The sequence below is a fragment of the Vigna angularis genome, chromosome 2, assembly GCF_016808095.1.
Source record: "Vigna angularis cultivar LongXiaoDou No.4 chromosome 2, ASM1680809v1, whole genome shotgun sequence".
Lineage (NCBI taxonomy): Eukaryota > Viridiplantae > Streptophyta > Magnoliopsida > Fabales > Fabaceae > Vigna > Vigna angularis.
In genome coordinates this window covers 29,255,663-29,327,751 of record NC_068971.1, presented here as the reverse complement: position 1 = coordinate 29,327,751, position 72,089 = coordinate 29,255,663, and the positions used below count along the sequence as shown (strand labels likewise).

The 72,089-nt window shown below is 35.3% G+C and overlaps 2 protein-coding genes, 1 long non-coding RNA gene and 3 other non-coding genes across 12 annotated transcripts; 5 read left to right on the top strand and 1 right to left on the bottom strand.

Moving 5' to 3' along the window:
- Positions 1-21,964: 21,964 nt before the first annotated feature.
- On the top strand, positions 21,965-27,010 carry LOC108329681 (monodehydroascorbate reductase 4, peroxisomal). Its single transcript, XM_017564017.2, has 7 exons — positions 21,965-22,316; positions 22,645-22,696; positions 23,668-23,748; positions 24,560-24,678; positions 25,048-25,267; positions 25,426-25,544; positions 26,069-27,010. Exons 1-7 carry the CDS (start codon positions 22,197-22,199, stop codon positions 26,792-26,794), a joined length of 1,437 nt encoding a protein of 478 aa, XP_017419506.1. The 5' UTR covers positions 21,965-22,196; the 3' UTR covers positions 26,795-27,010.
- Positions 27,011-41,423: 14,413 nt separating this feature from the next.
- LOC108329234 (PWWP domain-containing protein 3) lies at positions 41,424-45,016 on the top strand. 3 transcript variants are annotated; one of them, XM_017563356.2, is made up of 2 exons: positions 41,424-41,658; positions 41,890-45,016. In XM_017563356.2, exon 2 carries the CDS (start codon positions 41,922-41,924, stop codon positions 44,721-44,723), a length of 2,802 nt encoding a protein of 933 aa, XP_017418845.1. In that variant the 5' UTR covers positions 41,424-41,658; positions 41,890-41,921; the 3' UTR covers positions 44,724-45,016. The 3 variants fall into 3 exon arrangements, with proteins under 3 accessions (XP_017418845.1, XP_017418844.1, XP_017418843.1); XM_017563355.2 differs by having other exon boundaries at positions 41,854-45,016; XM_017563354.2 differs by having other exon boundaries at positions 41,425-41,658; positions 41,885-45,016.
- Positions 45,017-49,689: 4,673 nt separating this feature from the next.
- Positions 49,690-71,016, bottom strand: LOC128195444 (uncharacterized). Of its 5 annotated transcripts, none has more exons than XR_008246987.1 (3): positions 70,748-70,901; positions 69,686-69,977; positions 49,690-49,704 (listed from the first exon to the last, which is right to left on the bottom strand). It is a non-coding gene; the product is annotated as an uncharacterized LOC128195444 (long non-coding RNA). The 5 variants fall into 5 exon arrangements; XR_008246984.1 differs by lacking the exon at positions 49,690-49,704 and adding an exon at positions 62,701-63,220; XR_008246985.1 differs by lacking the exon at positions 49,690-49,704 and adding an exon at positions 67,259-69,135.
- On the top strand, positions 64,602-64,701 carry LOC128195700 (small nucleolar RNA snoR1). Its single transcript, XR_008247496.1, has one exon. It is a non-coding gene; the product is annotated as a small nucleolar RNA snoR1 (small nucleolar RNA).
- On the top strand, positions 65,046-65,121 carry LOC128195695 (small nucleolar RNA R12). Its single transcript, XR_008247491.1, has one exon. It is a non-coding gene; the product is annotated as a small nucleolar RNA R12 (small nucleolar RNA).
- LOC128195673 (small nucleolar RNA SNORD24) lies at positions 65,221-65,302 on the top strand. Its single transcript, XR_008247470.1, has one exon. It is a non-coding gene; the product is annotated as a small nucleolar RNA SNORD24 (small nucleolar RNA).
- Positions 71,017-72,089: the final 1,073 nt, after the last annotated feature.

Sequence of the window (72,089 nt, the reverse complement as noted above, 5' to 3'; positions counted from 1 at the left end):
TTCTTCGATTGAGGAGTCGACGGGCCAGGGTGGTAGGGGTGCGGTAGGTGGCGACGTTCGGTCTTCAAGCTCGGTGTCGTCTTCTTTCCTCGAGAGGTTCGACGAGAGGGAAGTAGATTCAAGGTCGGGGTCACCATTCTACGGAGGAGAGAGGGTCATAAATGGAATGTCCCTCTTTCTTCTAAAGGGTGGCGCTCGTATTGACTGGGAAAAGGCCGAGTCATCCAGTGGTTGGCCGCGTATCAAAGTGTATGGATGGGCTTTCCATGACGTCGGTATCTTTCGGTCTGACTACAGTACTGGGGAAGAGCTCCAATGGTGGGCCGACCGGTCGCACATAGCACGCGATGTGGAGAATGCTCGTTTAATCTGCCTGGGGGTGAGTCATCGCAACGAGGGAGTTTTTCATGGAAAGAGGGCCAACCAAGAAGACTTCTTCTTTGTGTACACCTATATGTTCAACCAATTGTTCCTTCGGGTGTCGTTCATAGCCTTCCAGGCAGCCGTCCTCCGGGAGCTAAACGTTGCCCCCTCTCAACTTCATCCTAATGATTGGGCGGCCATACAGGCATTTGTGCGTTATGTGCTGCTATGGGGATTACTCCATCCGTTGCAGTTTTCCTCCATTATTTCAACGTCCGGCCATTAGCGAGACGAGGATGGGTATCGCTATCTTTTGTCCAAAGTCGTACCCTGTTCAAACCGTACAGTGAATCGTTCAAAAACTTCAAGACACGATATTTCAAAGTAATAATAAGAGACGCCAGTCGGTCCGAATTCTATGACGAAGCGGGTCTCCTTTTGTTCCCTTTTTATTGGACAAGGGACCCTCGAAAAATAAACGCATGGGGTTCGTTGTGGATCATCAATACCCTACCCCGCCACTTGAGTGCCCGCAGCTTTGTTGAGTGTCTAGGTCATGAGGATTTTGACCAGATGGCGTTCGGTGTGATGTTTTCCATGGATTTGCTTATTTGCTTGTTGTTTAACTTAGCTAAAATTTTGTTTTCTTTTCAGGCTACATGTCTCTACCCGCGCCATGCAAAACCAGCTACACTTCCTCCCACAAACGCCAGGGAGAGATTAGTTCCAAGGCTTGAGATCCCCGGACAGCCTCGTCTAGCCGCGCATCTGTGTCTATCAAGATCTGTCTGATGCTTCCTCCTACGAACCAAGTGACAGTGGCTATCGCTCCTCAACCTACTTCGGTGATTGACCTGGAGCCTTCCCCTGGGACCCCTCCGACCGCTGCGGTTGTTCCCTCTACAGAGAAGAAGAAGAAGTCAAAGGAATGAGAGAAGTTCTCTTCCAAGAGGAACCGTCAAGAGTGAAGCTCGTCGCACCCCATTCCCGCTGGTGTTTTCGACCCCGAGTTTCATGCGATCTCTCGCGTAAACTTTCACATGAGCTCTTCCAGTGTGTTGTCGTAGAGCCAATGTCCGAGGGGGACCTGATCAATGCCGTCCTGGAATTGACCGCTCGGGGGGCGATGCTGACTTGGTGCGCTCGCGAACTGGCCAATCGTAGAGGTGCTCGTGACTTACAGGCTGAGCTGGACGAGGAGAAGAAGACTTCGGATGCTCTCCAAACCCGATTGGAGGCTTTCGCTATTGATCATGCTAGATGTGCCTAGCGGTGGGCCAGCTTACAAACAAAACTTGATAATGCTCGCACAGAGTTGGCCAAGACCTCTGATCAATTGAAAGCCGCCCGGGCAAAGGGCGATCAGTCACGAGAAGAGGTCAGCAAGCTAAAAGTCGAAGTTAAGAGGCTGGGAAGGAGGGAGGAGGAGTTGTCCGGCTAGAATGAAACCCTCGCCACCAAGTTACTTAAGGCGAACGAGACGATGTCCACGCTGAACTCGAACGTGGTGATCGAACATGAAGAAGGTTTCAATAAGGCCATGCGTCAGGCGGACTTCCTCCTAAAGGTGGATCCTTTAGCCTTCGGCTTCGACATTAATAAAGATGTGTTCAACGGGAAGATGCTCTTAATAGATGAAGCCGATGATGAAGATGCGGGTGTGGACGAACCCGATAATGTCGATGACGAGGCTCCTGAAGGTCTGTTTTAGGAGAATCGAACCGGGGGAAATGAGTAGATGGATTGACGACTAGGGGGTGACTATTTTGTTTCTTTTTTGCTACGTGTGGCCGAATGTTAAAACACTTAGGTTTGATATGTGTTTGCGTATCAGCCGCTTAACACCATCCATTGTATAAGGCTTCCTTCTTCTTATTATACGAACAACTTATCTATATTTTGCTTAAGTATTGTTATTTTAATCTGGTTCCTTGTTTGCCGATTATTTTAATCCGCTTTTAACCGGATGTTTTTTATTCGGCCAAGTTTTGACAGTAATTCCTTTTGGAACTCCGTTCATCAACATAGTTTTTCGTACCGAGCGGCAGGGGTTCCAATACTAACTCGTCCTTCACCGCTCTGCTAGGTTGACAACAGTTCCTTTTGGAACTCCGTTCATCAACTTGGTTTTTCATACCGAGCGGCAGGGGTTCCAAAAGGAACTCGCCATTCACCGCTCGGCCAAGTTGACAACAGTTCCTTTTGGAACTCCGTTCATGTTGATGGATTAGCAAGTGTATCAAATCGCACAAGAAATATAAAATGGTAAGACCAAGTATTGTATCCCAGAAGACTCTCGGCACTAAACAATTGTGTGATAACTCGATTAATTAAGACTTAAATAAAAAGAGATCATTGGTTTCAAATGCAAAGACAGAAAATTAAATATGAATGCAATTGATCAATAGCAAAGAACACAACAATGAACGGAGGTTGTTTATAAAATGAGATTATTATGTTGTTAGGATTTGATTTCACCAAGTTTACTCTCATGTATATAAGAATTCTTCTTTTTACATTAATGTTAACGTCACTCACTAAATTACTTAGAACCCGATTTCTCGGTGCAATAAGCCTGCCTTAATTCCTAGTTTGTGCAATTCCTAACATTCCTAGAAAATTAAGTTTGAAGATCAAGAGCTTAAGACGACCAAGTACTCATACCCTCTAAGAAATATTACCCTTGGGAGAATTCAACAAGACCGTGAATTGTAAGGAACCTCCCGACACTCATGCAATTCATAAATCATGTAACTAAATGAGTTAAATAGAGCAAGCATTGAAACAGATGAATTCCCTAATAATTAATGAAAAAGCATATAAATTAAGAATCAATTCAAATACATGAGAGTTCACAAGGTTACATCATTTCCCAACAACAAATAGAGTTTAGTTCCCCATAGACATGGCGAAACTATATGAATAATGGAAAAGCATGAGATAGTGAAACCCAAAGAGTAGAAGAGGAAGCTCCCGCCTCTAGATCCGCCTTTAGAGAGTAGAAGAGTGTGTTGTTGTGTTGCTCCAGCCAGAGATACAAAACCTAGAGCGCCTGGGTCCTTTAAATAGAGTTGAAAAAGAGTAGAAACAACGCCTGGTCCAAAAGAGTCGAAACAGAGCAAAAATTGGGCCGGATTTGCAACGCATCACGCTCAGGCGCCCCATTTAGGGCGCCCGGGCGGTGGATGTTGATTTCCGTAGGGCTTGAGCCTTCAATTTCACCCAAGCTTCACGGTTCGACGCCCGAGCGGGCTGGGGCGCCCGGGCGGCGGACGTCGATTTTTCCACGCTCAAGCCTCCTACAGGTCGCCCAAGCTTCGTGCGGTTCCCTCTTCTAGTGCTTTTGTATGCCTTTCTGAGTTCTATATCCTTAGCACTTCATCTCTGCTTGTTGTATTAACTCATTTTCTATCAAAACAAAGGGAATTAGTTATAAAATCATCAAATTCAACCTCAACTCTCTTATTCACATAACTTAATGAAAAAGCATGAGTCCAAGCAAGTTTCTAAGTCAAAAAGGGTGCATTTAATATTAAAATTACATCATAGATAACGGTATTTTAAACCGTTATCAAAGCTCCCTCTTCCAGATCCGCCTTCAGAGAGTAGAAGAGTGTGTTGTTGTGTTGCTCAAGCCAGAGATACCAAACCTAGGACGCTGGGGTTCTTTAAATAGAATAGAAATAGAACAGAAACAAAGCCCAAGCTTGAGTTGTCGGCACTCCAGCGCCCCACTTAGAGCGCCCGGGCGGCGAGCGGTGGTCTTCCACGCTCAAGCCTTGCAGAGGTCGCCCAAGTCTTCTTCATCCGGCGCTCAAGCACCCCAAAAAGGGGTGCCCGGGCGGTGACCGGCACTTCCTGCGCTTAAGCCTTCCAGAGTACGCCCAAGCCTTCTTCATCCAACGCTTAAGCGCCCCAAAAAGGGCGCCCGGGCGGTGAGCGGCACTTCCTGCACTTAACCCTCAAAAAGGGCACCCAAGCCTCGAGCTTCTTTCCTTCTGGTGCTTTTTCTGGACCTTTCTGAGCTCTATCTCCTTAGCACTTTATCCCTGCTTTCCATATTAACTCATTTCCTATCAAAACAAAGGGAATTAGTCATAAAATAATCAAATTCAACCTCCACTCTCTTATTCACACAACTTAACAGAAAAACATGATTCCAAGCATGTTTATAAGTAGAAAAAGGTGCATTTAGTATTAAAATTACATCACAGATAACGATATTTTCAACCGTTATCACAACCCCAAACTTAGAACTTTGTTTGTCCTCAAGCAAAACAGAATGTAACTCAGCTTTTCAAAACAATGACTCAACATTTTTTCAAAAACTTTTTCTTCCAGACAATAAATCACTTTTATCAAGTCAGCATAAAGATGTCAGTCAAGATGTGCAGATGCCTTAATCCAACAAAATCAATGTGATGCTCAACAGATGCTATCCTTAAGAATGATCAATCAACCAAGCAAAGGTGCAATCCGAAATTCAAAGAACTATTCCTCACCAAGGAAAGTGTTTCACTCAAGCACTCAAAAGTGTATCACTCAAGCACTTAAAAGTGTATCTCTCAACTCACATGTGTATAGTGAGGTGTTGTTGTCTTTTTCACTCTGCTATCACAATGTCACACAAATTAACTTTTCCTTTCATTTAACCACTATCAAACATACTCACAAGCAAGTTGTCATCACAAGGGGTTTTCATGGCTTGTAATTTGGCTGGGCTAAGAAGGAAATTTGTTTTTCTGGTCAGCAAAATCCTTGACTTAAGAGAGACATTTATGATTTCATCATTCAAGCACAAACTCTCTTTCTTTTTCCCATCTTTCCTTTGCATAGAGCTTTTCTTTTTGTTTTCTTTTCATTTTTTTCTTTTTCATTTGCTTTTCATGTATTCACTGCTTAGCTCAATGCTTTTTCCTTTCCCTTTCTCAATCTTTCCAGCAACCCCAAACTTGAACCTTTATCAATACCTCACAAATGTTCTCAACTTAACTCAGGGTAAAGATTTTCACAAAGGTTTTTAGACATGCATAAGGCTCAAGGTTCAAAGGTTAAAACAAATTGTTTTCTTTTCAGTGGACAGAAATCCTATGAAGGCTACGAAAAATAAGGGATAACAAAAGATAGCCTTGATCATATGAGACTTCCAAGCAAGTAGTTTAATCACAGAAAATTTGGGTAAAATCATTCATGCTTCCAAAACAATAGCAATTATTCAATAAAACTCTGAAGCCCAAAACTCACACAAGTAAATTCTCAAGTCCAAGAATTCAGAAAAACACCCTTCTTAGTATCTCAATCAACTTTTACCTCAAGCACCTATTTCATTCACTGTGAGCCATCACCTGTAAATCAGCAAATCATGCATCATCGCAACATCAATCAACACACTAGAGCATCACAAAGCAGTACTTATCATAAAACAAAGCAGTTGAACCAAAGCAGTGTAGTTCCTTCAAGCAAAGTATAATAACAAAACAATTGATTAAAAAGAAAGGTTTAGAAAACTGGGTTATCTCCTAGTAAGTTCTTCTTTAACGTCACTAGCTTGACCCGATAAGCTCAATATGGATCAACCAACTCCATGACTGTGGAGAGGCATTCCACCTCACCACCCAAATAATGTTGGAGACGTTGTCCATTGACTATCCAACTTCTTTGTGGGTTTTCAAAGACTGGATCTGTCAACTCAACTACTTCATGTGGAAGGACATTCTTGATCATAAACGGACCAGACCACTTGAAAATCAACTTTCCAAGGAAAAGCTTTAGTCGTGAATTGAACAGCAGCATCCGTTGTCCTGGATTAAAGACAATTTTTAGATAAAATTTCATCTTTTCTTTGTAATTCTTGGAAGAATCATAAGCATGCAGTCGCATCTCCTCAAGCTCAATAATTTGCCTTCTCCTCTTTTTTGTAGTGTCACAAGGATCAAAATTCAAGAATTTTAAGGCCTGTTAATGGATTGGCAAGTGTACCAAATCGCACAAGTAATATAAAATGGTAAGACCAAGTATCGTATCCTAGAGGACTCTCGGCACTAAACAATCGTGTGATAAATTAATTAAATAAGACTTCAAATAAACGAGATGCTGGTTTGCGATGTAAAAACATAAAATAAAATATGAATGCAAATTGATCAATAGTAGAGTAACACAAAGATGAACGGATGGTGTTTAATATGAGATGAATATGTTATTGGGGTTAGATTTCACCAGGTTCCCTCTCATGTATATAAGAATTCCTCTTTATGAATTAATTTTAACTTCACTCACTCAAGTACTTAGAACCCAATCCCTTGGCGCAATAAGTCTGCCTTAATTCCTAGTTTGTGCAATTCCTAGCGTTCCTAGAAAATTAAGTCTGAAGATCAAGAGCTTAAGACGACCAAGTACTCATACCCTCATCCCTGAGAAATATTACCCTTGGGAGAATTCAACAAGAACCTGAATTGTAAGGAACCTCCTGGCACTCATGCAATTCATAAATCATGCAACTAAATGAGTTAAATAGAGTAAGCATTAAAACACATGAAATCCCTAACAATTAATGAATAAAGCATATATGATTAAGAATCAATTCAAATACATGAGAGTTCACAAGGTTACATCATTCCCCAACAGCAAATAGAGTTTAGTTCCCCATAGACATGGAGAAACTAGATGTACAATGGAAAAGCATGAGATAGTAAAACCCTAAGAGTAAAAGAGGAAGCTTCCGCCTCCAAATCCGCCTTCAGAGAGTAAAAAAGTGTGTTGTTGTGTTGCTTCAGCCAGAGATACAAAACTTAAAGCACCGAGATCCTTTAAATAGAGTAGGGAAAGAGTAGAAACTGGGCCCGGTCCAAAAGAGTCGAAACTGAGCAAAAAAATTGGCCTCCCCATTAGAAACTTCAGCTTACCCATTTGTCTGTGGATGATAAGGTGTAGCTACCTTGTGTCTCACACCATAGTGCTTGAGTACCCTTGCAAGCTGAAAATTGCAAAACTGAGATCCTCCATCACTAATGAGTATTCTGGGTGTTCCAAATAGGGAGAAAATTTTCCTTTTCAGAAATTTAATAACAGTGCTAAAATCATTATTGGGACATGCTAGAGCTTCCACCCATTTACTCACATAATCCATTGCCACCAGTATGTATTCATTATTGAAAGATGGTGGAAAGGGTCCACAAAATCTATGCCCCAACAATCAAAAACTTCAACCTCTAATATGCCTTGTAGTGGCATTTCATGACGTCAGGAGATACTACCCGTCCTTTGACACTTATCACAGTTCCTGACATGATTATGAGCATCTTTAAATAGAGTAGACCAATAAAATCCTAACAGGAGTACTTTTGCAGATGTTCTCTCTCCACTAAAGTGGCCCCCACAAGGTGAGTCATGACAATGCCGTAAAATTCCTTCCACTTGTTCCTTAGTCACACAGCGCCTCAGAAGGTTATCTGCTCTAATTTTGAACAAGTAAGGATAATGCCAAATAAACTGTTTGGCATCATGCAAAAAAAAAATTCTTTGTCGCCAATGGAGATCTTCTAGGATTACTCCTACAGCTTTGAAATTAGCCATATCAGCAAACCACGGCCTTTGTTGGATATACATGAGTGTTTCATCTGAGAAAGATACCCAGATTTCTGCTTTTATGCTTATAACTTCACTGTTAATTAACCGAGATAAGTGATCAGCAATTACATTTTCACTTCCCTTCTTGTCCCGGATTTCTACATCAAATTCTTGTAACAAAAGTACCCATCTAATCAATCGCGGATTAGAATCCGGCTTGGTTAGTAAGTACTTTATAGCTGCATGGTTGGTAACAGTTGAAAAACCGTTATTTTTATGCTTAAAATTGATACCAAAAGCAACCTTTAAGACTTAGAAACTAGCTTGAACTCATATTTTTTCTTTAGTTTTGTGAATAAGAGAGTTGAAGGTGAATTTAATGGTTTTGTGCAAGATTCCCTTGATTTTGTAGGCTAATTGAATGATTTGAAAGAAGAATTGAAGTACCGAATGATTGGAATCCTGAAAAGTCAACCAGAAACCAAAAAAGTCAACCAGAATGTTGAAAAGTCAACCAGAATGCTGAAAAAGTTGCGATCGAGTGGCGCTGAGCGCTAATTTTACGCTGAGCGGCAGTTTTCAAGTGCCAAAATCACCGTTGAGGGGCAACACAGCAGCTGGGGGGCAAAATGGATCATGCGCTAGTATCGCTCAGCGGTAAAATACTGTTGAGCGCCATTCTAAATGGGCTTGGACCGGTTTTCTGTTACTTTTACGGGCTTGGGCCTAATTTTATGTATTTTTTAGAATAGTATATAAGCTTTAGGACGTCCTAGGGTTTGTATCTTTGGCAGAGTACGAAGCAAACACACACCTTTCCACCCCTTGGAGAAAGATCTTGGATGCTAAGGCTACCTACTCATCTTTCTAGGGTTCTATCTTTCACTATTTCATTGTATTTCATCTAGTTTCATCATGAATATGGTGAACTAAACTCTTCTTGTTGTTGGGGAATCAATGTAATCTTTTGAAGCTCTCATATATGGAATTTTGTGTTTAAACATCATATCTATGATACATGCTTTCTTTCATCATTAGTTAGGGTTTTTCCTCTTTGCTCAAAGCATGCATTGTTTAACTCATTCGATGTCATGATTATTGGTTTTATTGATATGGACACATACGGTAAAATCTAGATCCGAGGAAACTCTCCCAACAATAGTATAAACCTAGACATAGGAGTATGATGGTTGGTTGTCGTTAAGCTTCCGTTCACTATAATGCATGATTAATTGCTAGGGAGACAAGACATTGTAAACTAGTGATTATGATTAGGCTTTCTTCGCCAAGGCATCGGGTTTAAGGTAATTTAGAGAGTGGCATTAACATTGATGAAAAGAATGATGAATTCCTAAAATATATGAGAGTGGATAAGATGAAATTGATTTCCCCAACAACATACTCATCCATATAATTCGTTCAGTGTTTGTGTTCTTCTTTCCCATTGATCATCACATGCATACATGTTTACTTTTTTTCTTTTGCATTGAAACTTATATCAATTTGTTCACAAGTCTTAAATAATCAAGAAATCATATAACTAACTAGGCCTTGAGTCCTTTGGGAGAACGATACTTGGTCTTACCGAGTTTATCACTTGATACGATTCGGTCACACTTGCCGAGGGTTAAACAAGTTTTTGGCGCCGTTTTTCGATGTTCATAAATTTTTCATCAATGGTCAGTGTAGATGATTACTTTAGACCCAATGAGATAAGATCTAAATTTCTCTAATGCATACACAATAGCAAGGAATTTTTTCTCTGTAGTAGCATAATTCAACTAAGCCTCATTCAAAACATTGCTTATAGTAAGTAGTGTGAAATACTTTCTCTCTTCTTTGACCAAGAACAGCACCTATGGCATAATTACTGGCATCACACATCAACTCAAAGTCTTGATTCCAATCAGGAGCTACAATTACTGGAGCATAAATCAATTTTTTCTTCAAAACATCAAACGCCTTAAGGTATTCATCATTCATCACAAATGGCACGTCTTTGACAAGGAGACTACTGATAACGGTTGAAATACCATTATTTTTATACTTAATTTTGACATTAAAAACACCCTTTATGACTTAGAAACTAGCATGAAATCATGTCTTTGCTTAAGTTGTGAGAATAGGAGAGTTAACGGCGGTATTATTGGTTTTATGCTTGGTTTTCCTTGTTTTGACATGAATTAAGGTGAATTGGATGAAGAAGTTGAAGTAGCAAGGAGTTGGAGTCAGGAAAGGCTGGAAAAGTAGCACATAGAAGAATCGCAGATAGCGTTGAGCGTCATTTTGGGGCGCTGAGCGCCAATTTAATGGTGCAACCACTGTTTCACGCTTGAGCGCCACCGCTAAGCGTCGTTCTAGTGTCGCAGCTAATGTTGGGCGCCCTTTTAGGGCGCTGAGCGCCGGTCTCGTGGGCTTGGACTTTTTCTGTACACTATTTAAGCATTTGGACATCCTAGGGTTAGTATCTTTGGACAGAAAGAGGCGCAGAAACACTCATTTCATCCCTTAAAGGCAGATTTTGGATGCGGAAGCTTCGATCTTCAACTTTTAGGGTTTTATCTTTCACTATTTTCCATATTTTCATCTAGTTTCACCATGTCTATGGTGAACTAAACCTCCATTGTTATTGGAGAAACGATGTAATCCTTTGAAACTCTCATGTATTGAATTGATTTATATTATAAATGTTTTACTTCATTAATTGTTAGGATTTTTCCTCTATGCTCTATGCATGCTTTGTTTAACTCATTCAATTGCATGATTATTGATGTTGTCGATATGGAAACATATGGGGAAATCTAGAACTGGGGAAATTCTCCTAAAAGCAATATTACCTAGACATAGGGATAGGAGGGTTGGTTGCCTTTAAGCTTCTATGCGAATGTAATGCATAATTAATTGTTGGGGATACAAGACATTGTGATCTAGTAATTAAGAGTAGGCTTTCTTCACCGAGACATCGGGTTTAAGGTAAATTAGAAAGTGGTATTAACATTAATGAAGAAGATGAATTCATAAATACATGAGAGGGAATAGGATAAGTCGGAAACCCCAACAACATAATCGTTCCATATTTTATACATCAATCACATGTGCATTCTTCAAGTCAATTGATCAACACTTGCATTCATATTTTTTTGCTGCATTATAAACACCATGATTTTGTTTACAAGTCTTAATTAATCAAGAAACCACATGAATGTCTAGGTCGTGAGTCTCTTGGGAAACGATGCTTCGTCTTACCATTTATTATTACTTGATACGATTCGGTATACTTGCCGGAGTGTTAAAAAGTTTTTGGCGTCATTGTCGGGGACTCGTGGTTTAACAATTCTATTTATGTGATTATTGATTAGCTTTGACTTGAATTTTTTTATTTTGATTTTGTTTTTGTTTTGTGCTAACAATTGTTTCTAGGGTTTTGTTTTCTTGTGTATGCGGGATATAATTTGAACTAGAAGCAAGAAAATTTCGAAACCTCTTCTTGAAGGATTGGACGAGAGTAGAAGAAGGAGGAGAATCCGATCATCCAGAGAATTGTTCCCTCCTCCGGAGATAATTTTACAAACCTCACCACAAGAATCTGACCAGAGTACTGAAGAGATGGCTGGAGAAAATAATGGCAGACGCACTCTGGCATATTACACCATTGTTGTTTGCCCTCATCACTTTAACAACATTGCAAGGCCGAGGGTCAATGCTACAAATATGGAGGTGAAACCGGCGTTGATACAATTGGTGAAGAGCAACCAATTTAATGGACTGTCTCATGAAAGTCCATATGAACATCTGACCACATTCAACGAGATTTGTAACACTATGAAGATCAATGGTGTGTCGGATGACGCTATAAAGCTTAGTTTGTTTCCTTTCTCATTGGGAGGCAATGCTAAGCTATGGTTGAATTCTTTCCTGGAGGATAGCTTTACTGAATGGGAAGTTGTGGTTTCAAAGTTTCTGAACAAGTACTTCCCACAGTCACAAATCAACAAGGGGAAGCAAGAAATTTCTTCTTTCAAGCAAGGTATGGAGGAGACATTAGGTCAAGCATGGGATAGATACAAGACTTTGCTAAGGAAGATGCCCACACATGGCTTTGATGAAGCAACAGTAGTCATTCTTTTCCTTGGAGGTCTAGGTTCACAAACCAAATTGATGTTAGATGCCTCTGCTAGAAGTAACATTAAGTGTAAGACTCCAGATGAAGCGTTTGAATTGATTGACAACATGGCTATTAATGATAACGAGATGCATAGTGAAAGAGGAGCTCCACCTCAATAGAAGCGAGTTCTACAATTATAATCTCAAGATGCATTGCTTGCACAAAATAAAATTATCACTCAATAGTTGGAAGAAGTGACAAAGAAACTTTCTCTATTGCCACAAGAGATAAAGAATGTTTCACTGGTTCAGTGGTAGCAGCAACGATGGCAGCAACAACCTACTCCATCTGAGAATACCACGAACCTTGAGAAAAATTTCCAGCAATTCATGAAAATGAGCTTATCTTATTATAAGAATATGGAGGTTGCGTTTAAAAGTATGAAGATGCACATTGGGCAATTGATCAACAAGATCGAGGGTTGTGAGAGGAATGCAAAAAGTAATCTTAGGGAAGAACCTAAGACCATTATTACTAGAAGTGGCAAAGTCTTAGATGAGAGAAAAATAGAGAGAAAAGAGAAAGAAAATATGAGTGAGAAAGAAGTAATTGAGTGGAAAGAGAGAACTGAGGGAGAAAAAACGAAAGAAGAGGTAGATGAGAGAAAAAAAGAAAAAGATGTTGAAAAACACCTTCCTTATCCAAAGACTTATTCAAGGAAGGAGAAAGAAAAACAACTTGAACGGTTCATGGAGATTTTTAAGAAACTGGAGATCACCATACCTTTTCTCTGAAGCATTGCAACAAATGTCTTCCTATGCAAAGTTTTTGAAGGAACTCCTCACAAAAAAAAAAGAAAATACATTGAAAAGGAGACCATTGAAGTGCAAGGTAATTGTAGTGCAATCATACAAAAATTATTACCTCATAAATTTAAGATCCAGGAAGCTTAACCATTCCGTGCACCATAGAAGAGTTGGAAGAGCATTGATTGATTTAGGAGCTAGCATTAATTTAATGTCGCTCTCTATGTTTAAAAGAATTAAAGATTTGGAACTCAAACCTACTAGAATGGCGCTCCAATTGGCGGACAGGTCTCTTAAATACCCGTATGGGGTGGTTGAAGATGTGCTGGTGAAGGTAGAGGAGAATGGAGATGTGTCTCTCATTCTGGGGAGACCATTTATGAAGACTGCTAGAGTTTTAATTGATGTGGAGAATGGCAAGCTTAAAGTAAGAGTGCAAGATGAAGAAGTTAATTTTGATGTATTCAAAGCCATGACACACCCTAAGGATGAAAAAGCATGTTTCCAATTTGATATGCTTGATGAAGTTTGTATGGTGCAAGAGAAGATGGTGCGTTGTTCTTCTCCGTCAGAAAAAACTCTCATTGATGCATGTGAAGATTTGAATGAAGAGGAAGCGAAATTAATTGATGAGTGTATGGCGGATTTGGAGGCGTTAAAGGAAATCCTAGTGGATGAGGCTAGTTTTGAGAAGATTGATACCAAAGAAGAAGTCAAAGAAAAGAAGTTAGAATTAAAGATGTTACCATCACATTTGAAGCACGTTTTCTTAGAAGAAGATGGAACGAAACCAATCATCATTAGTAATTCTTTGCTTCCTGAAGAAGAAGAAAAGTTGGTAGAAATATTGAAAGCCAACAAACAAGCTATTGGATGGTCAATCTCGGATCTCAAAGGTATAAGCTCAACTTACTGCATGCAGAAAATATTTATGGAGGATGAATACAGACCAGTTGCTCAACCACAAAAAAGGTTAAATCCTATGATGAAGGAGGTGGTTAGAAAAGAAGTATTGAAGCTTTTGGAAGCTGGCATTATATATCCAATCTCTGACAATGAATGGGTGAGTCCAATACAGGTAGTGCTAAAGAAAGGTGGGATGACAGTAATTTATAATGAGAAGAATGAGCTCATTCCTACTAGGATAGTTACAGGGTGGCGGATGTCCATTGATTATAGGAGGTTAAATAAGGCCACAAGGAAGGATCATTTTCCTCTTCCTTTAATGGATCAAATGCTGGAAAGATTGGTAGGTCAGGCCTTTTATCGCTTTCTAGATGGATATTCTGGATACAATCAAATTGTGGTAGATCCAAAAGACCAGGAGAAGACGGTATTCACGTGTCTATTTGGTGTATTTGCTTACAGAAAGATTTCATGTGGGTTATGTAATGCTCCAACTACGTTTCAAAGGTGTATGCAGGCAATTTTAGCAGATTTCATAGAAAAGTGTATTGAAGTCTTCATGGATGATTTTTCGGTGTTTGGAGATTCTTTCCAAAAGTGTTTGGCGAATCTGGATATTGTCCTTAAGAGATGTGTTCAAAAAAATCTTGTGCTTAATTGGGAGAAATGTAATTTTATGGAACAGAAGGAATTGTGTTGGAACACAAAATTTCTGCTAGGGGGATTGAAGTGGATAAAGCCAAAGTGGAGGTCATTGAGAAACTAGAAGTTTTTTAGGCCATGTTGGGTTTTATAGAAGATTTATTAAAGACTTCTCGAAGATTGCTAAACCATTGAGTAATTTGCTTGTTAAAGACGTACCCTTTGTGATGAATGAAGAATGTTTAAAAGTTGTTGACATCTTGAAAAGCAAATTGATTTCGACCCTAGTGATTGTAGCTCCAGATTGGAATCGAAATTTTGAAGTAATGTGTGATGCCAGTGATTACGTAATAGGTGTTGTGCTTGGTCAAAGAAATGAGAAGGTATTTCAAACCATCTATTATGCTAGCAAAGTTTTGAATGATGCCTAGTTAAATTATGCCACTACTGAGAAGAAATTTCTGGCTATAGTTTACGCCTTGGAGAAATTTAGACCTTACCTTATTAGGTCTAAGGTGATCATTTACACGGACTATGCGGCTATAAAGTATTAGTTAACAAAGTCGGATTCTAAGCCATGTTTGATTAGATGGGTGCTCTTATTACAAGAATTTGATGTGGAAATCCGTGATAAGAAGGGGAGTGAAAATGTGATTGTTAATCACCTATCTCGGTTAGTTAATAGTGAGATTACAAGTAAGGAAAAAGAAATATGGGAGTCTTTTTCAGATGAGACACTCTTGTATATTCAACAAAGGCCATGGTTTGCTTATATGGCTAATTTTAAAGTTGCAGGAGTAATTCCGGAAGACTTGAATTGGCAACAGAGGAAGAAGTTTTTGCATGATGCAAAACAGTTTATTTGGGATGATCCTTATTTGTTCAAAACTGGAGCAGATAATCTTCTGAGGCGGTGTGTGACAAATGAAGAAGTAGAAGGAATTCTCTGGCACTGTCATGATTTACCTTATGGGGGACATTTTAATAGAGAAAGAACAGCAGCAAAAGTTCTCCCGTCAGGATTTTATTGGCCTACCATGTTTAAAGATGCTCATAATCATGCCAAAAATTGTGATAAATGTCAAAGGACTGGGCCTATTTCAAGACGTCATGAGATGCCATTACAAGGCATTTTAGAGGTTGAAGTCTTTGATTGTTAGGGTATTGATTTTGTGGGACCCTTTCCACCATCTTTCAATAATGAATACATATTGGTGGCGGTGGATTATGTGAGTAAATGGGTATAAGCCCTGGCTTGTCCCAAGAATGATGTTAGCATTGTGATTAAATTTCTAAAGAGGCAAATTTTCTCGTGCTTTGGAACTCCAAGAGTACTTATTAGTGATGGAGGATCTCATTTTTGCAACTTTCAGCTTGCAAAAGTATTCAAACATTATGGTGTGAGGCATAAGGTGGTTGCACCTTATCATCCACAGACAAATGGGCAAGCTGAGGTGTCTAACAGGAAGATAAAGAGGATCTTGAAGAAAACAGTTGCTTCATTAAGAAAGGACTGGTCACAGAAATTGGATGATGTTCTCTGGGCATATAGGACAACAATGAAGACATCTATGGGTTTATCACCTTTTCAGTTAGCCTATGGGAAAGCATGTCATCTACTAGTGGAGATGGAGCATAAAACTTTGCGGGCTCTAAAATTTTTAAATTTTAATCCCTATGATACTCAAAATAAACGTAGAAGGCAGATACTGGAACTTGAAGAGACGGAATTGCATGCATATGATTCATCCAGGAATTATAAAGAAAAGGTAAAATTATATCATGACAAGAAGCTGATAAAAAGGGTTTTAAATCCAGGGCAGTAGGTGTTATTGTTCAATTCACGTTTGAAGCTATTTCTTGGGAAGTTGAAGTCAAAATGGTCAGGACCATTCGTAGTAAAGGATGTGCGTCCCCATGGAGCAATTGAATTGGTAGATTTAGCTGCTAGTGATCCACAAAGAAGTTGGGTAGTAAATGGTCAGCGTCTCAAGCACTATTTGGGAGGACAAGTGGAATGCCTTTCCACAGTTATGAAGTTGGTTGATCCATGAGCTTATTGGGTCAAGATAGTGACGTTAAAGAAGCGCTTACTGGTAGGCAACCCAGTTTTCTAACTTGTTTTCTTCTTTTTATTGTGAACTTTATTTTGCTTCTGTTTTTAGAATAGGTGTTGATGTACTCAGTTTGAGACTTATATCTGATGCAATGGTTTGATATTGATTTATGTGTGATGAGTATTGCTTGATGATGCTTTGATATTGATTGATGTTGAGATGTTGCATAAGATACTGATATACAGGTGGTTGTTCACAAACTGTGTGAACAGATGCATGATGTTATGATTGTGATTATGATGCTAAGCAGGATGTGTATGTGGAATGATTAAATGAGCCTATATGTGAGGTTTTGAGATCCAGAGTTTTTGATTGAATGCTATTATTTTGAAAGCATAAATGACTTTGCCCAGGTTTTCTATGATTGAATCACTTGCTTGTATGTGTCATATGATCAGGGCCATTTGTTGGTAACCCTTTTTAGCCAAAATGCATGATTTTAGCCCATTAAAAGAGAACATTATGTGTTCTATCCTTTGAACCCTTAGCCTTGAACATGATTAGAAAACCCTTTTTGAAAAAGTTTTACCTTGAGTTGAGTTGAAGATGTATTGTGGTATTGATAAATGTTCAAGTTTGGGGTTGTTGGGAAGTCTAGAAAGGAAAAATAACAAGCATTGAGCCAAGAGCTAAGCATGTGAAAATAAAAAGAAAAAGGAAGAAAAGAAAGAAAAAGAGAAAGGCTCAATGCAAAAGAAAGTTGGGAGAAGGAAGAATGGTTTTGTTTAGATGATTCACTTGACTCAAGGATTTTATGATCTAGAAAACCCAATTTTCTTGTTAGCGCAGCCACATTATAAGCCATAGAAAAGTCCTTGTGATGACACTTACTTGTGAATGTGTTTGACTGTGGTTAAATGAAAGGCAAAGTTAATTCATGTGACATTGTGATAGTAGAGTGAATGAGTCACCTCTTATACACTTGTGTGTTTGAGCGAAACATTTTTTCTGGTGAGGACAAATTCCATGAACACATAATTTCATCTATGCTTAGTTGATTGATCATTCATGAGAATAGAATTTGTTGGATAATATGGGATTATGTGAACACTAAAGCATGTGTGCATCTTAACTAAATTCTTTGTGATGAGCTGATTTGAGTATTTACTTGTCTTGAGAAAATAAGTTTTGAATGTGGTGAACCATTGTATGGATTAGTGGAAGATTGAGTTACATCTTGTTTGCTTAAGGACAAGCAAAGTTCTAAGTTTGGGGTTGTGATAAAAATTGAAAAACTATTATTTTTATACTCAAATTTGACCTTAAAGACAACCTTTATGACTTAGGAAACTAGCTTGGAATCATGTTTTTGTTGAAGTTTTGGAAATAAGAGAGTTGGACAGGTTTTATGCTTGATTTCTTTGTTTTTGCAGGTTCTAAGATGAATTGAGTGAAAGAAGTGAAGGAGCCAGGAGTTGGATTCAGAAAAGGAAGAAAAAGTGCATAAAAGGAAGAAGTCGCAAGTACCGCTTAGCGCCATTTACCGCTGAGCGGCACTTTGAAGACCCGCAGTCACCGTTGAGGGGCAAAACTGCAACTGAGGGGCAGAATAAAAGTCACGCACTTACCGCTGAGCGGTATTTACCTCTGAGCGTCATTCTTATGGGCTTGGGCTTACTTTTCTGTAATATTTAGAAGTCTATATAAGGTTTTAGTCTTCCTAGGGTTAGTATCTTTGGATGGAACGAAGCAGAAACACACTCTTTCACCCCTTGGAGGAGGATTTTGGATGTTACAGCTCCTTTCTCACCTTTCTAGGGTTTTATCTTTCACTCTTTCTTTGCATTTCATCTAGTTTCACCATGAATATGGTGAACTAAACTTCTTTTGTTGTTGGGGAATCAATGTAATCCTTTTGAAACTCTCATGTATTGAATTTGTTTTTTAATGTATATGCTTTCTTTCATTAATCATTAGGGTTTTTCTCCTTTGCTTAGTGTTTGCATTGTTTAACTCATTCATAGCATGATAATTGATTTTGTTGATATAGACACATACGGGGAAATCTAGATCTGGAGAATCTCTCCCAATAGTAGTATAAACCTAGACATAGGAATATGATGGTTGGTTGCCTTTAAGCTTCTATGCTTTATAATGCATGAATAATTGCTAGGAAGACAAGACATTGTAAATTAGTGATTGTGATTAGGCTTTCTTCACCGAGACATCGGGTTTAAGGTAATCTAGAGAGTGACATTAACATTAATGAAGAAAGATGAATTCTTGAATACATGAGAGTGGATAAGGATGAAATTGAAAAACCCCAACAACATACTCATCATATATTTCAATTCACGTGTTTTGCTTCTTCTTTTCCGTTGATCAATACATGCATTCATATTTACTTTTCAGTAATTTGCATTTAAAATCTCAAAGAATTGGTTTCACAAGTCTTAGATAATCAACAAATCACATAATTGTCTAGGTCGTGAGTCCTTTGGGAGAACGATATTTGATCTTACCAGTTTTATTACTTGATACGATTCGGTTACACTTGTCGAGGGTTAAACAGTATCTAACCCTCTTTTCTTCACTATCCCGGTCGACTCTAAGTCGAGTGCACAGATTCACATAGCCTCGAGTGTCTACTCTCTCGCCCACGAAGCCCACTATCTGCTCGTTATACGGGACGATCAGGTCGTCCGAGATATCCATCTTTTGGAATGTTTTTCCAGTAGAGGATGCTCACTGAGCTTCCCTGCTCAACCAACATCTTATTGACGCTATAGCGAGCGATCTCTATAGTAATTACCATAGGGTCATCTTGGTCGGGGTCGGGGGCGTGGAAATAGTCGTCCGAGAAGGTTATGGGCGGCATTGTTCTTCGTGGCTTGTCCACCGCGTGGAAGGATTGTAAGGCTCGTACATGTCGTTTTTGGGTGGACGATGATGAACCCTTACTCGCAAATCCTCTGAATATCGTGTTAATGTCTCCCCGTAAGGGGCAGTCGTGGCTCTTGCTGCGGATCTAGCTTCTCCGCCTTTTGGACCGAGAGTGGTCTATCTGACCATGCCTCGATCTTTCATGCCTCTCCGGCCTTCGTGGACTTGCCCGTCGGGGACTTCGCGGTTGTTGTAATGGTGCCTCGGGACGATCAACCTTCACGTATTTCTTTAATTGTCCCGCTCAGATCAGTTCTTCAATCTTGTTCTTCAAGGTCGCGCACTCCTCTGTGGTGTAACCCACTTTTTTTTTGTATGAATAGTGTTTGTTGTCATCCGCCCCGGGCGGTGTGGGTTGTCTCTTTGGTTCGTGGATTACGTCAGCGCTCAAGGCCTCCTGCAATATTCTTGCTCGAGGGATGTTCAATGGGGTATACTGCTGAAATCGTGGTCCCCTAGGTTGCTCTCGCTGCTTGAACCCTCTGGGCTTTCCAGGTTGACCGTCCGACTTCTTCCCGTCAGTTTTATCTCCTTTGATCTCCTGGCCCTCCTTCTTATATGACTATTTCATATCCTCTACTCTTATTTCATTGGCTGCCCTCTCTCGCAGTTCTTCCATGGTTTTAGGAGCTCGCCAGCAAACACTATCCTTAAAGGGCCCTGGCTTGAGGGCGGGGAGAACGTACTAGAGGGCGAGTTCCAAGCTTAGCCCCTTTACCTGTCGTATAGTTTTCTGGTAACGATCCATGAATGTTTTCAAAGTTTCCTCCTTCCCTTGCCTTAGGTTTACCAACTCGAAGATGGTCAAGTCCTGAGTACTACTACTCACAAACTGACGGTTGAACATGTGTTGCAATCTTGCGAAATTCTCGATGGAGTTGGGAGGAAGTGAATTGAACCATTCCATCGCCTCCCCCTCCAGGGAAAGGGAAAACGCTCGGCACCAGATGGCGTCATTGCCTGTGCGGAACGCCATCGTGTTGGTGAAGGTCTTGATGTAGGCCTCTGGGTCTATTGTCCCGTCGTATATCTTGAACTTGGTGGGACAAATTGTTCTGATATGTGGACATCCATGATTTCCTGGACAAAGGGAAGTAGGATGGAGGAGCTCTCGATCTTTACTATTAATAATTTGTTTACGGCAACACTTTTAGCATGGACAGATTTGGCCTTACTCCCATCAACTCTCGGCTCAGTTGGTTTCCACGTCTCGTCCGGCATACTGCTATGTTCAATTTTGTCTTCCAGAGTGGCTTTGTCGCACTCCCTAGCGTGCTCCTCTCCCTCCTTCTCACCTACCCCCGATCCCTTCTCTTGGGCAATCCGAGTCGAGCATTCTGCCCTAACGGCTATGAGTTTTGCTTCGTGGCGCTACTGCATCTCCATTTTTTGTTGCAACATCCGAATCATTTCTACTGGGTCGTCAATGTTCATGTTTCACGTGGTCACCATTGGGCTTATCAAGCAACTCGGCCCCACGATGGGCGCCAAAATGTTTCGGTTATAGGGTTGAGTTACTGTATACCCTCACAATTTGTCCTTTCTCGCCGTCCGGTCTCGCTCCATGCACCTCTTGTTTGCTCGTCCGCCCGGGGGTGTACTTGTTAAAGGCACTCTGATGCCAAAGTCAGTAGTTGAACCGTTCGGTAATCCAATACGACAATGACAATAATAAATGCACAGTAATTGTCTCTACCTACCTTTTACCTTTGATTTATATTTATAGTTTTTGAACATGGACCTAGGATTAGCGATAGTTTAATTTTGGCCCAATCCCGGTCCAATACCCTTAAACATAATTTACCTTAATCTCCTTAAATTAATCATTTACACTTGTGATGTCGGTTGTTCCTTCCGATCATATGGATATGAAGTTGTGGACTGTGATTACCGTCCGAGCAGTACATTTACCGGAAGAAAACCTCGTATCAAAGAAATTTAGTTATTAAAAAACGAATATGGAATAATCGAAATAAATCTCCGAGAAACATAACTATGAACATATAAGTTTTCATTTAATCTTTTAGTAGAAACAAAATATTAGAGATTCATAAATTATAAAATGTCACCCTTTTAAAAATTGATATTATCGAGAAATAATTCCATAACAAATTTGACTGAGACATTAAATCGATCATAAAATCAATCAAATTGATAAAAATCAAATTTAAAAAAATGTAGTATAACTTTTTATAATAAAATAGAAAATAAGTCTAAAATATTAGTTATTTTCTTTTTCCGTATATTATTGATAAATATTTATTATATATTATTGAATTTCAATATAAGAAAATCATTTTATCTAAACTTATATATATGAGATTTTAAGAACGTATAATTTTTATTTATTTTAATTTTCACCGCAAAAAAATCTTTTAGTTGAATCATTGAAATTGAAATAGGTAAGGAGGGTTAAATAAATTAATCAAATGGCTGATATGTACCAAGACAACGTAGATATGGTGGATAACTTAATTGTCACGGTAAGACAAGATGAATGGCTGTGATGGATCATATCTCATTAATCACTTATATCTTTAAAAATATGCAATGGATAATTTTATTAAAATATGTGGAAACAATGGAGTTTTGCAGAGGGTATGATTTGGGGGTATTAGGGTAAACGCATCAGATATCTCCGTCGTGGTTGTGGGTCCCGTTCATGATCTTCAGATTTTGTGGGAGTGTCTTGGAAGAAAGCGCTCCCAAAAATTTAAGCACCCTCGATTTTTAAATTGAAGATAAATATAACCGAAGGCGTTTTGTTTTGTTGCCTTGCGTTGCTTTGTGTGGATGTGAAGTTGGGAAATGGGGAGAGCCTTTGTGTATGTGATTCTTGGGGGAGGTGTGGCTGCTGGCTATGCTGCTCTTGAATTCGTCAAAAAAGGAGTCTCTCATGGTGAACTCTGTATCATTTCCGACGAACCGGTATGAATAATTACCTCCCTTTTTTTTTAATTAATATCTTAAACTTTATGGGGTCTGGCTATGCAAACCTGCTTTGCACAATGGAGTTTCGGCTGTCACCTCTTACCTTCAAATCATTTGGAGTGTTTAATTTTGTTTTTCCAATGTTGGTTTTGAGTTGCTTTTGTGATTGATTTCATTAAAGTTTGATTATTTTTCTTTTCAATTGATGACCTTGTCTATATTTCATTCACTGACGTCAAAATTAAGTTTTGGTCGAAGCCCAAATATTTCTATTTCTTCTTTACGTGGTGACAAGTATTTAAACATTCTCAAATGGTTGACTCAGGTTGCTCCTTATGAAAGGCCTGCATTGAGCAAAGGATTTTTGCTTCCAGAAGGTATAGACTCTTCTTTGTGTCAGTTAATCCTTTCCTTTCCAACATGCTCTCTGTCTCTTACATTAAACAATCTAATCTCCTAAAATTAGGACTTCTGTCTAAATAGAAAATCCCTCTCTTATTGGCATATGGCTGAAACCTTTATATTTGTATGAGTCTTAACTTCCTGTTAAGTGATATCTCTGTACTGTTTTTAAATTTGAATGCCGCAGCCAAGATATCTGACTTCATTGGGGGACTGGTAACTCCGTCTGTTACTTTGGAGACTTATATCAAAACTTTGTTGCAGTGGTCTTCGTAATTTTTGTTTACCTTTTGTAGAACAGTAACTGTATTATTTAGTTTTGGTTCCTTGTGTACAGTATCGCCTATTTATTTTTCAAAATAATCTGATATTTATACGTATGGATAAGTGAACTTGACTGGTTCAAATTGGAGGATTTTGTGGTTGGGCTCAGGAGTTTAATAGCCAATAAATCTGAGACACATCGGCCTAAGATTCTGCATATATATTTATAAGAAAGTGTAGGAAGGGAAATGATTAAAGTTAGGGACTGAAATTGTCAGTTAGTCAGCTAGTGGGAAGGGATCTGTCCCGTGTAAGGATCCTTGTAGGGAAGGGAGATTTTGGCATTCTGTGGGTTTCTTATATAATATTCACAGAATTGCTTTGCATTCTCTGGCGTAGCATGCCTCTGTGATTGCCGGAGAATACTGTTCCGTGTAATAGCTCTGTTTACAGTGAATAATATATACATACCTTTTCCATTTCAAATTCTCAGTCTTTAACAGATTGGGCGAGGAGCAAAGGATGGCACTTGCATTATGTGAATTTCATTTCCATACTGTTAAAAATAGTATAGATAGATGAATCTGCTTATTTCTGTGACTCCTTTATTTCTTCCATTGCTTAGCTTTTTTCACAAAGATTTTGTAATGACTTGTTGCTGAAATAAATTTTCAACATACAGCTGCTGCACGGCTTCCATCCTTTCATACATGTGTTGGTGCAAATGAGGAGAGGCTAACTCCCAAATGGTATAAAGAACATGGTAATTATATTGTTTTTACATCTTGATGTATTCTTTTCCTTTTTATTTTTTGCTGCTTGTCTTCCCCCCTTTGAGATTAAATGGAGTGAATGATTTCCACTTACATCTTGATGTATACTGCAATGATCTAGTTCAGTAGTTGATTCCGTATAGCTCCAGCAATCTAACTGCATCAAAATTTTCTAACTGAAAATTCTTTGAAGACAAAATTTAACTTAGTTTTGGGCTGAATTATTTTATATTGAGAAACAAGGAATTGCTAAATAAAATTATGTACATGTTTGCTAGGTATGTTTGCTGGTGGATTTTAATATGTAAATGCATGAATGTCACCTCTGATCTCTGCTTTTAATTTATTTCCTTGTTTGATCATTTCCACTTGCATTCAATGGGGTGTTGAGTCCATGGCAATTACTATTGTGACGAGGCAATATATTTCTGGCATTTATTGGCAGAACTTAAACTTCACCTCTCAACAACATTATATTATTGGTTTTTTCTTTTTACAAGTGGTGATTATTTCAGGTTCCATCACCAATATAGGATAAGTAGTTTTCATAAGGTGAAAGTAAGAAAGGACCAACCTCAATGCATTGCTTGATAATTTGTTCATTGAAACTGGGTATTAGTATTCACGTGTGCTTCTAGAAAGTAACTTCCTGTTTTTTATTTCCAAATAGTTTCTTCATTTAATGATGCTGATTGCTGAAATGTAGTTAATATTTATCTTGGTTTAATGTTTCTATGATGTCATATAAGTTGCTATCCTGAATGTCTGAATATTTTGAAATTGCAACTGTTTTATTTTCAGGGATTGAATTAGTTCTTGGAACCGGAGTTAAATCTGCTGATGTGAAACGCAAGACACTTTTAACAACAACAGGAGAGACCATAAGTTATAAGTTTCTTATTGTTGCTACTGGTGCACGGGTATTAAAACAAATCTCTCGATCAGAATTTCCATACTTAAAATAATCAGTTTGCCTTCTCAAAGGGCACATGGTCTTGAAAAGAAAGACAAATGATAGAAGTTGTGGCTATTTACTGTGTATTTCTAGTATTTTTCTTTTTTTTATAGACATTAACTTTGTAATCCAATATCACTGCCTTTAAAAGAGATTGGAAAACTTTTACTTCCTCGGAACTTCATGTTTAAACTAATGAACAACTTATCTTCTCCATAAACATAGAAAATACTAGTGTTGGAATAATTTGAGGATAAACTCACCAACATACCTAGATAGTGGATCATTTAGTTTCTTTACGGTATATTAAACACATATGTAATGACATGTGTAGGCTCTGAAGCTGGAAGAATTTGGGGTGAGTGGATCAGATGCAGAAAATGTCTGTTATTTAAGAGATATAGCAGATGCAAATAGGCTTGTCAATGTTATACAATCTTGTCCAGAAGGGAATGCTGTTGTCATTGGTGGTGGATACATAGGCATGGAGTGTGCAGCATCTCTAGTGATCAATAAAATAAATGTGACAATGGTTTTCCCTGAGGAACATTGCAGTAAGTAATTTTTTTAAACTCGTCAACACAATTTACGCATAATGTATGAGTATGTCGTTTGTGATAGTTATTCTGAACAAATTTCCATCTGTGGCTATAATGAATGAAAACAACTTCAAAAACTGAAAGACGTTCTCAATGTTTTGTTTATTTTGCAGTGGCTCGTTTATTCACCACAAAAATAGCAAACTACTACGAAGAATATTATAAATCAAGGGGAGTAAACTTCGTTAAGGGAACTGTGCTGTCATCATTCGATTTTGACTCCACTGGGAAGGTATTGAAACTATTTTTGGAACATTTTCTCGCTTGTGATGTGTGTGTTGATACGGGAAAAAGAAACATATTATCCTAATAATAAAATTTGATAATTTTAATGATAACTCCATAAACAAAAATGGAGGAAAGCAAAAACTCTTAAAAAATCATTAAAACCACTTTGATCTAAATGACAAGTCCAAAATTTTGGGTTTTGATACAATAGCATTATGATACTTGTAGCTGATATTCTGGCACACCTGTTAGGATAGGCCTTTGTTGTTGTTTGAGAAATTTCTATTGTATATCGGATAAGAAATATGGGAGGATGATTGCGCCAAACCTTTTCCAGTTCAAAGTGGAAGTGAATTCTCCTGAAAAGATATTTCAATCATCAATCCAGTAGATAGTGGTTGATAGGATGATAACCAACCATGTCTATATCCATATCCTTGAAGAAAGTGATTAGAACAATGCCAATTTGATGTGTTTTAGTATTATCTGCTATTGATTCAACCTATAACTGACTGGATCTTTTGACAGGTTACAGCTGTTAATCTTAGAGACGGAAGCACGCTATCTGTGGACATGGTTGTGGTGGGAATTGGAATACGTCCAAATACAGGTCTGTTTGAAGGCCAGCTTACTTTGGAGAAAGGTGGAATCAAAGTAAATGGGATGTTGCAGTCAAGCAACAGCTCAGTCTATGCCATTGGAGATGTTGCAGCATTTCCAGTCAAAGCATTTGGGGAAACTCGAAGACTTGAGCATGTTGATTCAGCTCGGAAGTCTGCAAAACATGTCGTTGCTGCAATAATGGAACCAGACAAAACTGGAGAATTTGACTACATTCCTTTTTTCTACTCCAGAATCTTCACATTGTCTTGGCAATTTTATGGGGATAATATTGGGGAAGTTGTATATTTCGGAGATATGTCAGGCAGTGCATTTGGAGCATACTGGGTAAGCAAGGGTCAGCTTGTTGGGGCTTTCCTTGAAGGTGGAAATAAAGAAGAGTATGAAGCTATAGCTAAGGTCACTAGGTTAAGGCCAGCAATTGAAGACTTGACTGAACTGGAGAGACAGGGTTTGAGATATGCAGTTACAGTTAGCCAGAAACCAGCGGTGTCACCCCCAGTGGAGGTTAGGGCCTCGGACCTACTTTTGGAAAAACCATTATATGCTTGGCATGCTACAGCTGGGGTTATTATTGCCGCATCAATAGCTGCATTTGCATATTTTTATGGAAAAAAACGCCGCAGATGGTGAAACATTTAAGAAGATTACCAATTCATGGGCAAGGATGTGAACGGATTTTAGACTGATCTTCAAGCTGTAACATTGATAAGCTTAGGATTAGGATATTTTGACATGTTATGTATCCGATCCAATTTACTGGATGACCATTCTTCAGTTCTGTTGTTCATACGGTTGTTGTACCAAAAACAAATCCAAAATATATAAGTGGGCATCATTAGGAAGATATTCGCACAGCAGGAGTCCGTATATTATCTAATAGTTTCGTTTTCTCAACAGCTAATCTTGTCATGACCACGATAATATCGGATTACTTTTTTTTTTGTTTATGTAAAGGTTTCTTCATCCCAAAACGTCGGTATGAAACTCTAACATTACAATAAAGTCAACACATCATCATTTATCATGTGCTCAGTGTGAAAATATTTTATTAAAATAAATAAAACAAAACAAAAACATCATGGGAAGACAAAATCAAAATTCGTCTAAATCAATAAAATCTAAGCTGAAAAATAAAAACAATTCCTAAAAAATACTCCTTGACACAAAGGGGTAACAAATGAAACAATCTATTATCAATCTTCTAATCAATTTATATATTTGTTATTTTGTCACTGCAGATGTTTCCTTCTTTATAAAAGAGTTATAACGAGTAAATAACTCTAGTCATATCACAACAACAATTCAAGAATTCATAATAGACCAAGGCACATATCATGAAATGATAAATTATATTAATTTAATATTTGGTTAATGTAATTTAAAGAATAATTTTTATGTAAAGATTGTAACGTAATTATTATTAGAATATTGTATTAAAGTTATAAGGATTATTTTAGAGTTATTAAAATTAATCATTTTTTTCTTACTTCAAAAGAGTATTATGGTATTTTATTAAAGTTTGTAAAATATCATAAAATATAGACAGTTTTACTTTTGTGAAAAGTGGTGAAAGAGTTATGTTCTTGAAAAGATAGATAAACAACGACTTTGACGATGGAATATTTTTTATCCGAGTAATTGTATATCATCAATAAGTCATTAAAAAGGATGAAAAACATTTACTAAGAGAACTTTGCAATGGATCCAAGTTTTTCTCCTTCATATTTTTGTATATGGGAATTTATGAGAAGCATAGAATTCAAGATCTTCTATATTTTCATTCAATTGAAATTATGGAAATTGCTTACAATTGGTATCAAAGCCAGATTTTTGAATATTATGATTCTCCATTAATGATGTTTTTCTCAATTATAGAAACCCTAATTTGAAATCATGAAATTTATGGATTTATAATTACCATTGCAAATAATGAAATTGTATATGAATGAAATGATTCATATTGTTGATTTTATTACTTGATGAAATTATTAATGTGTTCTGCTGACATGTAATTTTCATTCTCTTTGTAAGTTCTGATTCCAATTATTATTAAAACCTTTTTGTTGTTCCATTCACTAGTGCAGAATTGGGCTTTAACGTCACCCCATAGACGTCGGACAACAAAATAATCAACGTAAATTATTGGTCAGTGGCATTTTCATAAATAAGTGGGCATTAAGACGTTTGTTAGGCAGGGCCCCAACGTCTATAATATTATAGACGTCGGGGCCCCTCCTAACAGACGTCTTAATGTCTAACAAGTAGGTGAAAAGTCATTTTTTTCGCCTTAGAGACGTCCGATCCCGCCACCTCGACGTCTATATTTGATTATAGACGTCGGTGCCCTTCCTAACGGACGTGTATATGTCTGACAGGTAGATGGAAAGTTATTTTTTTCAACCGTACAGACGTCCGATCACGCAAACTGGCGTCTAAATGGCCTGTGAAAGTTGTTTTAGACGTCATATTGGTGAGGGCACCGACGTCTAGTTGAGAATAAACGTCGGGGAACCTGGGGAGCCGACGTCTAGTTTGTTGTTAAATGAGACATGAAATTCGTTGTTACGAGCACTTCATCGTCTTCCTTCTCTCACCTTTTCTCTCCATGGCATTGCTTTTCCAGGTGCGTTTTTGTCTCTTTTGAACTATTTAAACGTACTTTTATTCCGATTATATTAGTCTTTGGTTGATTATCTTTCATTTGAACCGATTAAAATGAGTTTTTGTTGTGTTTTGGTGCAGTTTTTCTCATGTCTTTGGGTAGTGTTGTACCATATTCTCCCTTTGCTAGTTTCCTCGTAAGAAAATCTTGCGTCTTTTGGATGTCTTATAGCATTTCAACCCAAAACCGAACTTCGGTCCTTGCCTAATTCGTTTTCATTGTCGGTTTTAATGGAACTAGGCAAGGACCCAGATTCGGTTTTCGGTTGAAATGCCATAAGAGATCCAAAAGACGCAACCTTTTCTATGACGAAACTAGCAAAGGGAAGAAGGTGTTACTACGACCCTACCCAAAGACACGAGCTGCAGTAGACGTCGGTTAATGCAATGTCCGGCGTCCATGGAGCTCTTTAGACGTCGGGGTAATGTAGTAACCGACGTCTATGGAGCTCTTTAGACGTCGGTTACTACATGACCCGACGTCTTTATAGACGTCGGGCCTATTTTGTGTCCGACGTTTGACTAACGTCACCCACAAAGATGTTGGTTCTGGAGCTGACGTTAAAAGGCCAAAATAACATAGGTTAAATGCCCTTTCTGCACTAGTGATTGGATTTTTTTTTCTTTTGGTGTCTTGCATTGACTTGAATATGCGCATGTTCTTTTCGTGTAACGCTAATTAAAATTTGAAAACCTTAATTGATTGGTTAGTTTTTCCATGTTACGTGAATTAAAATCACATACCTTGTTTGAATTGTGATTGGACATTAATTGTGAACCTGTGATGTAAATTTGATAGGAATTTAATTTGTTAATCTTGGTTTGGAAGGTTAGAGACCCTCTTTTAATGAATTAAAATCTTTTCTCCTGTGACAGTGAATGACTAATGTAAAACCCGTGGAAAATAAGAATATTATCAACAAATTGGAAATGGTGTAATGGTGTTTTCATGTAGAAGAGTTTTAGAGGCCTACCCAAGACATTCCTTAGCTCCATCCTTGCATTTTTATTATTGGTGGACATGTGGGACCCACATGATGTATGAAAGAGAGAAAATCTTTTTGTAGGAGTTTTGTCCATTGCTACGTCAATTATGCTGAAGAGGTGCCTTTGGTTTTTTTTGTTGTATGCCTTATTTCTTAGCTTCAAGAAAAGAGAAAGGGAGTGAATAAGTACTAGTTTGTTTGTTTGCTTGATTATTTTCAAATGGTGCATGTGAAGCTACATGTGGGTTGTTTTTCTTTGCTCGGAAGAGAGATGTATGGTGATTAGTGGCTTGGAGAAAGTAAGAGATTGATGAAGATTTTTGCAAGGGAGGTCACATTTTTGTGCTGATAGAAGAGAGTTTTGGGTTTTGTCTCTTCCTAGCTTTAGTAGCTTGTCGCTTTGTATGGTTTGGAGGGAGAGAAAAATGTGTAACAAGTTCATGAAAGTCATAGGAAAAGTGTGCTTCATTTACTTAATAAACTTAAGTTTGGAGAGAGGGTAGAGTTAAGTAATAGAAAAACCAAAGTTGAGTGTAGAGGGGTCTTTTAAAACGTAAGTGAGAGTTAGAAGGGAACATCTCTATCATTCCTACATCAACCCAAAAATAGAGCACTTGTGAGAGGAATGAAGGGTTCTTTGCTTTGCTACTTTAGTTGTGTGTTAGAGAGGAACTAAGAGGTGTGAAGTGGCCATGGTGGGGCAACAAGAGGAGAGGAGCTAGGACATCAAAGAACTCTTGAAGATTTTCTGGAAAACTAGAGGTAAGGGGAGTGACCATGGAATATGTTTGGTTGTTGCATGTAAGGGGTATATCTAAGAAATATGTTTTGCATGGGGTGGGGATTAGTTTCATCTCTAACATATATGAGTACTTGATGTGGAGTTTGCATGGGTATATGTTTTATGAAGGGTGGAGTTTAGTTTAAAGCTATATTATATATGCATGATGGGGTGCTTGCATGGGCTTATGTTGGTATGGTGTGCAAAGTATGTATCATGGGTATTTCAAAACTTGTGATGGATGTGGAAGTGAGCATGTTTTTGGTTCCTAGTTGTGTTTGTTAGCATAAAACTGAAGTGTAAAAGTTTTGATGATGTCTCAAAGTCAAGTCTCAAGTGCTCTTGTTGTAGGAAGATCTTCATGAAGACTTGTTTTTATGTTAAAGCTTTTGTAATTTAGTAGATTAATGTATAGGGTGTGATTTATATTTGATTATATGTATTGTTTGCTTTAGGTTGCACTTAAATACGTTTTGAATTAGAAAACCTCATTTTATACTCAAGATAATCGATTACCAACTTATGATAATCGATTATCAATAATCGATTATGACTTGTCATAGTCGATTATCATAAGCAATTATGAGGTTTTTCAAGCAAGTTTTTGACCGTTGTGCATTCATTGATGCATAATCAATTATCGTAACTGGATAATCGATTATTACATGCTAAATAGTTGACAACAGATTATTGGAGGTATCCTTGAGTGAGATATCTATAAATTACATTGGGACTCTCTAATATACAACATACGAAATTAGTGTATTTTGAAATTCTTATATGTTGTGTATGGTGATAAGTGTTATAGGGTTTGTGTAACCCTTGTGTTGTGGCTTTGAGAACTTGGCATGTTGGCATAGAGCGAGAACTTTCACTAGGAGTGTGATTGAGTGTTGTTGTTGTTGCTGAGTTGAAAGTTTGTCATCCTTCTGTGAAGATTCAAATGAGGTGTTCATCATTTTTGAAGATTCAAAGGAGGTGGTCATCCTTCATGAAACATTCGGAGGAGGTGTTCATCCCTTGTGGGTTGAAGGCGAAGTGAGTTTCATCTCTTGGGGTAATGATAACAGTTGAAAAACTGTTATTTTCATGCTTAAAATTGACACTAAAAGCAACCTTTATACTTAGAAACTAGCTTGAAATCATGCTTTTATTCATATTTTTAGAAATAAGAGAGCTGGACAGGTTTATGCTTGATTTCAGTGTTTTTGTGCAGGTTTTAAGGTGAATTTAGTGAAAGAAGTGAAGAAGGAGAGAGATGGAATCAGAAAAGACATCAAAAAGTGAAAAAGGAGAAGCCGCAACTGCCACTCAGCGGCAGTTTACCGCTGAGCGGCACTCGGGAGGTCCGCTGAGGGGCAAAATGGCCGCTGAGGGGAAGAACCGAGCTCACGCACTTACCGCTGAGCGGTACTTTACCGCTGAGCGGCACTATCTTTGGGCTTGGGCCTAATTTTCTGTAATTTACGAATAGTATATAAGCTTTAGGGTTTCCTAGGGTTTGTATCTTTGGCTGGAACGAAGCAAACACTCTCTCTTCCACCCCTTTGAAGGAGGATCTTGGATGCTCAGGCTACCTCTTCACCTTTTTAGGGTTTTATCTTTCATTCTTTCATTATTGTTCATCTAGGTTCACCATGAATATGGTGAACTAAACCTTGTATGTTTGTTGGGGAATCAATGTAATCTTTTGAAGCTCTCATATATGGAATTTGTGCTTGCATCTTAATCTAAGACTTATGCTTTCTTTCATCATTAGTTAGGGTTTTTTCCTCTTTGCTCAAGGCTTGCTTTGTTTAACTCATTCAATGCATGATTATTGATTTTGTCGATACGGGAACGTACGGGGAAGTCTAGATCCGGGGAATTACTCCCAATAGTATATTGGTTGTCGTTAAGCTCTTGTGCTAAAAGAACTAATTATTAGGAATGCTAGGAATTGTATGAACTCGTAATTGGGGATAGGCCTTCTTGACAAGGTAATTTAGAGAGTGGCATTAACAATGATGACTTGAATGTTGATTTCCTAAAATATATGAGAGTGGATAAGATGAAATTGACCCCCAACAACATATTCATCCATATATTCCATTGAAAGTGTTTGTATTTTGCTTTAGCCATTGATCACCCTCATGCATACATGTTTATTTTCGTCTTTTGCATATAAAATCCAATTATTTCGTTCTTAAGTCTTAGCTAATCAACAAATCACATAACTAAACTAGGCCGTGAGTCCTTTGGGAGAACGATACTTGGTCTTACCAAGTTTATTACTTGAAACGATTCGGTCATACTTGCCGATTGTAAAACAAGTTTGTGACATCATATTTTGGTGATCATAAATTTGTCCATCAGGTAACAAAAGAGGTGTTCTAACCTTTAACTTGTTTATTTTCTTTGTGATTGTAACAGTTTGTTGGTTTGTGCTAGTTAAGCGTTAATTCTCGATTGAGATTAACAACTCGATGTAGGATCTGTGTGAGCCGAACCAATATAAAAATTACTTGTGCAATTTTCTCTCTTCCTTACTCTTTAAATTTGTTTAAATTGTTTTAAGGAATTTTTTATGTTTACAAGAAAATTATTAAAAGAATGATTTGCGATAAGAAACCAATTCACTCCCTTCTTGGTTTGTTGAATGCGTTAAAAATTTTGTTGCACTACTCTGACAGTGTTCACGTTTAATGTATATATTGTGTATCTTTGTTATGTTTGGAGCCATCCTTATCATGTTTTTATGGTTTGCATGTGTGGTACATTTGTACACTCTAAATTTATAGTGTGTAGGGGTGTGTAGGGGTAACTTTTCTCTTCCTTTTAGTGGAAGATATGAGTGAGTATACGAGAGTGTTAGAAGGGTGGTTGTGGTTGTGAGTTTGTGAGTTTTTGGGTAGAGCTTAGATCCTTTTTTTAAATAGTACATAGTGGTGGTTGTGCATGAAGTTTAGTAAGAAGTTAGATTTGGGAGAGTATTCTCACCTTTCCATACAAGAAAACATGTTTTAAGCTGTCATGTCTTCATATATGTGGTAATCGATTATTTTGAGCTTAGAGGTACAAAAACACAAATTCCTCTCTGAAATAATCTATTAAATTAAGTGTTAATCTATTAATGTTAATAGATTAAATAAGTGATAATTGATTACCACACTGAAACTCAAAATAAACCTTTTACGATTTTCTTTGATTTAATTGAGACCCTTCCTAAGGTAAAAAAACATACATATATGTAGTCAAATTGAAGCTATTTGAGTCTAGTTTCCAATAAAAAGAGGAATCGTCTCATTTGGAATTTTGTACAAGGAGTTATGAGCAAAATAGTAAGAAAAGGTCAGAGTTGACAACATTCTAAACTACATGAGTACTTGGGCTTTGACGCAAAAGATGAGAGTTTATCTTACTTTTAGTGGAATTGAAGGATGGAAGAGTAGGATACCAAAAGCTAAGAGAAGAAAGGAGAGGTGTTTTAAGGTGAATGAGTTTTGGTTTTAAGTAAGTTGTGGTGTTGGATGTTGGTATTGATAACAAAAGAAAAGAAAAAAAATAAGAGAAATGAGTTAAGTAAAGGATTAGTTACATGTAGGTACATGAATTGGTATGAAACATGAGAATGAGTATATCTAAGTTGTAGGGAGAAGAAAGAAGAATAATTTTGTGAAGTAGGTTTGATGAATAATAATGGAAGAAAAGGAAAAAGTATGCATGTAGGTTATGTAGAGTTTGTAAAGAGAGGAAAATAAGTGTTTTAAATATTTGATAGTTGAAATAGAATGAAAAGGTGAAAAATGAAAAAGTTTGGGAAGAGTTAGTAATTCTGGAGATTTAGAAACTCGTGGACCCATGTGTGACCCACCCTAGTGAAAGGGTATTTTAGTTATAGGGTGTGAACGTATTAATTTCAAAGGGATGCTTCAATAAAACTATTTTAAACAACTATTGAGAATTATCGATTATTTTTTTTGGCCAACTTTTGGTCGATTTATACATGTAATTGAGAACATGTATTAGTTCGTGATTGAGCATAATTGTTTTGTTTGGCCAACTTTTGGTCGATTTATACATGTTATTGAGAACATGTATGAGTTCGAAATTAAGCACAGTTATTTCGTTTAGCCTAGTTTTGGTTGATTTAGACATGTTTTTGAGAACATGTATGAGTTCATGATTGAACACGGTTATAAGTTTTTTTGGTTTCGTATACGTAAGTTATGTTATTTGCATGAAATTTCATCAGACGTGTGAGCATTACCATACGATTATAAATTTGAGTCTCGCAAGAGAATAGAGATTTGAGTGTCACTTTCTTCTACGCGATAAGGTGAATGTCATGCTCATGACTTCGGCTCGTGATGAGTATAGTGCACCGGTATGCGTAGTATCAGTGTTTTTACTCGTTAGTCCTTGAGGAGTCAAGGGAGATAGGTCTGAAGTTGCGATGGAGGATGACTCGAATCGCCTGTTATTGAGAATAGGTTGTGATGGCGAAATGCAAGGAACGATTGGTCCACCAAAGGACAATCGACTATTATTGAGAACAGGTTATGATGACGAAAATACAAGGAAACGATATCGCTTTATGAAAGGCATGTCATGTCTGTGGTGTTGTCTCCTACGTCGAGATATGATGTTATAGTTTGTTGGTCTGTGTGTAAGGAGTTTATATTGTGTTATATAAATGATGTTATGGTTTGGTGTTCTTTGTCAACTATGGCTTTATCTAACTTCAAAACACCACAAACTCTCTCTTGCACTAAGACTTTCTTTAGCTATTCTTCTTTTCTCCTAGAAAACGTCTCTTCTCTCCTTTATCTTTTAAATTTTTGTTTTTGATTTTAAGGTAGCAATATGCACACCCTTTTTACTCTTCTCCTTTTTATCTATTTCTATTTTACCTTTATCTTTTTAATTAAAATAATTTCTCTCACTTAATCTATAAAACCACAAAGACCTCTCTTATTTTATCTTATCTATTATTTAAAATATCAACAACCACCAAATATTTCAAAGATTCGTAATCTTTCTATTTTGTTCCAAATTTTTATTTTTATTTTTTCCCTTTCTACACCTCCATAATTTAATTTTTGCACCATTTAATCAACGTAAAATGACTCATTTGCCCTTGGGTCCAAAATACAATTAAAACCAAAAGTTTACCTTAGTTCTCTTTCTTTCTAGAATTTGACCTACACATATTCAATCATAAATCACCCTTCTATCATCAACCCAATACATGATATTAGTAACAACACCCACACAAATCATCCAATTAACAACATATCAATCATATGTTCCACTTAATTAATAATAACATTAAGTAATAAACATAATACTTATAATTCTAGAAAACATATAATCATCAAACACCAATTATCCAACAATAATATCCAAGTCTCAACCACATTATTCCCTAATTACGACATTTTCCTAGGGTCTTACAGAAAAGGCTATATGTGAATAATAGCAATTAAAAGGTATTTATTTATTTATTTGAAATAAAGGATGATAAATTATGAATAATTAATTTATGTTAATTAAAGTTCATTGTTATAAGGCATTTATGGATTACCCAAAGGTGAACCATTGCTTATAATTAATGACATTAAAGTGATACGTTTGATATACTTAATAAATATGTTTATATATCTAAAGATATCATAAATGTAGACTTAAGTATGATTGATTGTCTATTAAAGTATATTTATTTTAACATCTTAGTTGTATGGATTTGTCAATTTAAGCATCACCCCAAGGTGAACTTAAATGAATGACTTATATGATTACCTATCAATTTAAGTGTTTTGTAACATCCCAATTTGGGACACCAAGATTACAAGTAAAAATTTTAAAAATTTCAAAACATAATATAATTACGGAAATCCAAATTCATTAAGTCTTTAAAATTAGCCAAAAATAATCACATTTCCAATTAATTACAAAATAAAACTCCAAATAAAATCACAAAACCCTAAGTTCTCAAACTCTCGCAATCAACTCGTCACTTTAAGCATCCCCTAGATTATCTACAACATCATTGCTCCATATAACAATGACCATCACAGGTGGAAACCACAACCACAACATGCAAAGATAACCTAACATAATAAACATCAAATCAATGATATAACATTTATATCACAGTCCTTAAGTCTTTATCACAATTCCACCACATCAAGCAACATCAAAGCATAATAAGACTATAACAAACAATGAAATAACCCCTCATAAATTCCCTTAAAGGGAATCATGACCAACCCATTGGCTTTACACCACTTGTCGAGAAAAGGCAACATGTGTTTATACCAATCATCTATATTAACATTTGTCTTCTTCTCTATTTTACCCCAAAATTCTTGTTTCACCAGAATAAGACGATTCATCCTTTTCTACCCTAGGGTCGGGTAAGACAATCATCCTTTTCTACCCCTTCGAAAGAGGAAAGGGCAGCACTCAAATCACTAGTGCAAAAACAACGTATAACGGCACGCGTTCAACATCCAACCACTGAATAGCCAACGTTAAAAATGACCAGTGGCATTTTGTAAATAAATGCAATTATTAGACGTCGTTTAGAATTGTAATTCGACGTCAATTTGTTATAAGACGCCGAATATTGAGAAGTTCAACGTCCTATTGGTTAAATTTTGCGAAAATGCTTGGCGCGAAGGTGAAAATGAATTTACATATGACATCGAATGCCCTAGAATTAGACGTCAAAAGGATATAAAACGTTGAATGCCCCAACGTTAGACATCAAAAGGTTAGTGAATTCAATAAAAATTGGAGCGGGAGATTAAAATTCATTCACTTTATCTTAGCGCGTGAGTTCCTCTTCTCTGCTCAAACTTTTCTGGAACGAAGTTTGACAACCATCACATGTAATCTTTCTTTCATTCGATACAAATGCGTGTTAATTAACTACTTAGGTATGATTTTCGTTTGTTTTGACTAATTATTTTCGTGTTCTTGTCCTTCATAGGCGCATTCTGTTTTCTCTTTCGCTAGTGGCAACACTTTATTCCGACGAACCTACCTTTTGAAGGTTAGTTTCCATTTTCATTTTGAATAACTTACTTGTTGAACTTGTTATTTTTTTTGTCTGTTGAACTTGTTTATTGTTTTTTTTGTTGAACCTATTTGTTGTTGTTATTTGATTGAACTTGTTTGTTGTTTGTTATTATTGTTTGTTGTTGATACTACACTACACGTTCATAGTTCATGCTTTATAAAATACCAAAAACTTAAATTTGTTGTTTTTCTACTTTTCAGGTCTCGTAGAGTTGTAAAAAAAGATCACAATTAATTAAAAAAAACAAAAAAAAAATGATTAACGTCATATATTGATAAGATTCCACGCTAATTTGCTTTACTGGGAATGTCGAATTGTTCTCTGTCTGACGTCAATATAACGTCTCTCGATATGACGTCGACCTCAAATTTGACGTGAAAGATCGAAAAACACTTATGTTATACGATATTTTTGTACTAGTGAATCCTCAACCCCTTCTGCCGCCCCTCAAGGACGAAAAGATTTATCTTTCTATCGTCCCGCTAAAGGAAAGGTGCCTACCCAGATTAAAGAAGTATAGACATAAGGCATTCTCATTAAAAACCACAAAAAAATATCAGAAGGGTATAAAGTCAATCCATACACATGAGTGAGTCAACATAATACTTTCCACACCTCTATATTACCTCATACACCTTATACATGATAACATCACCTATCCCTTCCCCTTAAGTACATGTTCCTAAATGTTGACATGTGTAATCTCTCTTTCTCTCCCTTATTTGACAAACATCAAAAGGGAAGGAGAGAAAGAACATCATTGCCCGACAGAGATGGAGTTAGTGAAGAATGAAGGGAGAGAAGGGGTCATGAAGAGAAATGGGAGAAATGGAAGGAAGGTTGAATAATAAGAGAGAAGGACAATGTGAAAAAAGTGGGAACAGACTAAGGCAAGGTTTGGCGGTGAAGGGTACAGGTTAGGTGGAAGACCTACTTACGTAAGGCAGGTAAGTTCTAAGTACAAGAGTAGGAAGAGATGTTGGATTATCATAGGTTCAGAATGTTGAGAGTTTGAGAACTCAAGAGTTTAAGAGGGCATGTGAGAGAGAGAGAGAGTTAGGGTTTTCGGAAGAGTGAATATGTTAAGAATGAGAAGAAAAGAGTCAAGTTAAATAGAGGGAAAAGTTAGTCATGAGAGATTTATACGTCTCATCCATTTAATGCACTTAGTACAGTTAGATTCTAGAAAGAGATATTATATCTCTTGAAGACCGAGAAATTTTAGAATAAAGTATTGGTACAAGGGATAAGAATGAGAAGAGTGGCAGAGTCAGAAAACTAAAACATGTAAAAGAAAAGCACTCAAAGCACAATATACGGTTTGGTTTTTTAAACAACATATAGACAACATTTTTCTCAAAATTCAATTGGACAAAGGAATTCAAGACAATTTATGAAATGTTTGAAAACCTTTGAATTAAACATAATTTTTCACATAAGAACACCACAATAAAATGGTGTTGCGAAAAGGTAAAATAGAGCTTTGTAAGAAATGACAAGAATAATGTTAAATGTGAATTCCACTCCTAAATGCTTTTAGGCAAAGGCAATCAATACATCTTGTTATTTACAAAATAGAGTTTACATAAGTCCCTTGCTGAAAAAGACCCCTTATGAATTATGGAAAGGATATGAAACCTAACATTTCATACTTTCATCCTTTTAGCATTCAATGTTTTATTTTAAACATAAAGGTAACTTACGAAAGTTAGACTCTAGAACCGATAAGGGTATTCTACTTGGCTATTTAGAGACGTCCTGAGCTTATGAAGTGTATAACTTTAGGACGTGAACTATGAAAGAAACCATACATGTAAAATTTAATGACTATTACTAATGACATTTAAAATTCTTTGAGAGTGTTTCTCAATTATTTTATTGAGAGTTATTGATATTAGGTAGAAACTAAGAAGGATACCGGAGGAGGTTAATACTCATTATCTAGCAAGGTATATGTAGTCATGATATTTGGAGATGTTTATACTTGTGTAACTCAGAGAGGTTTATGTATTTGTTTGTAGACAAATTTATTTTATTAGTGGACCCTCTTAAGTAAACTACTTAAGGGAGAATTGATGTAGCTTATGAAATTAGGGTGAACCAATATAAATCTTTCTTTTATGTTTGATCTATTTTCTGCTAAGTATTTTAATTTATTAAGTGATAAAAGAGTTTATAATGTATTCAATCTTCTCTTCCTATAGCCATCTAGACCAAGAACAGTATGATTCGTTCCACTTGGTCTCACCTTAACCTCACATAGAGTTGACTTAAGTCAACTTGGGTCTGAATTGAAACAACTCAACCTAAGCCTAGGTTGACTCAATTTAACTTAGGACGACTCAACTCATTTCAACCTAGGACATCCAAACTTAATTCAACACAGTTTCATTCGACTAAGTTTGACCTAGTCCAACTTGTCTCGACATAAGTTAATTGAAACTTAGCCGAACTCAATCTGCTCTTTGGCTTTGACCAATTTAAATAGGCCTAGGTTTCAAAATGATTTGGCTCAACTTGAACACACTTTAATTTTAAATTTAAAATCTAAAAAATTGTTCAATATAAATCCATCAAAATTCAATAATATATTTTGAACTTAAAATTCAAAATATGAATTTGAATTTGAGAATAATATAATTAAATGAATTTAAAATAATATAGATTTAGATAATTATGATTGAATTTAAAAATTTAAATCTTTTTATTAATTATAATTGTATATTATCATGCATATATGTAATTTTTTATCAAAAAAAATAAACAAATATTAAAGTAGAACACATGCTCAAACCCTCTCACAAAATATGTTCCAAGTAACAACTAATTTAAAATACATATATAGTAGTACCATTATATTAGTGTATATTTGAAGCTAAATGTAATTCACTCCTAATAGATAAATCGACATTATATGCCAACTAAAAACAAAGGACAAGAAGTTGAAAGTTGTTGCTTTAATTTTATTATTAGGTTCAATTTTTTTATATGGTTATTTTATCTTTTAATGTTTAATCGATATTCTTAACCTTGGAAAAGATAATTATTTTAAAATTTATAAAGCTTATCTTTTATAATTTCTCAAAATGTCACAATAAAATATAAAATATATACGATTTTTTGTATGTTAAATTTTGAAAATATTTTTTTTCAAAATTAATATAATATATTCCTGTAATTATAATATTATACATATAATTTCTTTTTATATAATTTTAATTTAAGTCTCGTTGTTATATGTTTTATTTATCTAAATTGAAAATTCTAAAAATGTTTATGTAATAAATTTATTATTTTCCTGACTCAAAACAAAAAGGTAACATAAAAGTTGTCTGCAAACATACGAAACACACGTGTCAGTCGAACTTCTTTTCTAGAATCTTTTCTTTTCTGAGCAATTTATTTTTATTCAGCTTCGAACTACCAGTATGCAGCATCACTGTCCGCTACAACGCACACTTATTCGATTTTGCCATATTCAAGCCAATCTCAAGTTTTTACATTCTTTTATTGAATCCAAAAAATGCTTTAGTTATTTTAAAATAAATATTAAGTATTGGAAAGAAAAAACAGATAGATAATTATAGGATGAAAGTAGGAAGTATCTCTTACTCGAACAATTAGGAGTTATCCCTTAATAACGTTAAAATGTAAAATATCGTAAAGTCAGTTTCACTTTCCACCGCCTGACAAGCTTAGCTGTAATAACAAAAATAAGAGAAATGAGAAGATCTATTATCTATGCAAATCAACGGTCCAGAATTTGCTTTCTATCTCCCTCTCCGTGACCTGACTGAGATTGCTTCAATTTCTACTAAGATTAACAATATAATAATATGAAAAATAAAAACAAAAGTTAATATTTATGTGTTGTCTTAAAATCACATCCTTGTTCTTGTATGTCAATCCGATCAGATTCTCAAGTCAATGGTTTTGATTTGAGGGTTCCTTCGCACACAAAGTAAGCTTCACCGGGACTCTAGTATTCTTGGCTCTACAGGTATTGTTGCATCGTTTTCTCTTTTATTATTGTGTTCACTGATAAATTGATTCCTTTTGGCACATATGATTTTTTATTATATTAGTATCAATTTTTTTTTTAATTATTGGTAATATTTTAAATCCCCATATTCTGATTATTTTTTTCTCCCTCTTTATACTTTGTTTCATTCATGGAACCTCGACAAAACCCTAGGATGAGTTAATTTTCTTGCTTTTACTCGCAGCCTAGGTTGAATTTTGAGAAACGAATTTTCTTGTTTGATGGGTACGGTGGAGGCTCCATCAAAGGTACCATCTGGGTGTTCATCGCCTTCTCCAGAGATTGATAAGAATGAGCTCAGGGAAGCTCTGTGTGCTTTGAAAAATGGGACCTCAGAAAACGGGGTTGGTTTCATTGGCCAAGGAAACCAAGGTTTGAGGGATGGTGGGGGTGTTGAAGTGGTGAAGGACAGGGTCTCCGAGACCAAGTTTTCGGATGAGATGGGTTTTTCGGAGAGAGAAAGGGAGGATGGCTGCCAAGGTTTGGCTGATTCTGAGATGAATGGGGTCTCCTCTTTGTTGAAAATGAGAGAGAGTGGTAGGAACTTGATGTTTTCTCATGGTGGTGAGAGTGATAGTACTAGGAAGTTGAACACTGAGAACGGTTCTTTTGAGGTTGGAATGGAAGGTGGGAGAGATCTGACCAAAATTGAGAATGAGGATGATCAAATTGGGAAAACTTTGTCTGTAGATGTTCAAATTGCTGATATAAGTGAAAACAAGGATGTGGAAATGGAAGATTTGGGTGGTGAAGGATGTGGTGGGTATTCTATTGGAGATTTTGTTTGGGGGAAAGTGAAGAGTCATCCCTGGTGGCCTGGCAGGATTTATGACCCTTCTGATGCTTCTGATTTAGCTTTGAAGCTGAGACAAAAGAATAGAATTCTTGTGGCGTATTTTGGAGATGGAACCTTTGCTTGGTGCCATCCTTCTCAATTGAAGCCATTTGAGGAGAACATTGAGGATATGGTGAAGCAGAGTGCCTCCCGGGCTTTTATCAATGCTGTACAGGAAGCTGTAAATGAGGTTGGAAGGCTTTTGGAATTGAAGATGAGTTCTTTATTTGCTGCGAAAGAAACTGAATTTTCTCGGCCACTGGCAGGCAATTCTGGTGTCAAAGAGAGAATTCTTATACCTGAAAATGGTACAGAGAAACTTTCCGATGTTCTCATTGATCCGGCAGAATTACTTTCTCGAGTGAAACAAATTGCAGAAATTATTTCCATTGCTAATGTTCTGGAGCTGGAAATATTGAAGGCTAGGCTTTCAGCCTTTTATCTATCAAGAGGAGGTTATAGATTACCTATGTATCAGGCACCCCAGCCAATTCCTGGACTTGAAGATAGTGTAGAGGACAATAATGTAGGCAGCAGTGAGGGTGCAGTGGAAGTACCTGTCCATGGACCATTTGAAGAGGACTACTCTACCGTGCCAATGAGCCCAAAATCTGGTGGATTGAATCCACTTGGGATTTCAGGAAATAGGTTGAACCGTAGGATTAAGCAGAAAAGCATTGCTGAAATTATGGGAGAGGACAAAGATGTCAGTGCCAAGAATAAGGAGGGAGATGCAACTCAAAAAGTGACTGTTCGAAAGAAGAGGAAAGGCACTGAGGATACAATGGTATCTAAACCTATGAAGAAGAAAAAAGAGTTGTTCCCAAATACTGATAAAAATATGGCAGGTGCCGACAATGATGGTTATAGCTGGGGCAAGGAGACCAGTGACGATGGAGCTTTAGCGCAGTTGAGGAAAAAGAAAAAGCTTTTTGGTATTGGAAAAGCTAGTAGTAGTGCAAGCCAAAAGGAAACTGATCAAGAAGGGAAGGCCAAAGGAAGCAGTGAGAAGGGTTCTCTGCCAAGAGAAAGGAAGAAAAGCAAGTACTTATCCCCTCCTTTCACTATTCCAACCAGAGACCAGAGGAAAGGAGAGATTGAAACAGAATCCCCTAAAGTTTCTGGCAAAGATCAGGTATCAGAGCCAATGACCACAGCTTCTGACAAACTTCTCGAGTCCCCTGTACCTTGGAAGTTGAATGGTGAGCCTTTTCAGGATAAATTTTCTAAGGAACTTGCAATAGAACATGACCATCCCGATAGCTCAAATTACCAAACATCAAAATACGATGAGAACAAGACTATTGATACAACAAAAGTCCAGGTTCCATTGGAGGAAGTACTACATGAAGTTCGTTGTGCAGCTATTAATCAACAAATTCCTACGGATACCAATTCTCTTGAAAGACTTGCGGATTTTATTTTTATCTACAGAAGCTGCATATTTTTCCAAGGATCCAACTACAAAGTATACAAGAAGCTTAAGCCTGGCAAGAAGAGAAAGAAGCCAGAATCTGATATCGGAATGCGGGGGAAAGATCAAATACAATCTGATCATAAATCAGCTAATAAAGATTCAGAGCCAAAGAAACGAAGAAGAAAGAATGAGACAACTTCAGGTTTTCCTAAAGAGAAGGAATCTGCTACACCTAAGGCTGGCAAGAAGGGGACTGATAAAAATGCTTCAGGCGCTGCTACCCTTTTTGCCTCATTTGAGCCAGGATCCTCTGTGCCTTCAAAATCGGATCTTGTTGCACTGTATAGTAAGTTTGGTGCTCTGAATGAAGCAGAAACAGCTTTGTTTTCTAGTGATTACACTGCTCAAGTGTTCTTCCTGAAAGCCTCTGATGCTGAAAAGGCCTTAAGCGATTCACTGAACATGAACCCCTTCGGCTCTTCCAAGGCCACTTTCAGACTCCAGTATCTTTCTTCTGGTTCCAAATCTGAAAAATCTAAGTCCAAAGCTTCTTCAACGAAGAAGAAAGAAAAAACTCCAGCCAAGCCATCTACTTCACTGTCACCAGGTAGTGAAGCATCCAAATTGAACTACATAAAGCAGAAACTTCAGGGTCTCACCTTAATTCTAGAAGCATCGGATGCTAAATCATCTGATATCAAGACAAAATTAGAGAGTGAGATGAAAGGGCTTTTGGAGGATGTGAACAAAATGGTTGAATCTTCTTCCTAAATAAGGCATGGAATACTAGCAACTATTTAGCTGGTAATCAGGGTAGGTTTATGGTATGTTATTTCCATTTAGTTGACTGTCTTTATTTGAGGATCAATTTATTTGTCTCGTTTCTGAGCCTAGTTTTATTGAAGAGGTAAAATTACTCATATCAGTTTGTTGTGTAGGATATGTAACATGTTTTATGCATAGGCTGTATAGACACCGACATCTATTTAGATTTTCTGTACCTTATGATACTGGTGAACAAACAGCTTTTAAGGATAAGAGGTATAATGTTTTCATTTCTGTAATGCGTGAAATACTTTAATTCTGGCGTATATGCAACTCTTGATGATGATTAAATAGGAGAAGAGATGGTGGAACCTTTGTGTTGAAAAAGTTCTTCCCTCTGTTGGGTTTATTCTCTCATGCAGCCTTTAATTGTGGATATCAGTGGAACGATATGGAAATAGTTCTGTAAAATTGGCATCCTGTGGGGTGCAACACCTCCTATTTGACTGATTCTCTCATGTAGCTTTTATTGTGGTTATCAATTAAACAAGAGATGTGGAAGTAGTTCTGTAAAATTGGCAATCAGGGGTTTCAACACCTCCAAAGTTCTGTGATTTGCAATATATTGTGCTCAATGCTACTACAAAATGTCATCTATTAGTTTGACTTCGAAGGAATTGTTTGACCACATACCATATCTAATTGCCATAAATGAATTCTTGTTGGCTGTTTTAGATATGGATGTGAAATGATCTTTTGTTGGGATACACTGGCAGGGTCAGCTATCAATGATGGAGAAATAGTACGAGGAATAAAATCAATAATAGTCTATCATTGAAGGGAATGATCAAACCAAAATATCAGCTCTTTGGTTTACTTCTATATGAACTGTGTCTAAATAATTATGGCAGATCTCGTTTACTTAATGTAAAATTTACTTGAACATATTTTCTTTCAATGTTTTTGATTATTTGGAGTTGTCAGCGACATTGACCAGTTCTTTATTCCCCCATCTCTACCTTTAAGGGAATGTTCTGCTTACGTGCAGTTTCTAAAAGTTAACAGCTAAACCAGAGCTCTACTCTACTGCCAACTGTAGGGAATTCATTCTCCACTTGTCCATCTCTGCAGTTTTACCGTCTTGCTCGTCTTTCACCAAAGTTTAAATTATTATCTTAGATGGAGTATTTTGGTGAATTTGTCTTTCTCCGAAGTTTATATGATTATGTTAAATATAGTATTTTTATGGATTTTAAAAGGCAAATTTATTATTATAAAAAATTTGAAATTATTAAATAAAATATTTTGTTTTGATAAATAAGTTGAGGAAAAAAGTAAGTTTCTCAGAATTTATGAGAGGGATTTGAAAGTTGTTCTTTTATTTTATTTATTTTGAAATTCATATATTTCTCATATTTATTCTTTCTTTTTGTCTTAATTTTAAAGTCGATTTTTAGAATTGTGAACTAACCTCATCCACCATGGGTTTGGATAGATTGAGTTGAATTTTTTTTTATAAGAACCAATTTTAAACTTTGATTCATTGAGAATTTGATTTACTTGGGTTAAACCTGTAGTAAGCTGAGTTGACTCATCAACTCATTTAATTTTTTTAATAAGTATTTTTTGTTGAATTAGTTATTTTACAAAATATTGAAACTCAGGTTTGTGTGATAATTTTGTTTTGTGTGAATAAAATCTTATGTTTGATTGGTCATAAATATAATTTAAGACTATTCTCCTTTATTTAGATTTGAATTAGAAATATTGTTATTTTTTTAGTTGAAAAAAAATTATAATTAAATGAGTTTAATCTACCAATCCGTGGTGGTTAGACCGAGTTTAAATTTTTTTCGGCTTACTAATAAATGAGTCGGATTGAGTATGTTCACTAAGTAATCAATCTATGGTGAGTCAAGTTAAGTTGGACTAGATGACCCATTTTGACAACAATAATTTTTTGTTTGATAAATGTTTGTTAAGATTTTTTTCTTTTTAACATTAAGAATGTTTATTTTTTGACATTAAACATGGTTATTTTTATTAACATTGATTTATATAATTTTTAGTGCTTTCTCCCACCATTGATCAGAATAATCTATCCTAAATAGTAATTAGCATTTTTTTAATTAATATTCACATAATTATTCTTTTAGTGACATCTGTTAGGATTTTTTTTATGTTAAAAAGGATGTCTTTTTCAACTCTTGTAGGTTATAATTTATGGGTTAAATATGTTTTTAATTCCTGTACTATCATGCGAATTTGTTTTTAGTCCCTCTTTCAAAGTAAGGTACATTTTAGTCCTTCTCCTTAAGGAAACTTTGATTTTAGTCCTCAAAACCTAACACCGTTAAAAATCAGCTGATGTGGCTAACGGTAAACTGACACAATTTTTTTTTCTTACACTGAGTCAGTGTTTCTGACCTTTTCTCCCTCTCTCTCTCACCTGCAACGCACCGTTCTTGCGGTTGGATTTCCACCACCGCCATTGCCGGCGAGGATTTCCATCAGCGTCGTTGCTCACAACCAAAATCGCCACAACGCCACCGCTCCACCGCCGCATCGTCGCTGGGATTGTCCTCCATCGTCATCGCACAACCTGCAACGAGGAAACAACAAACCCCATGGCAGCCATTGGCGCCGCCGAAGCACCTCTGCAAAATCGCGTCTCTTGCAGTTCAGATCCAGCACGCCTTCGAAGCAAACAGAACCCCCAAATCAGGTTCGTCCATCAACCTTTGTCGCGTCACCAGGCGCCGCTGTCACTGGAGCACCTTCAGTTTGTCTCCTTCGCCTCCATCCTCGCGTCTCAAACCCTGCAAATTAAAAACCAGAACAGCGACCGCGACACCAGGTGAAACTAGTTCACGCCGCCGTCAATCTGCTCCCATAAGCAAACCAGAATCGTGAATTCGAATTGTGAAGCAATCTACTAGGAAGCCCACCATCATCGTCAAAGTTGAGGGCTAATGAAACACCCCCTCCGTGGTCGCTTCCTCCGGCACCTTCTTCTTCAACCACCCCTTCTTTCTCTCTCTCCACCAACTTCACCTTCTCCGTCACCAACACCACCACCTCTGCCACCCCCTCCTCCACTTTCTCCTTCTTCCTCAACTTCTATTTCTTCTAATTCCACTTAGGGTAGTAAGAATCGTGGTAAGAGATTTTTGTTCGGTCTTTGTGTTGCCAGCTGGTCCTGCTTTTTTTTACCTAGTGCTTATGGTTTTGGGGTATGTTTCTTTTCTGAAGTGGCGTGGTTTAAGGAAGAAGAAAGGTTTTGGCCACTAAGGGGTTTCATGCCTCAAGGGTAATTGGGAATGAGTCTTTTGGGACAGTGAACAAGACTTTGTTTGAGTCTTTTGGGACAATAGTTGCAATAAAACGTCACCAACATAGCAGTATCTTTTCTGGTGAGAGAAGGAGAGTTTATGTTTGGTGGTAGAGGGACGAAGATGTAAGGAACGAGTCAGAGGGAGAGGGAGGGAGAAAAGTTGGGAAACATGTCAGAAAATAAAAAATACGTGGCATACCACTGTTAGCCACATCAGCTAGTTTTTAACGCCGTTAGTTTTGGAGGACTAACATCAAAGCTTCCTTAAGGAGGAGGATTAAAATGTACCTTACTTTGAAAGAGGGACTAAAAACAAATTCGCTTGATAGTATAGAGACTAAAAACATATTTAATCCATATTGGTTCAGGTTATAATTAATTATTTTATAGTTAATATTTTTAAGATTATTTCAGTATAATTCAACCAAAAATTTTCAATTGAACTTTTTAGTGATTGTTTTCAGAAGGTTGAAGTATTTAACTTCTATTTAATAGTTTTCTATCTAGTGATAATTAAAAAATTTATTCAAAGAAATATTAAAATTATAAAATGTTTCAGTGGATTTGTAGGACTGAGAGACTAACCTTTTCTGACGTGTCTTTCCTGTTTTCGAATGCTTGGATCGCATGAGTCGCTCGCCTTCCTTTAGTCTGGACCGCTCAGTTGCCTTCGGTAATGGTCGTTCGATGGACTTCAGTCTTGATCGTTCGGTCGTCTTCTTGGAAGAGGGGGAGAGTACCTGCAAAAGGCACTCTGACGCTCAAGTTAGGCGTGTGATTTGAAGAGCTTTGGCTCTTAATTGAATATTCAGTGAATGATTATCACTATTGAGTATTTGGGAGTATGAGTTGAACATGAGTAGAACGTGAGTGGAGCGTAAAAAGAACGTACCTGGCTTTTAGTCTTGGCCCTATATTTATAGGTTATCACAAACCTAATAAAATATAAACAGACTTACCTTAAACAGATTTACCTTAAAAACTGGTCGGTTGCTCATAAACAACTTTATGAATATCTTTAATCAGATATCTTTGATTATTTTATCCTCTGCTGGAATATTAGTCCAATAACTTAAATGTTCGCCCAAGTGTGGCCCAACATCATTTTACCTAGTTTGACCTGAGCGTTGTCCTAGTTTGACCTGAGCGCTGTCCCGGTTTGACCTGGTTGACGAGCGTTGTCTCGGTTTGACCTGGTTGACGAGCGCTACTACAATAGATAGACCGATCAGTCTTGGATGTCAACCGTTCGTCCTAGATATGATATTATACATAAAACTTTGAATTTTTTCTTATTTAAATAAAATATTTAAAAAGTTAAAAAATTTGAAATAATAAGTAATTTAAATATAATATATTTGGAATTTTTATGTAACTGTAAAACTCCCTATCTAGCTAATTTTTAGGAAATACACTAAAAATATTAGCTAAAGGGAAAGTTTGGCATCAACCTATTTTTCCATTAACGCCTTGGATTGTTTTCCTGCTTCCATGGTTTCCAATTTTCTTCCTTCTTAGGGAAAGTAGTAAGTAATTGAAGTTCTTAGTTGGAAAATCCTTTGAAACTAGAATTAGCATGTAACCCACCTCGTATGACAATGAATACCGATAGATTTGATGTGGTGTTTCATCCTCACTTCCAATCCTTTCACCCTGCACTTTCAATTTCCATAAATACCCTCTAATTAATAAGATAGTTTAATTAATTCTTTTTGTTGAGGAATTCTATACATGAATTAAATGAAGCATAGAAACAGTTGTGAGTGAATTGAATGAAGCTTTGAAAGTTAAATATATAGTTTCAAACACTTGTACTCAATTTAACCTTTTCGAGTGTTTTATTTCATTTCTTCTCATCCTCATTTGTTAAATTTTGAGAAATTTGAGAGAGTTTTTGGCTTGGAGGTGTTAGAGGCAGGTTGAACGTTAAGGTTGAAGGCAGCAGGTGGTAGTGCTATGTTAGTAGTTCACATTGTCGTTGAAGTTTTTTGAAAATTCTATTTCGATGCATGAATTTATATTATCGGATTTGGATATACAATAAAGAGCACATCGGATATCCATATTTGATGAAAAGACATTCGATGAAAAACATCATATATCGACAATCAGATATCAACATCGGATGAAAAAAGAATCGACATTGTATTTACGTTTTTACAAGATTTTTTAAAATGTTTACGTGTTTATTTTCCATATCCGATGTTATGGGCTTATTTTTCATATCCGATACAACGTGCTTATTTTTCATATTTGATGCATGTTTACCTTATTTGCTTTTTCATTATCATTTATAACAACTTTTTAAAAAGTTTGTTTTATAAAAAATTAAATAAAACCAGTTGTTAACTTAATTGTAAAGATTGTTTACTAACATATATATGAATTATTGAATATGTTTGTTTAGAATATAAATTATTTTATTTTAAAATGATTAATTTTTTTTTTGTTTCTTGACATATAAATGTAGATGAGAGGCGATATTTTAATATATAACATAAAATTAACTAAAACTTTATATATCTATATACATATATTAAGATATTTATTTATTTTTAGTAATTATAATAGTGTATATATATAGTAAATAATTAATTATTAAAACCAGTGTTTGTTATAATTATTTAATTTTGTTAATATCAAAAATGCATTTTAAATGTTTAATTTTTATAATATAAAAAATGAATATTTATAGTTATTTAAATTATTTTTAAGTTTATTATATTATTTATAAATTTATAATTTATTATATTAGTTTATGATTTTATAATTTAATTATTAATTTTTAATTTATTGTATTAGTTTTTATTTTGTTAAAAAATTTGTATATATTATAAAATTAAATAATATATTATTACAAACAAAAAAACTTAAATTTCTAAAAAATTATACAAATTTTAACTATTATTAAATAATTATAAACAAAAATATTTATTTGAAATTAAATTTAATTAACTCAAATTTTTATATAATATAAATTCATAATATTTCATTAAAAAGGAAAATATGTATCTGTGTAGAGAGAAAATAAGAAGGAGAAATGAAAATAAGAAGGAGAAATGAAATTAAGAAGAGAAAGCTTCTGAAGAGGAAGTGTAAGTGTTGGAGAGAAGAAAGCAAGCAATGAAATTTAAGAGTGAAAGAAGGAGAGAGAAACCCTAAAACTGAACTGAAATTGTTTAAAAATCTTTGACCAGATTTTATTTTATTTTCTACAAATTAAATGTAGTTTTAATTAAGGGTGAAATTGACATTTTTTTTAAGTTTGGAGGTGTAAGATGAAAGGGTTGGAGGTGCAAGGTGAAATACCCTCCATAAATTTTAGTCTTTGTACTTCATATTATATTGTTCTCAATAATAATTTTCATATAATCATTAGAGACATGAGAAGAAAAATTTCTTCCACCTCATATTAAGTGGTCGATATTCAAACTATAGTTTTCAGTGTGATTATAGTGTTAACATAGAGCGTGTAGTAATATTGTAGTACGTGTAATAAATTTGTCTTTGTCGTGTCTATATGTATATATTTTTAAATATTGTTATTATAATTTTTTAAATACAATTAATTTGATTTGTAAAGAGTAAAATGAAATACTAAAAGTGTTTAAAAGTAATAAATAATTAATAAAATTATTAAAAAAATCCAAAAGAAAAATGTGAGTTACAAAAGTATTGTCAAATGAAATATAAATAAATTTTAGTAAAATTTTTAATCATAAGTATAACATACAACAAAATATTAACAAATAAAATATAAACAATTTTTAGTAAAACCTAAATTTAAAAGTATAACAAACCACAAAATATTATCAAATAAAATATCTAACAACTCATAGAGAATGTTGTTATCTCGAAGAAGACATGCAAATGAATACAAATCAACTATTATTTCACTATCAAAGTGTGTGTTACAAGGAAGAGTTAGGAGTCCTTATATAGCTTTAGGAGAGGAAGAATGGTGAAAGAGCTAGGGAATGTGGGACTATATGTAATTTCACCCTTGCTGTTAATTTGAGTGAATGACGTTAAAAATTCATACACGTGGCATACTGACTTTAAAAATCTAAATTGTGGCACATTGAGGATGTTAGTGACGTGGGTTTTATAAAATTTGGGATTTCATTAAATCTCTAATTTGCCAAAATCCCTAATTAAAGGGATTGTGATCTCTGCATCGGAGCTCTTTAAACAAAGCTTTGGTTAGTAATCATTGGTCCTCACCAAATCATTCTTTTGCAGCATTCTCCCAAACACTTCCCATGCTTCTTCATACAACTCATTCTCCATCAACCCATTGATCAACTCAGTCCATCGTTCCTCCGAGGCATTGTTTCGAACAACGCTCAATCCCATCCTCCACCTTATACGCATCAACCATGGTGGTATACGACACGACATTCGGATGTGACATCTCTTTGAAGAGTCTTTATGTGTCCCTCACGCGTCCGAACCTCGCTAATCCCGAGATCACGACGTTGTACGAGTCAGCGTTCTTCTTTGGCGTTGCGGCGAAGTAGCGAAAAGTGTCATCAAGGTTGTCGTTTTGGACGCACGCGGCAAAGATGGAGTTCCAAGAAACAAACATTTCGTAGTGGCATGGAGTGAAAAAGTGATTTTGTAAAAAACTTCAAACAACACCTCAAGCACCCTTTAATTAAGGATTTTGACAAATTAGATATTTCAAATTAGGGATTTAATGAAATCCCAATTTTTTTAATTTAAAAATAACAAAATTCATGTCACTAACATTCTTAATGTGCCACGTGTCTTAGGTTTGCAAAGTCAGCATGCCACGTGACTATAATCTTAACGTCATTTACTCAAATTGACTGCAAGACTACAATTGAATTAATTTTGCACGAATAGGGACCTAATTCAGATAACAAAAAATAGAAGGGTTTATTTGAGACGTTTCTACATAAACAGGGACCTCGAAAATAATTAAACTTAAGATCATTAGATTGGAAGATTCTTATGTTTAGAAATAAAGCGCGACTGCAGGTTTTCAGAAGAAGATCATTTAGGTAAGAGAAGAGATAATTGCATAAAAGTTTTTACACTGGTTCGCTCCAACTAAGCTATGTCTAGTGTCCTCCGCAGAGATTAGCACTACTTCTGGTACTCAACAACCCCGCTGAGATTTCCTTTGAGTATTAACACCACTCTTAGACTCAACAACCCCACCGAGATTTCCTTTGAGTATTAGCACCACTCCTGGTACTCAACAACCTTAGCCGATATTTCCTTTGAGTAATCGAACCACTCTTAGTATTTAGCAACCTTTCCAAGATTCCTCAACTCCAACGGAGTTCAGTTGTAAGTATTCTAATTCTCTTCAGAATTGCATCAACGATTGCTTACAAACTGTTCAAACTATATCTCTCATCGAGAAGATTTGATTACAATACAAAACAATCTAAACACTCGCAGGTGTTTCTCTCTTTTCACTTACAACAGTAAGTAATATAACAATGAAGTACGAGAGTATCTCTTTCTCTTTTTCTCTTCTCTTCTCTTCAGATATCTTATTTTTCTTGAGATTTTTCTCTTTTGCTTCTCAAGATGAATATTTCGTTGTAAGTTTTTCTTCTCTATGTTATCTTGTTAAGCTATCCTCTTAAATTTCTTTTCGAGAAATCTTATATTTATAGTCTTCATGGATATTTTTCCGTTAGATTGAGTTTGTAGTCTTAATACTCGTGCTTTCTCTTTCTTCTTTGCACAACAGCCGTTAGGTAAGTCAACTTGTTAGAGTAGACATACTTTTTCAAAACTTTGCTTGAAATAAGTTGTACATCTCTTTATATATGACTTCAAGTGAAGAACATTCTATGAATATCATGTTTGTCTCTAACGTCCACTTTATATATGTTTTTGTAAAACTCTGGAATTACACTTTTAGTATTTGAGTGTGATAGAACTCTTAAAAATTTAAAATTTTTTGTATATATATTTTGATGTTATAGTTATATTTAAATAACTTAAATAACATATATGTTTGTTTGAGTTTATGGTTATCTATATTAAATGTATGATGATTATAATAATTAAACACTCTCAAAATGATATTCCTACAAAAGTTATTAAAGTTTTCAAATAATTTCTATCATCTAAAATTAATATTATTGTAATAACAGATTTTAAATCTTTTTCATTATTATTAATGGTAGTAGTTACACAAACAATATTATTAGAATTAATTGGTTTTTTAATTAATTGAATAGAATTTCTCAGTTTATTTCCTTTTTTTCTTTATTTAATGACTTATTACTATAAATTAATAAAATATTCAATTAATTTTTATCATTTGAAATTAATTAATGCTATTAGTAACTAAATCGTAAAAAAGGAATTATAGTTATAAATATTAACTTATTAAACACATTTCAATTCAGTTTCTTTCCTGTTTATTTTATGACTTATTACTATAAATTATGAAATTTTTGAAATAATTTTGTTCATGTAAAATTAATATTATATGTAACTAAATTATAACAAAAAACCTGAAAATCTTTAACACATAATATAAAATTCATATATTTAAGTATCAATTACTAATGCAGTTTATAAAAATTCAACTTAACAATTTCTAGTTAACTTTTAATAACAATTAAAATGTTGTTTCTCAAGTAATAATGCATTCAAAAAATTAATTTACTTTAAAGTTACCTTTAATTTTTTTTTTCAACCCACTAAACTTTTCTGATTCTCAACAAAGTAATATGTTTTCCATACTATTTTTTCAAAATTTCCTCTATCCTTTCAAAACCTTTTCTTTTAGGGTTAAATATGTTTTTGTCCCTTAAGTATCACACGAATTTGGTTTTAGTCTCTACTCGAAACTTTGATGGTTTTTAGTCCTCATAGTTTTGAAACTCTTACTATTAGTCCTTAAAATTGGACGGCGTTAACTTTTAGTAGATGTGGCAAACGGTGAGGCCACGTTTTATGCCAGCTACCCTGTTCACTCTCTGCCACATTGGTTGTTTAAGTTTTGAAATGAGATTAAGTGATTGACACGTTGATTGAAATCAGATTAACAATTAGGGTTCTTAATTGGGCAAAGTTTATTTTTTCAATTGGGCAAAAGTAGTTTTACTCGAAGCATTGTACTCCAAGCATTATACTCGAAACCTTCCACTCGAAGCATTCTATCTAGGTAGTCCTTGCGGTGCTCGTGAAAGAAACAATGAGTGTGAAAGACAAGCGTAAAGGTAAGCTAAGCTATTGTTTTTCTTTTTCGGTTATGGTTGTTGCAATTTGGGCATAAAGCGTTGATGTCTGAATGTAGGTCTAGAAATGGTTTTCGACATTTGTTTGCATCACATGGGGAAGTTTGTTAGTAATAAGGGGCTACAATATGTTGGAGGAGAGATACACGTGATCAAAGGACTTGATCCGGATCGTTGGTCATATTTTGAAGCAGTTGGAATAGTTAAAGAATTTAAGTATGATGCAAACTTCAAACTATGGTGGAAGGGGTCGAAACAAAGGCTGGTGAATAATGTAAGATTATTGCGTGATGACAGGGAAGCACTATACTTGGCTAAATATGCAGAGGAGAATAAGAAAGAGGTAGAAATCTATGTTCAACATGTTCCTGGTGAGGTAGTGGAAGTTCACTTTCTTAGTTGTGGTGAAGTGGCAGATGAAGTAAAAGTGGAAGAGAAGGAAGTGGTTTCCAAAGTGGGTGACGAAGAGGTTAATTTACATGAGGAAGAAGTGGCTGAGATTGTAGAAGAGGGTGGAATGGGTCTGGAAGAGGGTGATGGTGCTGTAGAAGAGGGTGAATGTGTTGAGCAACAGGGTTCACATGTTAATGTGGCTGTAGAGGTTAAAATGGGTGAGGAAGAGTGTGATGGTGGTGAGGAACATGAAGAGGTTGAAATGGGTGAGGAAAGGGAAGAGTGTGATGGTGGTCATGAACAGGAAGAGGTTGAAATGAGTGAGGAAGAAGAAGAGTGTGATGGTGGTGACAAATGGGAAGAGGTTGAAATGGGTGAGGAAGAAGAAGAGTGTGATGTTAGTGATGAACAGGAAGAGGTTGAAATGGGTGAGGAAGAAGAAGAGTGTGATGGTGGTGATGAACAGGAAGAGGTTGAAATGGGTGAGGAAGAAGAAGAGTGTGATGGTGGTGATGAACATGATTATCTTCGTGAAGAAGAGGAAGGGGGGAATGTGGTTGAGGGGGAAGTAGAAGCTTCAGCTAAAGAATGTCTGGATGACAGTGAAGAAGACAGAATGACTAATGATGATGATGTGTTTGGTGTTGAGCATGATAGGGTGGACCAAGTTCGTAGAAACATTAATCCAGTTTTGGATAGGTGGAATGCAATGAAAAAAAAGAAGAAACGTGTGACTAGAAGAGGTAATGTTGGGGAAGGTTCATTTATAATGAATGAAGAAGTTGGAGATCATGACATCAATGAAGAATACAATCGTGAAGAATTGGATTCAAATGTAGATAGTGATGAGGATGTGAGGTTGAAAAAGGGAAACTTTAAAAAGTATAGAAAAGATGATATGAACAAGAACTTCAGATTCGAATTGGGGATGAAGTTATGTTCATTAAAGGAATTTAAAAATGCACTAATGGAGCATAGTGTATTACATGGAAAAGAGGTTAAGTTTATGAAGAATGACCTGAACAGAGTAAGGGCAGTTTGTAAAAACAAATGTGGTTTTCTTATTATGGCTAGCAAGGTAAGAGGAAAGCAAACATTTAGGGTCAAAACCTTGGTTGGACGACACAGTTGTGGAAGGGTTTTCGGAAACAAAAATTCAAATGTAAACTGGATTGCACAAGTATTAGTAGACAGGTTTGTAAATGTGGCTAACATGACAGTCAACCAAATCATTAATGACATTAAGAAGTCATTCAGTGTTACAATAACTGCTTGGAAAGCTAGAAAGGCCAAGCAAATTGCTTTGGATTCTTTGGTTGGTGATGGAGAACGACAATATGGTCGTCTATATGATTATGTGGGTGAATTGCTAAGAATGAAGTTTGGAACCTTTAAAATTAAAGTGAATCAACCCCAACCAAGTTTGCTACCAAGATTTGGGTCATTTTATATGTGTTTAGAGGGCAGTAAGCAAGGCTTCTTAGGAAGTTGCAGGCCCTTCATAGGGTAGGTGGTTGTCATCTGAAGACAACATATGGTGGTCAGTTGTTGGTGGCAGTGGGCAGAGACCCCAATGACCAATATTTCCCACTAGCTTTTGCTGTGGTTGAAAATGAATGCAAAGAAAGCTGGAGATGGTTTTTGACACTACTTCTGGATGATATTGGGGGCATTGATTATCAATGTTGGGTTTTCATTTCTGATCAACAAAAGGTATTTTCATTTTAATGTTTTCCTATTTTTATTTCGTAGCAGTGACATTATTTACTATTGACCAAGACCTTTTGTGTTTTGGTGGAGGAAGGCTTATTAGAGATCTTATGATGGGGGCTGCCAAGGCCACATTTCAACAGGACTGGGAAAAGAAAATGGGTGAGTTGTCAAATGTTAACATTGATGCTTACAATTGGTTGCTAGTTATTCCAACTAAGTGTTGGTGTAAACATGCATTCAGTAGTTATCCTAGATGCGATGTCTTGATAAATAATTTGTCTGAGTCATTTAATAGTACAATTTTACTAGCTAGAGACAAACCTTTCATAACTATGATGGAATGGCTTAGAACTTACATTATGAGTAGGTTTGCAACACTTAGAGAAAAAGCAAAGACATATACAGGAGTTGTGATGCCTAAACCACGAAATAGGCTTGATATGGAAGTAGAGAAGAGTGGAAATTGGATTCCAACTTGGGTAGGGGCTACAAAATTTGAAGTCACTCACGGGTTTACAATGGATAACTTTGTAGATGACCTAAGTAACCATTCATGTAGTTGTTACTTTTGAGATTTGGTAGGAATACCTTGCAGGCACGCTGTGGCTGCCATAAATTACAAAGTAGAAAACCCTGAAGACTATGTACATCCTTATTACAAGAAAGAGGCTTATGAAACTTGTTATGGCCCTGAAACTATTCCAATCAATGGACAACAACTGTGGTCTACTTATGAATCTGGTGCACTACTGCCTCCAATTTATAAAACACCCCCTGGGAGGCCTAAAAAACTAAGAAGAAGGGAGGCTGATGAATATGTGAGTAATATAAATTGTCAAAGAAGAATCTTTTTATGAAGTGTAGCAGCTGCATTGAATTTGATCATAATGTAAGAACATGTAAAAGGGGAAAGAAAAAGGTACAAAATCACTCTTTTACAACTTCACTTATTTACACATTCATAATTATTTTCACTATGATAATTGCAATGTCGCTTACTTCCATTTACAGAACACAAGGAGCACTTCAAGTGCAGGAGGATCTGGCAGCACAAGGGCAACTCCCATTGCAGGAGGTTCTCAAGCCCAACTAGCTCCATCAACGTCACAAGGTGGAGGAACATCAAGAATAGGGACTTCTCAACTAGGACGACCTCAAAGTGGCAGTGGAGCAGGGCCTGCATCAAGTCACCAAGGTGGAAGAAGAACATCCTCACGACTACTGGTTGCACAACATCTAGGGTCCCAAGCTAGTACCAATTGAAGATTTATTGTAGCCAAACGTTTATTTTAATGTATTTTGTAAGTCACACTCATCCACTTAGGGAACAATAGTAGTGGGTACAGTGGTTGCTTTTAACATCTACCATCATATGTAATTGTAAACGACCACTTAACTTATTTTAGTACTGTTATTACAATACTTTTTGTCAGTGATAAGGGACCACTTAACTTACTTATCTTATTTAATAGTATGGGACCACTTCATATTATATCCTGCTTCTTGTTGTATTCCATCTTTGCATTATGCCAAGTTAACTTTATTTATTCCAAGTTCAGATTTACAGATACTCTGCTTAGTCAATTTTAGCAGGCAAACTCTGCTTAGTTCAGATTTCCAGATCCGGGAGATGGAAGTGGGTGAACCATGAGTGTAAGACTTGTGTAAAATAAAAATATACTTTTATTTTACTATATTTTGTGTTACTAAATAATTAATTATGATATGTTTGTGTAATGAAAATATTAAGAAAGTGAATAAAATAAATTAATTAGAACTAATGTTATCTTAATTTTAGAAAATACTTTTACTGATGCCTTAGCTTTTGGATGACAAAAAGAATAAATTGAGAAGTGGGAGAACTCTTTGGTTTAAGGAAGGGTGTATTATGTTGTGGTGCATGCCTCTGTGAGTTTTCTTTTAAGGGACCTATAATAATAAATGATGGAAAGAGAAAGCCATTTTTTTGTTGGAAAAAGAGTGTTGGTATTAAGCTATTAGGCTATTAGGCATTTACGTGAAATGGGAAGAAGTGGACCTAATGTAGTATGAAATAATGAATAATATTATATGTAGAAAAGGACAAAAAGGTGGGACCGTGAGGTTGGAAGATGAAATGTTATTATAAAGAAAAAGAAAAGAAAAGTTGGATGGTGTGAGAAGTAGTTTACGTAAGGTAGTAAAATGGAAAGAGCATGGTTTTGTATTTGTGTTTCCTCTTTTTGACATGAATTGAGTTTCTGAAAGTGACAGTGTCGACAGTAGGTGTTGAAATGTGTTTCCATAGCTTGGCTTCTTTTGTTTTGTAGGGATTTGGATAGATTATAGGGTTAAGTAGGAATCATATAGTTAAGCTATTAAAAACGTGAATTTTGACTTAGAGGAGAACCTACCATTTTCTTATATAAACTTAGTCTATGTGAGAGAATGGAGGAATATACATACTATGCTAAATCATAGGTTCGAAGGGTAGTTTTGAATTGTGGGAAGCACTGTTGCTACGCAAGGAAAGGAAGCCATCTTGGTCTTTGCTTTGAACCTCAAACGGTTGTGGAAACTCACTGGAACTAGAGGTAAGGGGGGAAGCCTGGGAATATATTATTTGTGTGGAATGGGTTTATAGTTGTATCTATGTTTATATGGATGCATGGGATTTTACGTGTTGTGTGGCATGAAGGGTAGTTTATCCATGTTTATTTTGGGAACTTATAATTGTTTTAAGGTATGCATGCTTTGGTTTCATGGGGTTGCTAAGTGTATGATTATTCCTTTGGTTATGCTTAATCCATGGTTGTATATATTTTTCCTTGAACTCTTTACCTTGCAATAAATGGGAGATGGGTTGTTGAGGAACACATTCCCACACTTTTTAACCAAAAGTGTGATGGGTGGGTGACTAGAGTTTTCTCTTCCAGTTAGAGGAAGAGAATGAGAGTGTGTGGATCTTGTAATTGTGTGCAAAGAAGAGGAAACCTAATAAAAAAAAAAGTAAATAGGGGTTGTTTAGTTGTATGGGTCTTACGTAAAAGATGGGAAGAAAAACTAAGAGTTGGGTTTTAGTGGAAATGGAAAAAGGGCATAGAGGGGTTGTACATGAAGCTTTGAAAAAAAAATAAAAGAAGAAGAGTGAGTGGTTACGTGAAAAAGGAGTAGAAATGAGAGTTGGGTTCTTTTGAAAAACAGAAGAAAAGAGAGAGGTGGAGAGTTAGCATGGTGACTTTAAGTAAAATCAAGAGAGAACAAAAAGAATGGTTTAGGTTTAGTTGGAGAAAGAGGAGATGATGGATAGTAATAGTGGTAGTTGTGGGTTAGAGGTTTCTAAGTGTAGTTTTGGAGAAGTTGAAGTTGTGTGAGAAGAATGAACTAAAAGGAGAAGAAAGGGAGGGGTACATGTTTTACGTAAAGTGGTGAGATTTTGGTATTAAAAATAGAAAGAGAAGGAAGAAGTTGATTTTAAAGGTGGAAGAAAAGAAGAAGAATGAAAATGGGGTGGATATGACGTTACATAACAAGAGAGAGAAAATAAGAGAAGTTTAGGAATTTAGATGGACCCGCGTAGGCCCCACCATGGAGAAATAATGTTTTATTTTATTTTAAATTATAGGGGGTGAACTTAGGAAAATAAGAGGGTGTTGTAGAAATGTTGGAATATGGGTCGGACTGTGAACTTAGTAGTTCCAGGGGTGCATCTGAAATTTTATCTTAGTAGACAGGGTGTGAATCCAGTAATTTTAAGGGGTACTTCAGAAATTCTGTCTTAGTGGATAGAGATGTGAACTTCGTAATTATAGGGGGTGTGTCAGAAAATTTGTCTTAATAGATAGAGGTGTGAACTCCGTCATGTCAGGGTGTGCCCAGAAATTCTGTTTTGAAGACAGGGGTGTGAACTTAGCAATTTCAAGGGGTGCACCAGTAAAAAAAAAAACTCTCTTTTAAACAATTATTGAGAATTGTTGGTTAATTTCTTTGGTATTATTTTAAAACAATTATTGAGAATTGTTGGTTATTATCTTGGTCTATTGTTGGTTTATTTATACATGTTATTGAGAATATGTATGAATTCGTGATTGAGCACGTTTATTTGGAGGAGGTACATACACTATGTTATTTACTTGTAACTCCGTTTGTCTTTTGAGCATTTTTGCTAGTCTCGCGTGAGACTGAGATTCGAGTGTCACCTTCTTCTGCGCGAGAAGGTGAATGTCTCGCCCAATGACTTCGGCTCGTGTTGAGTATAGTGCATCGTTACGCGTAATATCGATGTTTTTACTCGTTAGTCCTTGAGGAGTCGGGGAGATAGGTCTGAAGTCGCGATGGAAGACGACTCGAATCGCCTGTTATTGAGAACAGGTTATGACGACGAATTACAAGTAAACGACAATAGTTTATGAAAGACTAGTCTGCAATGTCATGTGTGTCGATTTATATTAAATCATGGAAATTGTTATAGTTTATATGAAATGGGTTTATGATGTGATACTTCTGGTTACTCACCCTTGCATGTTGTGGTTGTGGTTTCCACCTACGATGATCGTACTTGTACGGGAGTAGATGGTATTGCAGATAAAGCTGGATTGGAATAGCTCTTCGAGAGAGACGGGAAATAAAACTTGTTGGGATTTTTATAATGTTTTCTTATTTATGTTCGTTTGATTTTGTTATTTTAAGAAACAATTAAGATTTGGTTTGTTGTAATGTATGAACTTATGATGTGTGTATGGTTTGTTTATGTGTGGTATATTTAAAAAAAAACACTTTCATAAGATTCATGCTTCAAGATTATTAATATTATTATTAATATTTCCTATAAGGGGTGTTACAATGAGCAGTTGTTTATGATTAATTTTAATGAGTTGAATGCTAAAAATGCTACCTTCGGTTAATTCTTAAAAGTAAAAAGTGAAAGACAGTTGAAAAAAATTAAGTGTTAACTATTTGTCATTGGTTGTTTAAAAATGTTTAGTGATGACTTAATGTCTTCTGTAAGCATGGAAAATTTCCTGAAGGTTTTCAGCTAATGTTAGTTAGGCGTGAAGGCTCTGTAGTTTCTTAATGCCTGCTTCTAGTTTTTTCATTTACTTAGAGAACTATCTTTGATTCTCCAAGGATTAATGCCTGCTTCTAGTTTCTTATGCTTCCCAATGTTTTCTTTATTAACATACAACAAAAGTCCAGTAATAGTGGTGGAATGTTAAAGGGAAAAAAAGTTAATCATCAAGTGGCAACACAAGTAAATTATTTGGAGAATTTAGTCAAGCAAAATTTGGAGACAAACTCAAGTACCTCATTTATTCAACCATAATTCTTAATTGCAATTCATCTTCAACAAAAACATAATACAAAAGAAAATTGTTAACGCCCATGACAAAACAAACAACACTAACATCATTTTCCCAACTTTCTTCTCTTGTTCTAATTTCCTTTTCAGCTTGCCGTTCTTCTTCCTTAGATCCAGTACAAGTTTTTCATTTTCCAAACACATTTCAAGTTCTTCACGTTTTCTTTCAAAGCTTCTTTCAATTTCAGAAACTCCTTCATCATGTCATTCAAAGTAATTACAACTTGAATTACTTTGCAATCAAAATAACACACGATTAATACAAAATTCAGCACATGAACTGAAAGATTTAATCACTTACTGCCAATTTCTACATCTATAAAACATTCTTCCTTTGTTCTTCACAGTAGTTGCCTTCAAAAGCAACAATGTTTCACCACAACCACACAATTTGGATGGTAATCGTGAAGATGATCCACAACTTTGCGACTTTCCCGAACCAATTGACCTTCGCATCCAACCATTTCCTCCACTCTCACCTTTCATTTCACTACAACAAAGAAATCCCTTCATCAGCTTTGGTGCCCACCCAAACCCTATATCCCTAATCCTTGTATTCTTTTATAATACTTAATAAATATAATACTTTTTATTATTTTAAAATACATTCCAAATTTCAGTTTTCTTTTCTTTATTCAATAACTTATTAGCAAATATTAATAAAATATTCAATTAAATTTTATCATTTAAAATTTATATGATACATAAATAATTCATAACAAAAAAAAGGAGAAATATTAACAAATAATTTATTAATAATTTAATAAATTCCTATTTTACATTGTCTAATAAAATAAAATATTTAACAAAATAATTAACATCAAATAATTTTTTTAAGAGAAATCCTTGCATTGCATGGTATAGATATTAGTTAATGAAATAATTAGAGGTTCCATAAAATCATAAATAATTCACTTAAATATTACTTTAGTTAATATAATTATGTACTTTTATTCATAGGAATTATAACAAGTATTTCAAACATTATCACTCAATTATATGATAATAATTAAGCCCCCACATTGCATGGTATAGATATTAGTTAATGAAACAATTAGAGGTGTCATACAAATCATAAATATTTCACTTAAATATTACTTTTATTAATATAATTGTGTACTTTTATTCATTAGGAATTATATTATTTCATACATTATCACTCAATTATATAATAATAATTATATATTGAAAGAAATCCTATCATTATTATCAAATATACAAATATATTACCATAATTCATGTATAATTTAATTATTTAATTGGTCTATTTTATCAAAATATATAATCATTTCAATAACTTTGATTGCTATAATTATACTAAATAATCTTAAGAATTAAATAAAATTTAGATGATAAAAAAACTAATATACATGTGACATCTTTTCATGCAGTGATTTTTTACAAATTGTAAATGTTAACATACATTTCTGAAAAATAAAATATAAATTGCACATTCATATTTTTCAGTTATTGATAAATAAAAAAATTGTTTTTACTAGATTTAAGGACTAATGTTAATTTTTTATAATATTTAAAATTAATATTCTGAATATCTTGAATATATTTAATCTTTTAAAAGTAATAAACCCATGTACCCATTTAAACAAATAGTATCTTAACTGAATAGTGGACATGAAACTTAAGAAAATGGTCAAAAGGAGTGATCGCTCTCGGCCCGGCCCGCAAAAGCCCATATGTTAACATAGTAAGAAAAGAAACTGAAACCCTAACAATTGGCCTATAAATACGACAATCCCTTGTGTAATCCTACGATCAACAACCGAAGCCTCTTTTCCCAAACACCCTAGTTTGTAATACCTTCCTCTCCTTCTGCAGCTCTTTCGTAAATTTGATTTGTTGTTTCTCGCCTGGGCAAAGATGAAGAGTGCTTGATTATTCTGACACCTCTTGTATGAGACGGATCTTTGCTAAAGGTTTCGTCTTTGAGCACAGAAAGCAACTCTCTGAGTCCAACAACATTAGGGTTGATATGTTCTTTTACTATTTCAATTATTTCTTTAATTTCAATTCTATTCAATTAGAGATTCTGCCTAATATTGCAATTCTTTGCACGTCGATTTGGTATGTCAATGAATCTATCGTTAGGCTATATTAAAATTATTTTAATCGACATGTATATGTTTAATATATGTGTTGTCTATCTTTAGCTCCGGGTATCCTTATTTCTTGATAGGATTTCTTGGTGACAAGATAGATAAATATCTTTTGAGAATTTGAACAAATCTTTATTTGTTTTATTTATTTTTAATTTTTAAATGACTTTTTAGATTTATCTTTGGGTTTTGAACATGTGATGTTGAATGATGATAAAATCAGACGGATTCCCACTGATTTTGTATGTGATTTAACAACCAGCTACTACTGACAACATTATGTTCAAAAATATTTCTGCTATGAATTGGTTATACACATTGCATTGTTATATTCTTAGATATATTTTATAATGTATTTTACTTTTTATTTTGTGATAGCCCGTGATGTTAGAAAATATTTGCTACTCTTGATGGGATCACCCATTTGATGATTCTTATCCACCAAGATCTCTGAGGCTCTTACTTTCAAACATTATGTAGATATTTATAAAGTGTATTTTGTATTGTTATTTGAATTGTTTTTACACCTTTGACAATGCGATACAAGTCTATCACGGTCTGCAACATTAACATAAGGAATGCTTCTCTATCTGGTCTGTGTGGATTTGTTCTGTTCCCATATGACTCGTTCCCTTGAAGCTAAATATATTGTGTTGCTTTTCTAAATGTCGATCCCTGGGTATTTTCCCTCTGATACTTTGGGATATTAGTGAAGCAGCTAAATATTTGTTGGATCACATTTTGATAGACTTTTATTTATGTGTTATATTTCTATTATGTATCACATCCTTGTTTGCCGTGTTATTTCTCTGATTTTTTTTTCTACAGTGCTTTGCTTTTCAAGTGACACTTTATTTTGCAGATTGAGAATGGTTTTTATTATTTTTTTATTTGAATTTCCTTTGATGTAAGGAGACGTAGCCTATGTGTAATGTTTGAGACCAGTTCATTATTCTGAATACAAAACATATCATTTACTTCATATCCTCCGTAGGTTCTATCCTCCGTAGGTTCTCATTTCTCTTTATGTGAAATTTGAAAGAGAAAGAAAATGAAATTTTCCTTTACTTCATATTTCTAAGTTCTGTTTAAAGTATATCCTTGAGAAAATCTAATGTAATTTTCGTGGTGGATAAATCAGCATATTTTGAAGTTCTGCACAATAAAGAAATAATATGTAAATTAATTCTCTCAATTTTCTCATATGGACGAAGATAAATGTAATATTGAAAACTAATTATTTAATAACAATAATCGTTATGACAATTTAACTTTATTAAAAATCTTTTTACATTTGGGGGTGATGATTTGATTTAGTAATAGATTTTAAAAATTAGTTTAATTGGTAAAAAATAAAGATGACCAAAATGACTTTTGTTATAAAAGTATTATAAAATATTATTTTGTAATGTTATATTTAATTGTAGAGATGTTTATAAATTGTGAATAATTTATATAATTAATGTTTAAAAATTATAAAAGTTATAATGTAGTAAAATAAATGTATTTTAAAACGTAATATTAAATTGTAATATAATTTAATTTAAATATGGAGAAGCCACTGTGAGATTTTTAATCGGATATTTTAAAAAAATTATAGTTAGTAAGCAAAATTATTATATATATATATATAATATAACAAAAAATTTTAAGATTAAAAGTAATACAATATTGTTTTTAATATATGAATTAAATTAGTAAAGAATATAGAAAAAAATGTATGATTGAAAAATAATTTAAAGAAAACATGAATTTTGTTTAGAAATCCATAAAATTTAGAAGAGAAGTTTATATATAAGATTTAAAAAATACATAAAAACTTTCAAGATTAAATTTAATTTATTAATTAATTTAGTAAAGAATATTTCAAAATAAGGAATATAAAAACAAATGTATGATGATTGTATAAAAATTTAAAGAAAGCATGAATTTTGTTTAGAAATTCATTAAAATTAGAAGATAAGTTTATATATAAGATTTTGAAAAAACATAAAAACTACTATAGAAGGTAAAAAATATTTAATCGTATGCTATAAACAGGATTGCAGAAAAAAAAAAATATATATATATATATATGATAGTTGTGATAGAAGTCGGTACTATGAGTGTCAATTTTTATAAAAGTCGTATTTTTTAAATGCCAAAATCTGTATATATTGATATATTTGATAAAAAAAATTTCTATACTGATAGTGAAAAATAACCCCGCATATAATGTTTTAATAATTATAAGAAGTAAGTTGTAAAGCAAATTTGACATTTGAATTTTACATAATCATTATTGGTGGTTTATACATATTTTAGAGTTATAATTGTTTAGTTATTTGTGAATTATCTATTTATCTTTTTTATTTTTTAAAAACTACGGAAACAAGAATTATCTTAAAGATTATTACATGATTTTTTTAAGCTTAATAGTTTATTTTGTTCTCAATTTTGCTCTGTCAATTACGTTAAATGTTTGAAAAAAGTGTCAAATACATCTTTATTTTGTAAATTTTGCATCAATGAAGTCTCTTCCGTTAAATACAAATAAACGGAGTTAAGAGATTTATGATATGACAGAAGACGTGTTATTTTGTAAGTATATTTATGCTTGTGTTAGTAAATGGTGCAGAGATATAATTTAAGGATGTACTTTGTATTTTCTAGGCTAGGCCTAAGTCCTATTTTCTCTAGGGTTTCTTTTTTTTTTTCTTTTTTAGAAACGAAGGTCTCTTCTCCACCTTCATTAGCAGAAGCTTTGCCCTTCAACGCTGTCGTGCCTCCCTTTGGTCGGACAAAACTATTGTCGGCGTCACCGATCATCGCCAGAGACACCGCTCGCTACTACGGCGTTTCTCCCTTCATGCGCACTTGAGGTAAGCTCTAACACTTACTGACGAGGTTGTCAACACCGTCAACGATGCTTTCCTGCGCAAGCCATCGCCGCGGCCAAGCCAAGATCGTCGACGTCTTCGCGATGCGAGAAGCCCTATTTGATGGCAACATCGTGGAGAAGAGCGGGCTTGCATTTGCGGTGCGATGCCTCCGTTCTCAGGTGGCTTTGCGGCAATAAGGCTTTTTGATTGAAGGTTTCGATTTAGGGCTTTGCAAGAACTCTTCTTCTTTGCCAAAAATTTCTTTTGGTTCTGTGGTTTCGTTGTAGGGGAAGCATCATTGCCATTCAAAATGGAAACCATGGGGTTTTGTCGAAATTGGGTTTCTAAATTTGGGAAATCTTGAGTCTTTGTTTCGATCTCGAGTTGAGATTATGTGCTTCTCTACAAGTTAGGGCTTGAATTGGAGCTCTTGTTTCTCGCGTTTCACACGGGTCGAGCCGTGAAGAGGACGACTTTGATGATTGTTACGTTTGGGGTTTTCCTATTCTTGTGATTCAATTTTGTAATTTGGGGGTTTAACAGGTGGTTTCTGATTTGGGGAATTTCTCGGTCAAGAGTTTTGTTCTTGTGTTCTTGGTCATTTTGGGGTTTCTGATTTTGTTTTGCTTTTGCGATTAGCGATTATGGAGTTTTAGTTTTCGATTTGGAGGTGGTTCTTTGTTTGGTGTTTCTCTATTTTGGTTGGGTTTTGAATGCGCAGGTGATTATATGAGGATGATGGAGATTTTCTAAGGTATGAGTGAAGGTGGTGATACTGGGTGATGAATCTGAGTGTTACTGGGAGTGATGAATGAGGTTGCTGAGAGCAAGAATGAGTACTTTTTTTTGGCAGAGAAAGTTAAAGAAGATGAAATGATGGAAGAATCAAGACCATGGTGCGTGAAGGGTGAATTATTTTCCACGTCAACCTTTAATTCACTAACACATCAACACAAATACACCTAAAGAATAACACGTTAATACTGTTTCTGCCACATCATCAATCCCTTAACCCTGTTTGTTTATATTTAACGAAATGGACTTTATTGATGCAAAATTTACGAAGTGGGAACGTATTTGACACTTTTTTCAAAGGATGGACCTAATTGATAAATTTGGGCAAAAATGGGGACAAAATAAGTTATTAAGCCTTTTTTTATATGTTTTCTTTTTTAATGAGCTATCCCACTACTGGGCCCCCACGCACCACAAAATAAAGGCGTAAGAAAGATGGCCCTACATATCTTGTCTGAGTTCTTTGCTACTAAAACCGTCCGTTTGACTTTTAATCCTGTCGACAAGATGATATTTGTCATATCTTGTCCGAGTTCGGTAATCCCACAATCGTGACCGATTGTCTGTCCTTCTTTGGTGGTACGACCCCCCGGCCATGTCCTTCTTGATAGATACCCCCTGATTGGTTTGGAGAGCTGATGAAGAATGACTTTGACTTAGAACAAATATAGGAAACCGTACGGCTAATGAGTAAAAGCGTGAATGTGTATTTTGTGGAGTTACTCGATCCTACACCTGAATCATTTTGACACCCACATGAGGGTCAAGCGATTCAGAAGATCCAATGGTAATCATGAAAAACATGAGCTGATAGAGATGATCAACGTTACGAGGGGAAACTCACCGACTTGACAACTAAGAATGCAACAAGACATACTTTATTTGATAATTGAACATTGTGAAGTGTAAGTTTGTATGGCCCTACATGGTTTTGGAAACTTTGCCCATGCACCACAAATACAAAACATAACAACTAGACTACAAGCTTTTCATTGAAAAATACTCACAAAAATATCTATATAAATCATACAAACCACAACATTTTAATAAAACTATAAATCAATTTATTTATGTAGCAACAATTTTAACACAAAACCACAAACAAACAAAAAACCAAATTTATATTATTTTTCCTTTGTTATATATTTTATTTTATTATTTTTCTTCGAATTTTACATGACTCACCTCTCAAATAGCTCGACTAGTGTCAGAAACCTCTTGGCCGAGTTTTAGAACATACAAATCGAGGTCCAGAACAATCCGAACAGAAACATCCCTGTTAGCCTAACTCTCGCTCAACCCTGCCAAGAAACATACAATCCAAACAGAAACATTCTTAGCCTAACTCTAGGTCAACTCTGCAAGGTCACGTAGCTTAGACAGCCCAACCCAACCATGCAGCTCGGACATCTCAACCCGTCCATGCAGCTCGGACAGCTCGGCCACAACCAGAAACACAGAATCACAACGCAAACAGCTATACATACAACATGATTTTTAAACGTTATTAGCAACAAAACATGCATAAGTACATACCAACAAAACATCCATATTAAAACACAACAATCTACACCAAATAGGCAAAACAAACACACACTGGACCCTGCACACCAAACCTTAACGCTCCACCACTGGTTTGGTCATTCCTTATGATCACAATATGATTCACAAACACCATATCAGTATGTACACTTAATAATTGGCTCAAGTCTAATCCTACCACCTTATAGTCACTGTACAAACTAACCGTGTTCACAACTACGCAGAATCTCATTTAACGTAGAACTCTTAAAACCACTAAGACAACACTGATAAACCTCGAAACACACCACACCCTATATAGTTTCAATGTTGCAGGTTCTGAACTTAAAACTAAACAATTTCCAACCATCAAAATTCACGGCACCATCATGTTTCAACTTCAAACATTTAATCATAAACCTAAACATTATAAAAACTAGTCCACACAACACATAAACATCACGTCCAATACCAAACTCAAAAATCTTGCACCAAACAGCTTAAAACAACAAGCATTCTTAACCCAAAAACAACATGTATAACCACTGTTTTATAAAGACTGCACTACCAGCAACATATTTCAATTAATCAACACTTCAAACAACATATAACCATTGATTTTTCACCCGAACAACAAGCAATTTAATCTCAACTATACCAATTATCACAACTATTTTACTGCACAACAAATTCATAATTTCCTAAACTTGAAGTTTGATCACATACCTAATTCTTTTGTTGTTTGAAGCCAATGTTCTCTACTGGATTTGTCTTTTCCATCCTGTTTACCTTGACAAGTCTCCGTTTCCACCTCTTTGGTTGTCAATACATGTGTCACTTCCTTCGATTTAGTTGTCTTCCAACATTCATCATAATATATATATATATATATATATATATATATATATATATTAAATTTCTTTAATGTATCGAAAATAATTTATTTTCAATTATCAAAAATTTGATCATGTAGTAAATGCATAATATATTTTCTGATTATACAATACTGATTCTTGGGCTGTCATATCTGACACCTCTGGTGATGGCATCTTGGGCAAGTTATACCTTACATTATTCTATTAACTGGTTTCTTAATTAACAAAACAACCTCTTTCTTTTTGTTTTTTGTTTATTACTCGCCGCCCTTTACTTCAATCAACGTCATGCCTGACGCTATTGAATACCTGCATTCTTGTGCAGGATTTTGTTTCTAGAAACTCTACTGTTTTAACAATAAGCATTGAAATAGAAAAAGACCTATAATAATTTATTAAATTAAGAACAAAGTTTCAATTAGACTTACCAATACTCTTTGGTCTACGTTTCAACCATGATTCTACTTTATTCTCTCGTGGTCGAAAAGGGCCACCCAAAACGCTAAAATAACTTAAGTTCTTATTTCGTATTAATAATTATATAGTTTTTATTATTAGGTGGCATTGAAGAGGGACAATTAAGATTCGTTTTTCTACTAAAACATTTAGTTTTGTATTCAACAAAGTTTATCCATTTTGTATTATTTCACTTTCCATTCAAAATTAATCATTCAATAATTTCAATTAATTAATTTATGCGTTCCATCTAAAGTGCTCTAATGAACCATTATATTATATACACATAAGTTTATGACATAGAAGAATGTGAGTTTGTATAGTTTCAAATGGTGAGTTTGGTTTCGGTCTAAAACTTCAGGACTCTTTTTTGCTTTCTCTTCGAAACCATAAACAACTTATTTTCTATTTAAATAATATAAATATAACTTAATTACACCATTTAAAACTTTAATAACTTCATAATATACAATTTTATATAATTAAATTCTAGAAATTTAATTTAAAAAATAAAATTATTGATTGATTTATATAATTTAAATAATTATATAAAATTATATCACCTAAGAGTTGTTTAGTTAGTGATATTTGCTAACTTTTGAGGACTCCAACTACACTAATTTGAAATATAAGATTGAGAGGAGGGTATATGATGAGCAGGTAATGATAATTTGTCCTTTTTTGTATTTTTTTTAAAATTGTTAGGTTGTTAGATTCAACATACTACTTTTATCTTT

Bases quoted from the DNA above. Each gene is read 5' to 3' on its own strand.
- LOC108329681 (XM_017564017.2), top strand. From the start codon at position 22,197: ATGGGGAGAGCCTTTGTGTATGTGATTCTTGGGGGAGGTGTGGCTGCT. The intron at 22,697-23,667 runs GTATAGACTCTT...TTCAACATACAG, and splicing joins AGGATTTTTGCTTCCAGAAG to CTGCTGCACGGCTTCCATCC. The intron at 24,679-25,047 runs GTATTAAAACAA...TGACATGTGTAG, and splicing joins TTGTTGCTACTGGTGCACGG to GCTCTGAAGCTGGAAGAATT.
- LOC108329234 (XM_017563356.2), top strand. From the start codon at position 41,922: ATGGGTACGGTGGAGGCTCCATCAAAGGTACCATCTGGGTGTTCATCG.